The sequence below is a fragment of the Tachypleus tridentatus genome, chromosome 1, assembly GCF_004210375.1.
Source record: "Tachypleus tridentatus isolate NWPU-2018 chromosome 1, ASM421037v1, whole genome shotgun sequence".
NCBI classification, from domain to species: Eukaryota; Metazoa; Arthropoda; class Merostomata; order Xiphosura; family Limulidae; genus Tachypleus; species Tachypleus tridentatus.
In genome coordinates, this window is record NC_134825.1 from 121,430,312 (window position 1) to 121,502,400 (window position 72,089).

The 72,089-nt window shown below is 30.3% G+C and overlaps 1 long non-coding RNA gene and 11 other non-coding genes across 17 annotated transcripts; all 12 read right to left on the reverse strand.

The window, feature by feature from the left end:
• Positions 1-8,487: 8,487 nt before the first annotated feature.
• LOC143222549 (uncharacterized) lies at positions 8,488-48,536 on the reverse strand. 6 transcript variants are annotated; one of them, XR_013012307.1, is made up of 21 exons: positions 48,388-48,536; positions 44,544-44,675; positions 43,507-43,640; positions 41,232-41,363; positions 40,198-40,331; positions 37,921-38,052; positions 36,884-37,017; positions 34,616-34,746; positions 33,582-33,715; positions 31,313-31,444; positions 30,277-30,411; positions 28,004-28,135; positions 26,969-27,102; positions 24,674-24,807; positions 22,403-22,534; positions 21,368-21,501; positions 19,098-19,228; positions 18,064-18,197; positions 13,518-13,649; positions 12,482-12,615; positions 8,488-10,111 (listed from the first exon to the last, which is right to left on the reverse strand). It is a non-coding gene; the product is annotated as an uncharacterized LOC143222549 (long non-coding RNA). The 6 variants fall into 6 exon arrangements; XR_013012316.1 differs by having other exon boundaries at positions 8,488-10,354; XR_013012309.1 differs by lacking the exons at positions 12,482-12,615; positions 13,518-13,649.
• Positions 13,712-13,781, reverse strand: LOC143233888 (small nucleolar RNA snR61/Z1/Z11). Its single transcript, XR_013018374.1, has one exon. It is a non-coding gene; the product is annotated as a small nucleolar RNA snR61/Z1/Z11 (small nucleolar RNA).
• Positions 15,980-16,052, reverse strand: LOC143233921 (small nucleolar RNA snR61/Z1/Z11). Its single transcript, XR_013018407.1, has one exon. It is a non-coding gene; the product is annotated as a small nucleolar RNA snR61/Z1/Z11 (small nucleolar RNA).
• Positions 19,291-19,360, reverse strand: LOC143233894 (small nucleolar RNA snR61/Z1/Z11). Its single transcript, XR_013018375.1, has one exon. It is a non-coding gene; the product is annotated as a small nucleolar RNA snR61/Z1/Z11 (small nucleolar RNA).
• LOC143233895 (small nucleolar RNA snR61/Z1/Z11) lies at positions 22,597-22,666 on the reverse strand. Its single transcript, XR_013018378.1, has one exon. It is a non-coding gene; the product is annotated as a small nucleolar RNA snR61/Z1/Z11 (small nucleolar RNA).
• On the reverse strand, positions 24,880-24,952 carry LOC143233883 (small nucleolar RNA snR61/Z1/Z11). Its single transcript, XR_013018373.1, has one exon. It is a non-coding gene; the product is annotated as a small nucleolar RNA snR61/Z1/Z11 (small nucleolar RNA).
• LOC143233901 (small nucleolar RNA snR61/Z1/Z11) lies at positions 28,198-28,267 on the reverse strand. Its single transcript, XR_013018382.1, has one exon. It is a non-coding gene; the product is annotated as a small nucleolar RNA snR61/Z1/Z11 (small nucleolar RNA).
• LOC143233908 (small nucleolar RNA snR61/Z1/Z11) lies at positions 31,507-31,576 on the reverse strand. Its single transcript, XR_013018394.1, has one exon. It is a non-coding gene; the product is annotated as a small nucleolar RNA snR61/Z1/Z11 (small nucleolar RNA).
• On the reverse strand, positions 34,809-34,878 carry LOC143233910 (small nucleolar RNA snR61/Z1/Z11). The gene has a single exon (XR_013018395.1). It is a non-coding gene; the product is annotated as a small nucleolar RNA snR61/Z1/Z11 (small nucleolar RNA).
• On the reverse strand, positions 38,115-38,184 carry LOC143233913 (small nucleolar RNA snR61/Z1/Z11). Its single transcript, XR_013018397.1, has one exon. It is a non-coding gene; the product is annotated as a small nucleolar RNA snR61/Z1/Z11 (small nucleolar RNA).
• LOC143233916 (small nucleolar RNA snR61/Z1/Z11) lies at positions 41,426-41,495 on the reverse strand. Its single transcript, XR_013018399.1, has one exon. It is a non-coding gene; the product is annotated as a small nucleolar RNA snR61/Z1/Z11 (small nucleolar RNA).
• On the reverse strand, positions 44,738-44,807 carry LOC143233879 (small nucleolar RNA snR61/Z1/Z11). The gene has a single exon (XR_013018372.1). It is a non-coding gene; the product is annotated as a small nucleolar RNA snR61/Z1/Z11 (small nucleolar RNA).
• Positions 48,537-72,089: the final 23,553 nt, after the last annotated feature.

Below are 72,089 nucleotides of genomic sequence, written 5' to 3' on the forward strand. Positions count from 1 at the left end.
TGGGATGTTTATACTTATACTTTTTGTAAGGCAAGTATTAGACCTGTTAAATTTTCAAAAACTACATTCTTTGTCCAGTCCTTTAGAATGAGTATACAATTATAGTATTTTTGTCATATCCATTCCTGACATTGAGTTTCACTCAATTCAGAGCACCTCAGACTAGCTGGGATACAACAAGTACAAGTATTCAAAACATTATTTATGCAAGGTATTTGATACGACAATTTAATTCTAAATTTTGAAAATCCCTACAGACTATATAAAAGATGTGGTGTTCGAAGTTGCAATAATTGAGTTTTATATATAACAAGTGTTCTTAATATCACTACTGTAAAACAAAAAAAGAACTTTGTACACATTATCATCTCAACATTTATGGGAGGAAATTCACTATTTGAATGGACAATACATTGATTAAGTGGTCAAGAAGCTTTAAAAACCCAAGAACATGCAATACTGTAAGAGTACAAAGTTTTTATATAACACTAAACAGATATGCAGAAAGATTATCTTGCTAGCCCATGAAAATGTTACCATTACTTTAATGGCAATACCACGAACACTGTTTAGCAGTTAAAGCCTTTGGAGTAGCAGTGATAATGAACTATACAAGCCATTTACATTCTGCACCTTTATGGCCAATATGTTTTGAAAGAGCAACTAAAGGATTCTCTCATAGCTTAGATACTTCTTGCCATGTCGCAAGGTAATATGTACCTACGATAAACTGCTAATGTAGCAGTGGTGTGTACAAAATTTGGCATGTATAGTTATTTACAAGGGCAGAATAGCATGTTATACAATCACTGTTAACTGTTGTGAGATGGTAGCTAATTAATAGTGCAGGTTTCTAGGACAGAAACATTTAAGGTTTTGTACAATCACGCGGTTTATAAAGCAGAGTATTGCTCACTATTGGAAGCACACAAAACTAGCTTTAGGGGTCGTGTTTATACTAAGGCTTAAGCAATGGTGTAGAAAATTAACAAAGTTGTAGGATAGAAACTGGCCAGTTTAGGAGAAACTTCATTAGTGATTTATATGTACATTGTGTGGTAGCCACTTGATTAATTTAAAGTTAGGATAATTTGCTGCTTGACCTATCAGTTGGAAGGACTTGCAATCACTGATTTCTAAGCAGTGAAGTTTTGTGACAAGTGATTACATGCTTGATTGTATAAATCTTCCTTAGTAAACTCACAGTTGTGACAGGCAAGTGGGAAGGCTAGTCATTGGCACTTTGACTATTACTACCAGTCACAATTTATTTACATTGAATAACAGAATGTAGTCAGGGGCATAGATTTTTTACACCTGATGGGGGAGAGGATGATTTTTGCAACCACTTATGTGTACTGTTCAATTTGCAAATTGGTAATCTGATTACGTGAACCTGAAAGCTGTAAACATGCAGTCACAGAGTAATCTTGTTGCGACGATACTTCAAGGTTTCCATGTTGGTTTGTATAAGTGAGGTGTTGTGAACAGTTTTCAAAATGTTAATAGAATAAAGACAAATGTGTCACAAATTAACTGCCACATGAAATTATTCCTGAACACTGCACAGTATGAAAGATGGCCATTATACTTGACAAGGTTACTAATAACTTTCATTGCATGAATTACGTTTTCAAATATTAATAAAATTAATTACCCTTGATAAGTTTATATCTTCTAAAAACTGTTCATATTGTTTGATAAAAATAATTAAAATGTCTTTGCGAACTCTTGAAAATTACACGTCAATACAATGTAGCACATAATTATTCATACTTTTCATGTTCCCAAACGTAGAACTCCTTTGTTATGATCTCTTTTTGAATTCTTTCATAAGCTTTTCTATATTTATCTTGTCGACCTCATCTTTGTGAGTGTGACAAACTACACACAAGTTTGTAGGTTGAGGCGGCACCGAGACACAGTTGACTTTAACCACGTCTTCAACCGTCTTAATGCAGAAAAGCTGCGTTCATATTCGTAGCTGGATACTGGACATACAAGCAAAATTTTCATGAGAAGAAACACTTCACTAGACATCTGCTGGCTTGTTTCATGCATTTTACAGTAAGCATCCTTTGCACCTTTCAGAGATACTGCTTTTGTTGTTCCTTCGAACAAGGGCAAATGAAACTCAAGCCGTTGTGCAGAGATTTCTGGATAGAAGTTTATAACCGAGTTGTCAATCTTGCCAGATGTGATCATGTTCTCAAGTCCCAGATATTGCCTCAAGTCATTGTTGTCTGCATTGAATCTAATGGTCAGATGTTCTATGACTGTTTCCACAAATTCAAAATATTGGCTTCTGTAGTAATCTCTAGCTGTTACAGAATAGTGTGCTGAGCCATCACCTGTGATCCTTCTGGGGGTCTGCGAATGTGTGGTAGTTCAATAGGCACCAGATCAAGGGAACTTACCTTTTTCTCAGCTTCATCAAATATCTTGTTGTAATTTTCCTCTGTTTGCAATACCTACAATTGCTCAACTGTCATTGCAGATGCTTCAATCATGCCAGATACTGTCACTGATTTTGCTTGGAATGCACGGTTTAGTTCCTCTAATGCAGCTAATGGATGCTGAGCCATCAACAATCCTAAAACTGTCTTTCCTTTGTCAAATCTGTTCAGCAGATCGTGCTTTCACTGCTACATCTGATTTTTCATTTGCTAATTCAGACAAAGAATCAACAATGTCACTGTAGTGATCATTAGCACATGTAATTGCAAATAGGTGACAAAACTAGCATGTTGGACACAGTGGGCGGATGTATTTAACTGGACCATTGTGGCTGTCTGACGATACAATATTTTCAAATATTGTCTTGTATTTGCCTGACCTCTGAAGCAAGACACCAAGTTCATGTACCAGTCTGGATAGAATCTCGAACACATTCACAAGCTTTAACTGCATGTTGCATTATTAAATTAGCCTTGTGTGCTCCGCAGTGAATAAACAAAGCTGACGGTTGCTTCTCTTTTATTTTTGCCTGGAATCCACTGTACGCACCACTTACGTTAGCAGCTCCATCATAAGTTTGTGCTCTTAATCCTGACAGTGATAAATTGAGTCTAGTCAGTACATCAAGTATAGTTGAGGATATTGTTTTACCAGTGGTTATGGAAACACTGTACAGACCAAGAAATGTCTCATGAACATCAAGGTTCTCATCTATGTATCGTACACATATTGCTTCCTGTTCGGCACCTGTAACATCTTGAGTGCCATCAACCATTAATGCAAAGATTTTACTTTGCTGCATGCACTTCGTGTGCTACGTTCCTCAGTATTTGGTGGCTGAACATCTCCATTATTTCATTCTGAGCCTGGGGTGATGTGAATATGGTTTTCTTTGACAAGTAGGCCGTCAACTCAGGATCTTCCTCTTCCAGGAGCTTCATTAACTGTAGGAAGTTCCCCTCCGTATCAGTATGCCCACATAATGCTAAACTTTGACGCAGTAAAAAACGTAAACTTCTGAATATTTTGGCTAGACTTTTGCTGCTGCTTTTTTCTATCATATAGCTGAACAGTCACTGGAGTTACATCAAGTTAACCTTTTGGATATATAACGAATCTGTGCTGAGAGGAGGATTGGTGTTCGTTGAATTTCTGTTTTGTCTTTTCCCAGTTGCAAAATCCAGTGGATATGAAGGTATACTCCACTGGCCTCTCCAATTTTCCTGTAAAAAGACCTCTATTTTCCACCTTGGCACAATGAAATCATGACATTTTGAGTCTGATTGGTGAAGTGCAGCCATGGGAACTCATCAAACCACTTGTCCTGGAAGTTGATATTTTGAGATTTTACTTTCTGTCGTGGTATTAGTTGTGCATCTGGATGATATGGATTTCCACACTGTATCTGTGGAGTGTCAAATTTTTCATTACTGCACAAATTTGTTTCACAACTATCTGGTAGTTCATGATGTGCAATAGTTGCACAAGCATTTTCAGACTCGTCCTCTGATAAACATGGTATTTTCTCTGTATGGCAAATTTATATTCCTTTGCTTGAGGTTGTTGGATTATATACATCTACATGTCACTTGTAGTACTAGTAACTTGCTTGCAGAACTGTCTAATATCGGAAAGTTTCAGACGCTTGCTTGTCATAATTGGAATCTGTTTCTCAGATGACTCAATAGGCTAAAATACAGTCTTTATTGAAAAACTGTAACGTACAATGAACGAAGATAGAACAGAATGGAAGTAGGACTGAACTGTACAATGTATTTAAGTCAACGTGCAAACCTCACAGTGACTACCGAACCGACTGACCACCTGGGCATCGCTTGGACAATAATGTGTGCTAGTTACAACACAAGTAATTGCAAGTTTCTCGAAAAATACTTAAATATATTATATTCCTGTTAAAGCTCATCAAAGGCAAACACGTTGTGATATAATGACTATAAGCACGTCTATTAAATAAAACCACCTAAACAAACACTAGCAATACAATTCGAGTAGAGGCTTCAGGCCGTTGAAATCAATCCTTTTGTGTTCTAATTATACAAGAAAATACAATATTTTTACTATCTATGATAAGAGAATATATTATTCTTTTACCATATATCACCAGCACTTTATTGGAGGGCAGTGATAATCTGAAATTTCATGAATTAATGAGGGCCACAAACACAGGTGTAGTGAGCCCTGTTGTAAAATCGAGGCTCAGAATAAAGGGAGCAGAGGAGGAATGATGTAGGGCGCGTCTGGATCCGAGCGGCCCGAACCTGTCGTTAACTATACAGTAAACGTACACTGTGGACAATAACACCGGCTATACATGCATAAGAACAAATGGCGTAGAAAAACTGCACAATATACACATACGATTCATGCATCTACAAATGGCCTGCCCGATCTAGTTCACAGGAGTTTACGGTTGGGAGTAATATTTTCGAATTTCATGCTCTGTTCAATCTATTGTGACAAAATTTTTACTTAATCTTACACTACGTACAAGACGTAGGTTGATTCTGTGATAGTGCTTGCAAGCCTTGCATGTATACTTGGGCCTACTGACTGATATGATCTATCGCTTAGATCGAAAAGCTAAGAAGCACGCCTATATTAAAGATGTGCATTTCGGCTACTGAAAAAGCTTACATCTAGGCCTAATTATGTAATTCAATTGGTAAGAACACGAGAATCACAAGAACAAAGACACAATTTGTAGGCCTGTGATGCAATAAAACAATTCAACAGACCAAACCAATTTCCCCCAGGATCTACGTCCCTGCATGTAGTGGTGAGTGGAGCACACGAGCACTAACGCAAGTAAGTTTATGGTTGAAGCAAAAAATCTGATACTAATATTCAACCCTAAAACACTTATCCAAACTACTTAAATATCTGAGAATAAATCTATCTCAGAACTACTAGTCTTCCAGTATAACTGGTGAGATGTTTCTCAATTCTTCCTTCAATAATGTTCATTAAATCATTTAACATCATAAACATATTAACGTTACGTATTCATTCTTATCAGTAGTATTAGATTCTAGGAAATACAGCAATAACTTACTTACAAAGAGCTCAAACAAGAAACATTGGGAAGTTTATCATGATTTTCTTTTAACTGCAACTACTGCTGACAGCTATCATCTTTACTACCTTCAAATTCAAACTTTTCACCATATATTTTCTAGCTTCGAACAAGGGCTTTTATACTACATCTTAGTATACTTACAACGTTCCAAATAGAACACACAGTTACCCACAAGTACGTCTGACACTTAACTGGTTATTTTCTTCAATCTTATTTTAATGCTCTGAACCTACAACAAAATCACTTAAATCATTGACGATAAATCAGCAGTCTTCTTTTTTGTGTTCTTTCCCACACTTTTGATAGAGATAGCACATCAAAGTTTCAACTTACCCTTTTTTTTTTGTTAACTGTGTGAAAGGTAATGTAAACTTTTCCCCTAGCTTTCTCATTCTATTGTATCACCAGTCTGTAGATAATGAACTAATTTCCAGCCTCACTGATGAAGCTTTCAAAATCTTTCTAATGACTTCAATCGTGAAGTTTGTTGTGTAAACAAAAATGTCCATAAGCCATTCCATGCCAACTCGCCTCGGGCTTCCCAATTCGTATCACAAATTTCCTTGAATAAAAAACAAAAACTTAATTTTGATTTACTCAGCCATGCAGTACAGCTTCATGATTTTGTATGGCTACGTAAATCAAAATGAAGTTTTTGTTTGAATTTTTTCAAGAAAATCTATGACATGAACTGGAAAGGTTCTTTTTCCTGGGTGAGTTGGCATAGATTGACCCGACCCCTAAGTATGCTTGTCTCAAACGTTTCCAAAAAACATGTTGATAACATGCAAATACTTACAACTTCCCATTTGCTGAAGTAATGATAAATGAATAGCTGTATATGATTTATATCAAATTAGTTAGTTTATAAAGCATAGGACTGTTGATACTGGGGAAAAAAAACAATTACTTTGTCAACACATTTAAATTTGATACAATTAGTTAGTTTATAAAGCATAGGACTGTTGATACTGGGGAAAAAAAACAATTACTTTGTCAACACATTTAAATTTGATACATTTATAAGCAGTTAATGATACACAATGAAAGTAACTTTGAAGCTTCCCATTTCCAGTAGATAAAAATTAAGTAAATTTGGTACATTGTTTGAAGCTCTGTTGTGGTGTCAGTCAAGTAGTAAAATATTTATTTTAAGAAGTATGTCCAGGTGCAACTTCACAATTCTTCAGTTATCCCTTGTCTGCAAAGTATGAAATTGAAGAGTAAATTTAAAAACACCAACATCTCAACTTGAAGTTGGATATTATGTTTCAGTAGAAATTTAAGTAACAGACTTTTTAACCCAAGATTTATAGTTGCCACACTTGCAGGATTTTATGAAATTTCAATAACTGTGGCAAGTTAAACATTTCGTTTTGAGTTTAAATATTTAGTTTTCAGAATGGCATTAGTTTTAAATCTTCCTATCATTTTAAAGTTGGAGTAAAATAATGTAACCTGTAACTGGCTATAAACACAAATGTATCTACACCAACAGCTGGATGCACACTTATGCTATAAAGTTTAATGTGAAATGAGAGAATGCTTGAAAAGAGATAAGAAAAAATATATAACTTGAAAAAACTGATGGAGAAGAGAAGTGCCTTTCCTGGTGTTCTGAGACTTCCAATACAGAATTTTTTGCAACATATCCATGGGCTAGTTTATTCTATACTACCACATACATGATATACTTCCGTTAAGTATGAAGTTTTTTTTTTTGAGAAGCATTCAAAAGTTTAACAAAAGAATTTACTATAGTAGTTGATTATGTAGCTTCAGTGGGAAACTATAAGAAATATTCGGTTTTGGTAAATTATGGTGTAGTTGCACCTATACAAGTTGAAGAGTTTGCTTCATCTTTTCTGATAAAGTAGGTAGTAAAATTAGGTTCATATGTTACAACATTGTCAAACTTGTCAGTGATGTAGAGAAAAAAAATATTTGGAAAAACGGCTCGTTTGAGTTGAGAATTTTTTTTTTTTTTTTTTTTTTATGTAGAAGGTCGAAACGTTTTTCACTCCTCTACATAAAAAATTTTCTCAACCCAAAAGCCATTTTTACATGTATATTGTTAAACTTGCTTGATGATGAAAGTATCCATACATATTGTGTTACATGTGATGGAAGTTAAAATATTTCCATACAAAGAAAATAGAATTGTTAGCTTAGAAATCTGGTGAAAGATGCTGATGAATCATTTCATCTTTTGAAAGGGCATAACATGTGACATGTTAAAATTATATAGAAATGTCCTATTATGTATAGCATGATCCACAAGGTAATGGGGAAATATTGAATTGTTTATATAAAGTTCAACCACATAGTTTGGATTGATGTTAGTTTTCATTATGTACTATAAAGAATACAGATACATTGAATTAACCTTTTAAACGAACAACCTGGACAATATTACTAATAATGCCCTATTATTTTACCTGTGTGCATACTGGGTAATTGCCTTGGACCAATTCACATAGTATGAAAGAAATGCATTATGAAACGAGTTTAAATATTTTCTCCATGATGAACTATTTCACTGTAACGTTGCAAATTGGTTTTACTTTTGAGGCAGACATTATAAACATGTAAAACTTGCAACTTTTGGGTTGTTTGTGAAGTCAGCTGAGCTTCCAGAAACTACCACTTATTACATGCCACTTGTGAAGATATATTTGTTTTTAACATAGCACTTGTTTCTTGAAACATTGTTTTGGCTCCTCAGCAGGAGAGGACTAGTATTGTGGCAGTCGTGTCAGAATCTGCATTTTATTTGTTGAGTTAAAGGTCAAATGATTTAAAACAAGGCCAATGGGAAAACTGAGGAGGAAGAAATCCAACAACATGACCTTCAAAGGTCATGCACACATTTATGGGACTACTGAATTTTCAGTTCACAGCCAGAATGCAAAAATCTTGTAAACTGGAACATGTAATTCACTTTTTATTTCAAGAAAAACAAAACACACGAACATACAAACTAAATATAATAATTGTGCACACATTTATCTTCAGTACGTGTTGAGACTATGTTTCACATTGTTATGAAATGAATAAAACTAAACATTACATAATTCCTCTCAATATCACTAATAAATCTGAGACTTGGCAAACTATCTTTGTTGTTTATTAGCAGCAATCAGTTTCTTCTATGACTATTTTCATAGTTCTGTGGATTCTGTGACTGGCTTGGATACATTCCTAAGTATTAGCTTGACCAACTGCTCAGGATGATTTGCAATATAGGAATTCTAATTCAAAGAACTTGTAACATGTATGTCACATGATAGCTTATTAATATGAAAGGGATAATACTCTAAATAGGGTTTGCCTTCACAGCTGTTGAATAACCAAATGACAACTCAAATGCACATTGCACTCTTTATAAGGCCATTTACTAGAAATTTAAAACAAATGCCCTGCATGAAAAATATAATTCTGTCTCTAAATAGATTGTCAAAGAAGTCATAGGATTGAGTGAATCAATTTCCTACATCTATTATTTTGTTGTACATGACAAGACCCCTTTCTCGGAATAACATTCTTCATAAAATATAAAACAAATTTAACTACTTTATACTACTAAAGATTGTAAGAAAAATTCAATTACTATTAATGACTAAGGACGCATGCTAACCCTGAGTAATGTTAATTGTGATTTCATTAAAGATTAGGCACGAATTTTCACAAAGCTAGTAGTTTGCAAATCTCTTCTGCTGATCTTGTGAACTCAAGAGGACAAAAGCTATTCTCTTTGAGGAAGTTATTCATTTTGGAAACCATAATTCTACAAGTTTGCCCTGATGTCATTCTTATCATTAACTCATTTGAAAAAAGTCTAAAAAGTGTATCCTTATTTTTATAATACAATCTATAGAAATACACAGAAAGAAACAGGAATTTAATATAGTTTTAGCAGTTCATAAGAATAATTTCTAGGATGTACAGAATGTCATGTCAACATGGTGAATGATATAGTTAGAACATTTCTACCATCACATACTACAAATCACATCTACAAACATCCACTTTCTGCAACTGTAAATACAAAAGAACTTTGCTAATTTCAGATAAGTTTGTATACAGCCAGAGACAGAAAATATCCTAACTGCATTTTTGGCAGATCATAAATTTGTAACATTGTAAAAACATAACACTGGATAACAAAACTTAAACATTAGCAGTTATTGTTACCATCTCATTAAAGTTCATGACAGTTGACCTGTCTAAACAGTCACAATCCTTACTCCCACCCTTGCAACTATACTGGCATGTTCATTTCAAACACAGAAACAATTTTATAAAGAGCACTCCTGGATTTCATTAATTTGAAATTTAACCATAAATGAAACAGTCAATGAAAAGATAAATCTAAATATAACATTCATTTTGTACTGCATGTACTTGTTAGTAAAATTCTCTTATTGATAATGAAGGTATCTGGCATTTCCATTCAATTTCTAGTATAGGGTCATTCATGGATGGATCCTGAAGTGATGCATTTTTGAAAATGGATATATTAAACCCAAAATCCATTTTCTTATTTTCTCTGGAATCCTGAAATACAAGTTTCAAAATTTTGAAAACCTAAATTTTATTACAACATTCATTTCTATTTATATTTAAGTTGTAAAATGTTTTCTCTGATTATGTGGATAACAAACATACCTGGTGTTTCCGCTCAATTTATAATGTAGAATCATTCATGATTACAAAGACAACAGATGGATTCTGAAGTGATGTAATTTTACATTTTCAAAATGAATATATCGCTTCCAGAAATTTATTTTCTCTTCAATCCTGAAATGCAAGTTTTAAAATTACTTCTCATGCTGTTAATATAATAAAAGTGTCTGTTCAACAACTCAGAGGTTAAATTATCAACAGTACTTTCAGTAGCAGAACTGACAAAAATAACGCTCATCATTGAAACCGTGGAATAAAACATCTTATACCTTTATCACAAAATAAACATCTTACTGTGGCTGAACTTTTATTAAAAGAAACTAATAACTGTGGTACAAAGTTAGAATTAAACTGCAACATTTGTTTTATGACTAATCATGATTTATTTTATAGGGAAAAAAAGTTCTGTGCAGAATATTACCTCACAAAAGATCTTATATATTTTATTATGTAAAGAATTTAATATTTTATATAACATTAACCTTTAAAATGTGTCTTCACGAATATTTTCTTGTATTATTATAATGAAAAAAAGATTCATCCAATTCAAAAAAAAAAAAAAACCTTTGAAAAGGTTATATCAAATAATCCATCTCAAAATGGAGAGAAAACAGTAAAAAACAGCTTAATTACAAAACATTCATACCAATGAACACAAAGTTCTTTGGAACATGTTAGTTACAGTAATTGTTTGTCTTCTTTCAGTCAGTAAACACAAATTTCAAGTTTTACAAAGATTTAAAATGTACACTGGATTTGACTGTGAAAACACTGTCCTAAAATAATAAAACTCCCATCTGGAACAAATACAACTACTTCTCGAGTAATTTGACTGATCATACAACCTCTTTGAACTATGTTGAATTATTCACAGATTTCGTATTTCCCACATCCAATGCAGAGCATGGATCTTCACAAAATCTGTCTGACTTTCATGTACAAAACAATGGTTTTCACTGTAGTATTTAAAATCAACTAAACAAAAAGAGATTTGTCTCTAAATATCTCAGGTTTGTTTTTGATGAACCACATAAAGTGTTAAGGTTAAAATCTGTTTATAACAAACATTTGAAATTTAATTTGCATAATCCCTAAAACTCTCCAAAGACTATTTCAAATGGTTGTTTTGAGTAAAACTTTATACTATTATTTTCTTTATCCTGACTATACTTGAGAATGGTCAGTTTGACTGATCACATAACCACCAAAAAAGAAACAAAAATCCCTTTTACTCCTGAGAATCACTTTCTGATGTAACCATATAGCATTTGGTTAATATCTTCAAACTTGTAACTGTATAATGCATTGTTTTATTGACTTACTAACATTAACTAACCAATATTTATCATTGTAAGTTGTAAATAACTTGGTAAACATGAAGCTCATTTTATGATATCAATTACCCACGAGCTACTGCGACGCGAAGCTTGGTTTGTGCGTATTATATTTTTCTCTAGAAATGTCTACTAGCATACAGTAAATTTAATATGAATGATAAATAACAACTAGTTTGCTATTAAATGTGTTTTATTACTAGTTTTAGTTTGGCTTAGAAGATGGGAAAGCTGTGATTGATCTGCTATCCCTAAACATTATGTTAAAACCTTCTCCAACTTTTTCAACACATTAAAATACTTTCAGAGTTGTAGTATGTATACCGTCACGGTTACAATGTAGAGTGATATACAAGAATCCTGTTACAATAGGAGTAAAATGCTCAATCTGTTTAGAAATGATTTCTACTTTTATACTTCACAAACCAAAGCTACAAACATGTACTTTCCCCAACTGCACATACAGTAAAACCAATAATTTCAGGTGACTACAGTTTTTTGTACAAAACAAGAAAAGGATAATATTCAATCCATCAAATTGAGAGCATTGGAAAAATATAACATTAAACATGAATTGTTAAACACATCAGTAGTTACTGTTTCTTTATGTATTAAAGTTTGTTATAGCTGACCATCCTGCAATGAGTCCATTATTTCATGATCCTAACTCCTACCCTCAAGAGAACTTGCAACTCTATTCACAAATGTGCATTAAAAACTTTATTTCAAAACAGAAACAAGCTATATAGCTAGGGATTTCCTCAATGTAAAAATTCACCACAAACAAAATGGTCATTCACATAGAAAAAAATATTTTACGAGGTGAAAACCTGAATAACATTCAATTTTACAACACACGCCAGATTAGTAAAATGGTCTCTGTTGATAAGACAGATAACAAATGTACCTGGTGTTTCCTTTCAATTTCTAGTATAGGATCGCTCATGATTACCAAGACAACAGATGGATCGCAAAGTGATGTACATTTTCACATTTTCAAAATGAATATATCGCTTCCTGAAATTTATTTTCTCTTGAATCCTGAAATACAAGTTTTAAAATTACTTTTCATGCTGTTAATAAAATAAAAGTCACTGTTCAACATCTCGAGTTTCTCAGAAAAGATTAAATTATCAACAGTACTTTCAGTAGCAGAACTGACAAAAATAACTTTCATCACTGAAACCGTGGAATAAAACATCTTATACCTTTATCACAAAATAAACATCTTACTGTGACTGAACTTTATTAAAAGAAACTAATAACTGTGGTACAAACTTAGGAATTAAACTGCAGCTTTTGTTTTGAGTAATCAGTGTATTTGATATGTAAAAAACTTCAATGTAGAATGTTACCTAACAAAGATCTTATGTTATTATGTGAAGTATTTAATGTTTCATATTACAAGCTTTTTAAACATGTGATACATCAGAATATTTTCTTATGTCATCTGACTGAAATAAAGATTCATCAAAACCTAATTAACAAGCCTTTGAAAAAGCTATAGTAGCTCACCTACCTTGAAATGGATGAAAGATTAAATAAAACAGCTTATTTGCAAAACATACACAGTGATAAACACAAACTATTGTACAACGATGTTATGATAACAGTTGTTTCAAAGTTTTCTTTCACTCAGTAAACATACATTTTAGGTTTGTAGAAAAACTAAATGTTTATTGAATTAGGCTGTGAAAGGAATCTCCTAAAATAAATTCCCAATTATAAAGAAATTAAATTACCTCAAATACTGAAAACAGAACAAATCTTAAAGATTTTACATCTAGGGTTTAGAGAATAAAATTTTCATCAAAAATGAAATGATTAATAATATAAAAAAGAGATTTCACAAAAAGGAAAACCTAAATTTTATTACAACATTCATTTCTATTTATATTTAAGTTGTAAAATGTTTTCTCTGATTATGTGGATAACAAACATACCTGGTGTTTCCGTTCAATTTATAATGTAGAATCATTCATGATTACAAAGACAACAGATGGATTCTGAAGTGATGTAATTTTACATTTTCGAAATGAATATATCGTTTCCAGAAATTTATTTTCTCTTCAATCCTGAAATGCAAGTTTTAAAATTACTTCTCATGCTGTTAATATAATAAAAGTGTCTGTTCAACAACTCAGAGGTTAAATTATCAACAGTACTTTCAGTAGCAGAACTGACAAAAATAACGTTCATCATTGAAACCGTGGAATAAAACATCTTATACCTTTATCACAAAATAAACATCTTACTGTGGCTGAACTTTTATTAAAAGAAACTAATAACTGTGGTACAAAGTTAGAATTAAACTGCAACATTTGTTTTATGACTAATCATGATTTATTTTATAGGGAAAAAAAGTTCTGTGCAGAATATTACCTCACAAAAAGATCTTATATATTTTATTATGTAAAGAATTTAATATTTTATATAACATTAACCTTTAAAATGTGTCTTCACGAATATTTTCTTGTATTATTATAATGAAAAAAAAGATTCATCCAATTCCAAAAAAAAAAAAAACCTTTGAAAAGGTTATATCAAATAATCCATCTCAAAATGGAGAGAAAACAGTAAAAAACAGCTTAATTACAAAACATTCATACCAATGAACACAAAGTTCTTTGGAACATGTTAGTTACAGTAATTGTTTGTCTTCTTTCAGTCAGTAAACACAAATTTCAAGTTTTACAAAGATTTAAAATGTACACTGGATTTGACTGTGAAAACACTGTCCTAAAATAATAAAACTCCCATCTGGAACAAATACAACTACTTCTCGAGTAATTTGACTGATCATACAACCTCTTTGAACTATGTTGAATTATTCACAGATTTCGTATTTCCCACATCCAATGCAGAGCATGGATCTTCACAAAATCTGTCTGACTTTCATGTACAAAACAATGGTTTTCACTGTAGTATTTAAAATCAACTAAACAAAAAGAGATTTGTCTCTAAATATCTCAGGTTTGTTTTTGATGAACCACATAAAGTGTTAAGGTTAAAATCTGTTTATAACAAACATTTGAAATTTAATTTGCATAATCCCTAAAACTCTCCAAAGACTATTTCAAATGGTTGTTTTGAGTAAAACTTTATACTATTATTTTCTTTATCCTGACTATACTTGAGAATGGTCAGTTTGACTGATCACATAACCACCAAAAAAAGAAACAAAAAATCCCTTTTTACTCCTGAGAATCACTTTCTGATGTAACCATATAGCATTTGGTTAATATCTTCAAACTTGTAACTGTATAATGCATTGTTTTATTGACTTACTAACATTAACTAACCAATATTTATCATTGTAAGTTGTAAATAACTTGGTAAACATGAAGCTCATTTTATGATATCAATTACCCACGAGCTACTCGCACGTGAAGCTTGGTTTGTGCGTATTATATTTTTCTCTAGAAATGTCTACTAGCATACAGTAAATTTAATATGAATGATAAATAACAACTAGTTTGCTATTAAATGTGTTTTATTACTAGTTTTAGTTTGGCTTAGAAGATGGTTAATAGATCTGCTATCCCTAAACATTATGTTAAAACCTTCTCCAACTTTTTCAACACATTAAAATACTTTCAGAGTTGTAGTATGTATACCGTCACGGTTACAATGTAGAGTGATATACAAGAATCCTGTTACAATAGGAGTAAAATGCTCAATCTGTTTAGAAATGATTTCTACTTTTATACTTCACAAACCAAAGCTACAAACATGTACTTTCCCCAACTGCACATACAGTAAAACCAATAATTTCAGGTGACTACAGTTTTTGTACAAAACAAGAAAAGGATAATATTCAATCCATCAAATTGAGAGCATTGGAAAAATATAACATTAAACATGAATTGTTAAACACATCAGTAGTTACTGTTTCTTTATGTATTAAAGTTTGTTATAGCTGACCATCCTGCAATGAGTCCATTATTTCATGATCCTAACTCCTACCCTCAAGAGAACTTGCAACTCTATTCACAAATGTGCATTAAAAACTTTATTTCAAAACAGAAACAAGCTATATAGCTAGGGATTTCCTCAATGTAAAAATTCACCACAAACAAAATGGTCATTCACATAGAAAAAAATATTTTACGAGGTGAAAAACCTGAATAACATTCAATTTTTACAACACACGCGTATTAGTAAAATGGTCTCTGTTGATAAGACAGATAACAAATGTACCTGGTGTTTCCTTTCAATTTCTAGTATAGGATCGCTCATGATTACCAAGACAACAGATGGATTCTGAAGTGATGTACATTTTCACATTTTCAAAATGAATATATCGCTTCCTGAAATTTATTTTCTCTTGAATCCTGAAATACAAGTTTTAAAATTACTTTTCATGCTGTTAATAAAATAAAAGTCACTGTTCAACATCTCGAGTTTCTCAGAAAAGATTAAATTATCAACAGTACTTTCAGTAGCAGAACTGACAAAAATAACGCTCATCATTGAAACCGTGGAATAAAACATCTTATACCTTTATCACAAAATAAACATCTTACTGTGGCTGAACTTTTATTAAAAGAAACTAATAACTGTGGTACAAAGTTAGAATTAAACTGCAACATTTGTTTTATGACTAATCATGATTTATTTTATAGGGGAAAAAAAGTTCTGTGCAGAATATTACCTCAGAAAAAGATCTTATATATTTTATTATGTAAAGAATTTAATATTTTATATAACATTAACCTTTAAAATGTGTCTTCACGAATATTTTCTTGTATTATTATAATGAAAAAAAAAGATTCATCCAATTCAAAAAAAAAAAAAAAAACCTTTGAAAAGGTTATATCAAATAATCCATCTCAAAATGGAGAGAAAACAGTAAAAAACAGCTTAATTACAAAACATTCATACCAATGAACACAAAGTTCTTTGGAACATGTTAGTTACAGTAATTGTTTGTCTTCTTTCAGTCAGTAAACACAAATTTCAAGTTTTACAAAGATTTAAAATGTACACTGGATTTGACTGTGAAAACACTGTCCTAAAATAATAAAACTCCCATCTGGAACAAATACAACTACTTCTCGAGTAATTTGACTGATCATACAACCTCTTTGAACTATGTTGAATTATTCACAGATTTCGTATTTCCCACATCCAATGCAGAGCATGGATCTTCACAAAATCTGTCTGACTTTCATGTACAAAACAATGGTTTTCACTGTAGTATTTAAAATCAACTAAACAAAAGAGATTTGTCTCTAAATATCTCAGGTTTGTTTTTGATGAACCACATAAAGTGTTAAGGTTAAAATCTGTTTATAACAAACATTTGAAATTTAATTTGCATAATCCCTAAAACTCTCCAAAGACTATTTCAAATGGTTGTTTTGAGTAAAACTTTATACTATTATTTTCTTTATCCTGACTATACTTGAGAATGGTCAGTTTGACTGATCACATAACCACCAAAAAAAGAAACAAAAAATCCCTTTTTACTCCTGAGAATCACTTTCTGATGTAACCATATAGCATTTGGTTAATATCTTCAAACTTGTAACTGTATAATGCATTGTTTTATTGACTTACTAACATTAACTAACCAATATTTATCATTGTAAGTTGTAAATAACTTGGTAAACATGAAGCTCATTTTATGATATCAATTACCCACGAGCTACTCGCACGTGAAGCTTGGTTTGTGCGTATTATATTTTTCTCTAGAAATGTCTACTAGCATACAGTAAATTTAATATGAATGATAAATAACAACTAGTTTGCTATTAAATGTGTTTTATTACTAGTTTTAGTTTGGCTTAGAAGATGGGAAAGCTGTGATTGGTTAATAGATCTGCTATCCCTAAACATTATGTTAAAACCTTCTCCAACTTTTTCAACACATTAAAATACTTTCAGAGTTGTAGTATGTATACCGTCACGGTTACAATGTAGAGTGATATACAAGAATCCTGTTACAATAGGAGTAAAATGCTCAATCTGTTTAGAAATGATTTCTACTTTTATACTTCACAAACCAAAGCTACAAACATGTACTTTCCCCAACTGCACATACAGTAAAACCAATAATTTCAGGTGACTACAGTTTTTTGTACAAAACAAGAAAAGGATAATATTCAATCCATCAAATTGAGAGCATTGGAAAAATATAACATTAAACATGAATTGTTAAACACATCAGTAGTTACTGTTTCTTTATGTATTAAAGTTTGTTATAGCTGACCATCCTGCAATGAGTCCATTATTTCATGATCCTAACTCCTACCCTCAAGAGAACTTGCAACTCTATTCACAAATGTGCATTAAAAACTTTATTTCAAAAACAGAAACAAGCTATATAGCTAGGGATTTCCTCAATGTAAAAATTCACCACAAACAAAATGGTCATTCACATAGAAAAAATATTTTACGAGGTGAAAACCTGAATAACATTCAATTTTTACAACACACGCGTATTAGTAAAATGGTCTCTGTTGATAAGACAGATAACAAATGTACCTGGTGTTTCCTTTCAATTTCTAGTATAGGATCGTTCATGATTACCAAGACAACAGATGGATCGCAAAGTGATGTACATTTTCACATTTTCAAAATGAATATATCGCTTCCTGAAATTTATTTTCTCTTGAATCCTGAAATACAAGTTTTAAAATTACTTTTCATGCTGTTAATAAAATAAAAGTCACTGTTCAACATCTCGAGTTTCTCAGAAAAGATTAAATTATCAACAGTACTTTCAGTAGCAGAACTGACAAAAATAACTTTCATCACTGAAACCGTGGAATAAAACATCTTATACCTTTATCACAAAATAAACATCTTACTGTGACTGAACTTTATTAAAAGAAACTAATAACTGTGGTACAAACTTAGGAATTAAACTGCAGCTTTTGTTTTGAGTAATCAGTGTATTTGATATGTAAAAAACTTCAATGTAGAATGTTACCTAACAAAGATCTTATGTTATTATGTGAAGTATTTAATGTTTCATATTACAAGCTTTTTAAACATGTGATACATCAGAATATTTTCTTATGTCATCTGACTGAAATAAAGATTCATCAAAACCTAATTAACAAGCCTTTGAAAAAGCTATAGTAGCTCACCTACCTTGAAATGGATGAAAGATTAAATAAAACAGCTTATTTGCAAAACATACACAGTGATAAACACAAACTATTGTACAACGATGTTATGATAACAGTTGTTTCAAAGTTTTCTTTCACTCAGTAAACATACATTTTAGGTTTGTAGAAAAACTAAATGTTTATTGAATTAGGCTGTGAAAGGAATCTCCTAAAATAAATTCCCAATTATAAAGAAATTAAATTACCTCAAATACTGAAAACAGAACAAATCTTAAAGATTTTACATCTAGGGTTTAGAGAATAAAATTTTCATCAAAAATGAAATGATTAATAATATAAAAAGAGATTTCACAAAAGGAAAACCTAAATTTTATTACAACATTCATTTCTATTTATATTTAAGTTGTAAAATGTTTTCTCTGATTATGTGGATAACAAACATACCTGGTGTTTCCGTTCAATTTATAATGTAGAATCATTCATGATTACAAAGACAACAGATGGATTCTGAAGTGATGTAATTTTACATTTTCAAATGAATATATCGCTTCCAGAAATTTATTTTCTCTTCAATCCTGAAATGCAAGTTTTAAAATTACTTCTCATGCTGTTAATATAATAAAAGTGTCTGTTCAACAACTCAGAGGTTAAATTATCAACAGTACTTTCAGTAGCAGAACTGACAAAAATAACGTTCATCATTGAAACCGTGGAATAAAACATCTTATACCTTTATCACAAAATAAACATCTTACTGTGGCTGAACTTTTATTAAAAGAAACTAATAACTGTGGTACAAAGTTAGGAATTAAACTGCAACATTTGTTTTATGACTAATCATGATTTATTTTATAGGGGAAAAAAAGTTCTGTGCAGAATATTACCTCAGAAAAAGATCTTATATATTTTATTATGTAAAGAATTTAATATTTTATATAACATTAACCTTTAAAATGTGTCTTCACGAATATTTTCTTGTATTATTATAATGAAAAAAAAGATTCATCCAATTCCAAAAAAAAAAAAACCTTTGAAAAGGTTATATCAAATAATCCATCTCAAAATGGAGAGAAAACAGTAAAAAACAGCTTAATTACAAAACATTCATACCAATGAACACAAAGTTCTTTGGAACATGTTAGTTACAGTAATTGTTTGTCTTCTTTCAGTCAGTAAACACAAATTTCAAGTTTTACAAAGATTTAAAATGTACACTGGATTTGACTGTGAAAACACTGTCCTAAAATAATAAAACTCCCATCTGGAACAAATACAACTACTTCTCGAGTAATTTGACTGATCATACAACCTCTTTGAACTATGTTGAATTATTCACAGATTTCGTATTTCCCACATCCAATGCAGAGCATGGATCTTCACAAAATCTGTCTGACTTTCATGTACAAAACAATGGTTTTCACTGTAGTATTTAAAATCAACTAAACAAAAGAGATTTGTCTCTAAATATCTCAGGTTTGTTTTTGATGAACCACATAAAGTGTTAAGGTTAAAATCTGTTTATAACAAACATTTGAAATTTAATTTGCATAATCCCTAAAACTCTCCAAAGACTATTTCAAATGGTTGTTTTGAGTAAAACTTTATACTATTATTTTCTTTATCCTGACTATACTTGAGAATGGTCAGTTTGACTGATCACATAACCACCAAAAAAGAAACAAAAATCCCTTTTACTCCTGAGAATCACTTTCTGATGTAACCATATAGCATTTGGTTAATATCTTCAAACTTGTAACTGTATAATGCATTGTTTTATTGACTTACTAACATTAACTAACCAATATTTATCATTGTAAGTTGTAAATAACTTGGTAAACATGAAGCTCATTTTATGATATCAATTACCCACGAGCTACTCGCACGCGTGAAGCTTGGTTTGTGCGTATTATATTTTTCTCTAGAAATGTCTACTAGCATACAGTAAATTTAATATGAATGATAAATAACAACTAGTTTGCTATTAAATGTGTTTTATTACTAGTTTTAGTTTGGCTTAGAAGATGGGAAAGCTGTGATTGGTTAATAGATCTGCTATCCCTAAACATTATGTTAAAACCTTCTCCAACTTTTTCAACACATTAAAATACTTTCAGAGTTGTAGTATGTATACCGTCACGGTTACAATGTAGAGTGATATACAAGAATCCTGTTACAATAGGAGTAAAATGCTCAATCTGTTTAGAAATGATTTCTACTTTTATACTTCACAAACCAAAGCTACAAACATGTACTTTCCCCAACTGCACATACAGTAAAACCAATAATTTCAGGTGACTACAGTTTTTGTACAAAACAAGAAAAGGATAATATTCAATCCATCAAATTGAGAGCATTGGAAAAATATAACATTAAACATGAATTGTTAAACACATCAGTAGTTACTGTTTCTTTATGTATTAAAGTTTGTTATAGCTGACCATCCTGCAATGAGTCCATTATTTCATGATCCTAACTCCTACCCTCAAGAGAACTTGCAACTCTATTCACAAATGTGCATTAAAAACTTTATTTCAAAAACAGAAACAAGCTATATAGCTAGGGATTTCCTCAATGTAAAAATTCACCACAAACAAAATGGTCATTCACATAGAAAAAAATATTTTACGAGGTGAAAAACCTGAATAACATTCAATTTTACAACACACGCAGATTAGTAAAATGGTCTCTGTTGATAAGACAGATAACAAATGTACCTGGTGTTTCCTTTCAATTTCTAGTATAGGATCGCTCATGATTACCAAGACAACAGATGGATCGCAAAGTGATGTACATTTTCACATTTTCAAAATGAATATATCGCTTCCTGAAATTTATTTTCTCTTGAATCCTGAAATACAAGTTTTAAAATTACTTTTCATGCTGTTAATAAAATAAAAGTCACTGTTCAACATCTCGGAGTTTCTCAGAAAAGATTAAATTATCAACAGTACTTTCAGTAGCAGAACTGACAAAAATAACTTTCATCACTGAAACCGTGGAATAAAACATCTTATACCTTTATCACAAAATAAACATCTTACTGTGACTGAACTTTATTAAAAGAAACTAATAACTGTGGTACAAACTTAGGAATTAAACTGCAGCTTTTGTTTTGAGTAATCAGTGTATTTGATATGTAAAAAACTTCAATGTAGAATGTTACCTAACAAAGATCTTATGTTATTATGTGAAGTATTTAATGTTTCATATTACAAGCTTTTAAACATGTGATACATCAGAATATTTTCTTATGTCATCTGACTGAAATAAAGATTCATCAAAACCTAATTAACAAGCCTTTGAAAAAGCTATAGTAGCTCACCTACCTTGAAATGGATGAAAGATTAAATAAAACAGCTTATTTGCAAAACATACACAGTGATAAACACAAACTATTGTACAACGATGTTATGATAACAGTTGTTTCAAAGTTTTCTTTCACTCAGTAAACATACATTTTAGGTTTGTAGAAAAACTAAATGTTTATTGAATTAGGCTGTGAAAGGAATCTCCTAAAATAAATTCCCAATTATAAAGAAATTAAATTACCTCAAATACTGAAAACAGAACAAATCTTAAAGATTTTACATCTAGGGTTTAGAGAATAAAATTTTCATCAAAAATGAAATGATTAATAATATAAAAAAGAGATTTCACAAAAGGAAAACCTAAATTTTATTACAACATTCATTTCTATTTATATTTAAGTTGTAAAATGTTTTCTCTGATTATGTGGATAACAAACATACCTGGTGTTTCCGCTCAATTTATAATGTAGAATCATTCATGATTACAAAGACAACAGATGGATTCTGAAGTGATGTAATTTTACATTTTCGAAATGAATATATCGTTTCCAGAAATTTATTTTCTCTTCAATCCTGAAATGCAAGTTTTAAAATTACTTCTCATGCTGTTAATATAATAAAAGTGTCTGTTCAACAACTCAGAGGTTAAATTATCAACAGTACTTTCAGTAGCAGAACTGACAAAAATAACGTTCATCATTGAAACCGTGGAATAAAACATCTTATACCTTTATCACAAAATAAACATCTTACTGTGGCTGAACTTTTATTAAAAGAAACTAATAACTGTGGTACAAAGTTAGGAATTAAACTGCAACATTTGTTTTATGACTAATCATGATTTATTTTATAGGGAAAAAAAGTTCTGTGCAGAATATTACCTCACAAAAGATCTTATATATTTTATTATGTAAAGAATTTAATATTTTATATAACATTAACCTTTAAAATGTGTCTTCACGAATATTTTCTTGTATTATTATAATGAAAAAAAGATTCATCCAATTCAAAAAAAAAAAAAAACCTTTGAAAAGGTTATATCAAATAATCCATCTCAAAATGGAGAGAAAACAGTAAAAAACAGCTTAATTACAAAACATTCATACCAATGAACACAAAGTTCTTTGGAACATGTTAGTTACAGTAATTGTTTGTCTTCTTTCAGTCAGTAAACACAAATTTCAAGTTTTACAAAGATTTAAAATGTACACTGGATTTGACTGTGAAAACACTGTCCTAAAATAATAAAACTCCCATCTGGAACAAATACAACTACTTCTCGAGTAATTTGACTGATCATACAACCTCTTTGAACTATGTTGAATTATTCACAGATTTCGTATTTCCCACATCCAATGCAGAGCATGGATCTTCACAAAATCTGTCTGACTTTCATGTACAAAACAATGGTTTTCACTGTAGTATTTAAAATCAACTAAACAAAAGAGATTTGTCTCTAAATATCTCAGGTTTGTTTTTGATGAACCACATAAAGTGTTAAGGTTAAAATCTGTTTATAACAAACATTTGAAATTTAATTTGCATAATCCCTAAAACTCTCCAAAGACTATTTCAAATGGTTGTTTTGAGTAAAACTTTATACTATTATTTTCTTTATCCTGACTATACTTGAGAATGGTCAGTTTGACTGATCACATAACCACCAAAAAAGAAACAAAAAATCCCTTTTTACTCCTGAGAATCACTTTCTGATGTAACCATATAGCATTTGGTTAATATCTTCAAACTTGTAACTGTATAATGCATTGTTTTATTGACTTACTAACATTAACTAACCAATATTTATCATTGTAAGTTGTAAATAACTTGGTAAACATGAAGCTCATTTTATGATATCAATTACCCACGAGCTACTCGCACGTGAAGCTTGGTTTGTGCGTATTATATTTTTCTCTAGAAATGTCTACTAGCATACAGTAAATTTAATATGAATGATAAATAACAACTAGTTTGCTATTAAATGTGTTTTATTACTAGTTTTAGTTTGGCTTAGAAGATGGGAAAGCTGTGATTGGTTAATAGATCTGCTATCCCTAAACATTATGTTAAAACCTTCTCCAACTTTTTCAACACATTAAAATACTTTCAGAGTTGTAGTATGTATACCGTCACGGTTACAATGTAGAGTGATATACAAGAATCCTGTTACAATAGGAGTAAAATGCTCAATCTGTTTAGAAATGATTTCTACTTTTATACTTCACAAACCAAAGCTACAAACATGTACTTTCCCCAACTGCACATACAGTAAAACCAATAATTTCAGGTGACTACAGTTTTTTGTACAAAACAAGAAAAGGATAATATTCAATCCATCAAATTGAGAGCATTGGAAAAATATAACATTAAACATGAATTGTTAAACACATCAGTAGTTACTGTTTCTTTATGTATTAAAGTTTGTTATAGCTGACCATCCTGCAATGAGTCCATTATTTCATGATCCTAACTCCTACCCTCAAGAGAACTTGCAACTCTATTCACAAATGTGCATTAAAAACTTTATTTCAAAAACAGAAACAAGCTATATAGCTAGGGATTTCCTCAATGTAAAAATTCACCACAAACAAAATGGTCATTCACATAGAAAAAAATATTTTACGAGGTGAAAAACCTGAATAACATTCAATTTTTACAACACACGCGTATTAGTAAAATGGTCTCTGTTGATAAGACAGATAACAAATGTACCTGGTGTTTCCTTTCAATTTCTAGTATAGGATCGTTCATGATTACCAAGACAACAGATGGATCGCAAAGTGATGTACATTTTCACATTTTCAAAATGAATATATCGTTTCCTGAAATTTATTTTCTCTTGAATCCTGAAATACAAGTTTTAAAATTACTTTTCATGCTGTTAATAAAATAAAAGTCACTGTTCAACATCTCGGAGTTTCTCAGAAAAGATTAAATTATCAACAGTACTTTCAGTAGCAGAACTGACAAAAATAACGTTCATCATTGAAACCGTGGAATAAAACATCTTATACCTTTATCACAAAATAAACATCTTACTGTGGCTGAACTTTTATTAAAAGAAACTAATAACTGTGGTACAAAGTTAGGAATTAAACTGCAACATTTGTTTTATGACTAATCATGATTTATTTTATAGGGGAAAAAAAAGTTCTGTGCAGAATATTACCTCACAAAAAGATCTTATATATTTTATTATGTAAAGAATTTAATATTTTATATAACATTAACCTTTAAAATGTGTCTTCACGAATATTTTCTTGTATTATTATAATGAAAAAAAAGATTCATCCAATTCCAAAAAAAAAAAAAAACCTTTGAAAAGGTTATATCAAATAATCCATCTCAAAATGGAGAGAAAACAGTAAAAAACAGCTTAATTACAAAACATTCATACCAATGAACACAAAGTTCTTTGGAACATGTTAGTTACAGTAATTGTTTGTCTTCTTTCAGTCAGTAAACACAAATTTCAAGTTTTACAAAGATTTAAAATGTACACTGGATTTGACTGTGAAAACACTGTCCTAAAATAATAAAACTCCCATCTGGAACAAATACAACTACTTCTCGAGTAATTTGACTGATCATACAACCTCTTTGAACTATGTTGAATTATTCACAGATTTCGTATTTCCCACATCCAATGCAGAGCATGGATCTTCACAAAATCTGTCTGACTTTCATGTACAAAACAATGGTTTTCACTGTAGTATTTAAAATCAACTAAACAAAAAGAGATTTGTCTCTAAATATCTCAGGTTTGTTTTTGATGAACCACATAAAGTGTTAAGGTTAAAATCTGTTTATAACAAACATTTGAAATTTAATTTGCATAATCCCTAAAACTCTCCAAAGACTATTTCAAATGGTTGTTTTGAGTAAAACTTTATACTATTATTTTCTTTATCCTGACTATACTTGAGAATGGTCAGTTTGACTGATCACATAACCACCAAAAAAAGAAACAAAAAATCCCTTTTTACTCCTGAGAATCACTTTCTGATGTAACCATATAGCATTTGGTTAATATCTTCAAACTTGTAACTGTATAATGCATTGTTTTATTGACTTACTAACATTAACTAACCAATATTTATCATTGTAAGTTGTAAATAACTTGGTAAACATGAAGCTCATTTTATGATATCAATTACCCACGAGCTACTCGCACGACGTGAAGCTTGGTTTGTGCGTATTATATTTTTCTCTAGAAATGTCTACTAGCATACAGTAAATTTAATATGAATGATAAATAACAACTAGTTTGCTATTAAATGTGTTTTATTACTAGTTTTAGTTTGGCTTAGAAGATGGGAAAGCTGTGATTGGTTAATAGATCTGCTATCCCTAAACATTATGTTAAAACCTTCTCCAACTTTTTCAACACATTAAAATACTTTCAGAGTTGTAGTATGTATACCGTCACGGTTACAATGTAGAGTGATATACAAGAATCCTGTTACAATAGGAGTAAAATGCTCAATCTGTTTAGAAATGATTTCTACTTTTATACTTCACAAACCAAAGCTACAAACATGTACTTTCCCCAACTGCACATACAGTAAAACCAATAATTTCAGGTGACTACAGTTTTTTGTACAAAACAAGAAAAGGATAATATTCAATCCATCAAATTGAGAGCATTGGAAAAATATAACATTAAACATGAATTGTTAAACACATCAGTAGTTACTGTTTCTTTATGTATTAAAGTTTGTTATAGCTGACCATCCTGCAATGAGTCCATTATTTCATGATCCTAACTCCTACCCTCAAGAGAACTTGCAACTCTATTCACAAATGTGCATTAAAAACTTTATTTCAAAAACAGAAACAAGCTATATAGCTAGGGATTTCCTCAATGTAAAATTCACCACAAACAAAATGGTCATTCACATAGAAAAAAATATTTTACGAGGTGAAAAACCTGAATAACATTCAATTTTTACAACACACGCATATTAGTAAAATGGTCTCTGTTGATAAGACAGATAACAAATGTACCTGGTGTTTCCTTTCAATTTCTAGTATAGGATCGTTCATGATTACCAAGACAACAGATGGATCGCAAAGTGATGTACATTTTCACATTTTCAAAATGAATATATCGTTTCCTGAAATTTATTTTCTCTTGAATCCTGAAATACAAGTTTTAAAATTACTTTTCATGCTGTTAATAAAATAAAAGTCACTGTTCAACATCTCGGAGTTTCTCAGAAAAGATTAAATTATCAACAGTACTTTCAGTAGCAGAACTGACAAAAATAACTTTCATCACTGAAACCGTGGAATAAAACATCTTATACCTTTATCACAAAATAAACATCTTACTGTGACTGAACTTTATTAAAAGAAACTAATAACTGTGGTACAAACTTAGGAATTAAACTGCAGCTTTTGTTTTGAGTAATCAGTGTATTTGATATGTAAAAAACTTCAATGTAGAATGTTACCTAACAAAGATCTTATGTTATTATGTGAAGTATTTAATGTTTCATATTACAAGCTTTTTAAACATGTGATACATCAGAATATTTTCTTATGTCATCTGACTGAAATAAAGATTCATCAAAACCTAATTAACAAGCCTTTGAAAAAGCTATAGTAGCTCACCTACCTTGAAATGGATGAAAGATTAAATAAAACAGCTTATTTGCAAAACATACACAGTGATAAACACAAACTATTGTACAACGATGTTATGATAACAGTTGTTTCAAAGTTTTCTTTCACTCAGTAAACATACATTTTAGGTTTGTAGAAAAACTAAATGTTTATTGAATTAGGCTGTGAAAGGAATCTCCTAAAATAAATTCCCAATTATAAAGAAATTAAATTACCTCAAATACTGAAAACAGAACAAATCTTAAAGATTTTACATCTAGGGTTTAGAGAATAAAATTTTCATCAAAAATGAAATGATTAATAATATAAAAAGAGATTTCACAAAAGGAAAACCTAAATTTTATTACAACATTCATTTCTATTTATATTTAAGTTGTAAAATGTTTTCTCTGATTATGTGGATAACAAACATACCTGGTGTTTCCGTTCAATTTATAATGTAGAATCATTCATGATTACAAAGACAACAGATGGATTCTGAAGTGATGTAATTTTACATTTTCGAAATGAATATATCGTTTCCAGAAATTTATTTTCTCTTCAATCCTGAAATGCAAGTTTTAAAATTACTTCTCATGCTGTTAATATAATAAAAGTGTCTGTTCAACAACTCAGAGGTTAAATTATCAACAGTACTTTCAGTAGCAGAACTGACAAAAATAACGTTCATCATTGAAACCGTGGAATAAAACATCTTATACCTTTATCACAAAATAAACATCTTACTGTGGCTGAACTTTTATTAAAAGAAACTAATAACTGTGGTACAAAGTTAGAATTAAACTGCAACATTTGTTTTATGACTAATCATGATTTATTTTATAGGGGAAAAAAAAGTTCTGTGCAGAATATTACCTCACAAAAAGATCTTATATATTTTATTATGTAAAGAATTTAATATTTTATATAACATTAACCTTTAAAATGTGTCTTCACGAATATTTTCTTGTATTATTATAATGAAAAAAAAGATTCATCCAATTCAAAAAAAAAAAAAACCTTTGAAAAGGTTATATCAAATAATCCATCTCAAAATGGAGAGAAAACAGTAAAAAACAGCTTAATTACAAAACATTCATACCAATGAACACAAAGTTCTTTGGAACATGTTAGTTACAGTAATTGTTTGTCTTCTTTCAGTCAGTAAACACAAATTTCAAGTTTTACAAAGATTTAAAATGTACACTGGATTTGACTGTGAAAACACTGTCCTAAAATAATAAAACTCCCATCTGGAACAAATACAACTACTTCTCGAGTAATTTGACTGATCATACAACCTCTTTGAACTATGTTGAATTATTCACAGATTTCGTATTTCCCACATCCAATGCAGAGCATGGATCTTCACAAAATCTGTCTGACTTTCATGTACAAAACAATGGTTTTCACTGTAGTATTTAAAATCAACTAAACAAAAGAGATTTGTCTCTAAATATCTCAGGTTTGTTTTTGATGAACCACATAAAGTGTTAAGGTTAAAATCTGTTTATAACAAACATTTGAAATTTAATTTGCATAATCCCTAAAACTCTCCAAAGACTATTTCAAATGGTTGTTTTGAGTAAAACTTTATACTATTATTTTCTTTATCCTGACTATACTTGAGAATGGTCAGTTTGACTGATCACATAACCACCAAAAAAGAAACAAAAAATCCCTTTTTACTCCTGAGAATCACTTTCTGATGTAACCATATAGCATTTGGTTAATATCTTCAAACTTGTAACTGTATAATGCATTGTTTTATTGACTTACTAACATTAACTAACCAATATTTATCATTGTAAGTTGTAAATAACTTGGTAAACATGAAGCTCATTTTATGATATCAATTACCCACGAGCTACTCGCGACGTGAAGCTTGGTTTGTGCGTATTATATTTTTCTCTAGAAATGTCTACTAGCATACAGTAAATTTAATATGAATGATAAATAACAACTAGTTTGCTATTAAATGTGTTTTATTACTAGTTTTAGTTTGGCTTAGAAGATGGGAAAGCTGTGATTGGTTAATAGATCTGCTATCCCTAAACATTATGTTAAAACCTTCTCCAACTTTTTCAACACATTAAAATACTTTCAGAGTTGTAGTATGTATACCGTCCACGGTTACAATGTAGAGTGATATACAAGAATCCTGTTACAATAGGAGTAAAATGCTCAATCTGTTTAGAAATGATTTCTACTTTTATACTTCACAAACCAAAGCTACAAACATGTACTTTCCCCAACTGCACATACAGTAAAACCAATAATTTCAGGTGACTACAGTTTTTTGTACAAAACAAGAAAAGGATAATATTCAATCCATCAAATTGAGAGCATTGGAAAAATATAACATTAAACATGAATTGTTAAACACATCAGTAGTTACTGTTTCTTTATGTATTAAAGTTTGTTATAGCTGACCATCCTGCAATGAGTCCATTATTTCATGATCCTAACTCCTACCCTCAAGAGAACTTGCAACTCTATTCACAAATGTGCATTAAAAACTTTATTTCAAAAACAGAAACAAGCTATATAGCTAGGGATTTCCTCAATGTAAAAATTCACCACAAACAAAATGGTCATTCACATAGAAAAAATATTTTACGAGGTGAAAACCTGAATAACATTCAATTTTTACAACACACGCGTATTAGTAAAATGGTCTCTGTTGATAAGACAGATAACAAATGTACCTGGTGTTTCCTTTCAATTTCTAGTATAGGATCGTTCATGATTACCAAGACAACAGATGGATCGCAAAGTGATGTACATTTTCACATTTTCAAAATGAATATATCGCTTTCCTGAAATTTATTTTCTCTTGAATCCTGAAATACAAGTTTTAAAATTACTTTTCATGCTGTTAATAAAATAAAAGTCACTGTTCAACATCTCGGAGTTTCTCAGAAAAGATTAAATTATCAACAGTACTTTCAGTAGCAGAACTGACAAAAATAACTTTCATCACTGAAACCGTGGAATAAAACATCTTATACCTTTATCACAAAATAAACATCTTACTGTGACTGAACTTTATTAAAAGAAACTAATAACTGTGGTACAAACTTAGGAATTAAACTGCAGCTTTTGTTTTGAGTAATCAGTGTATTTGATATGTAAAAAACTTCAATGTAGAATGTTACCTAACAAAGATCTTATGTTATTATGTGAAGTATTTAATGTTTCATATTACAAGCTTTTTAAACATGTGATACATCAGAATATTTTCTTATGTCATCTGACTGAAATAAAGATTCATCAAAACCTAATTAACAAGCCTTTGAAAAAGCTATAGTAGCTCACCTACCTTGAAATGGATGAAAGATTAAATAAAACAGCTTATTTGCAAAACATACACAGTGATAAACACAAACTATTGTACAACGATGTTATGATAACAGTTGTTTCAAAGTTTTCTTTCACTCAGTAAACATACATTTTAGGTTTGTAGAAAAACTAAATGTTTATTGAATTAGGCTGTGAAAGGAATCTCCTAAAATAAATTCCCAATTATAAAGAAATTAAATTACCTCAAATACTGAAAACAGAACAAATCTTAAAGATTTTACATCTAGGGTTTAGAGAATAAAATTTTCATCAAAATGAAATGATTAATAATATAAAAAAGAGATTTCACAAAAGGAAAACCTAAATTTTATTACAACATTCATTTCTATTTATATTTAAGTTGTAAAATGTTTTCTCTGATTATGTGGATAACAAACATACCTGGTGTTTCCGCTCAATTTATAATGTAGAATCATTCATGATTACAAAGACAACAGATGGATTCTGAAGTGATGTAATTTTACATTTTCGAAATGAATATATCGTTTCCAGAAATTTATTTTCTCTTCAATCCTGAAATGCAAGTTTTAAAATTACTTCTCATGCTGTTAATATAATAAAAGTGTCTGTTCAACAACTCAGAGGTTAAATTATCAACAGTACTTTCAGTAGCAGAACTGACAAAAATAACGTTCATCATTGAAACCGTGGAATAAAACATCTTATACCTTTATCACAAAATAAACATCTTACTGTGGCTGAACTTTTATTAAAAGAAACTAATAACTGTGGTACAAAGTTAGGAATTAAACTGCAACATTTGTTTTATGACTAATCATGATTTATTTTATAGGGGAAAAAAAAGTTCTGTGCAGAATATTACCTCACAAAAAGATCTTATATATTTTATTATGTAAAGAATTTAATATTTTATATAACATTAACCTTTAAAATGTGTCTTCACGAATATTTTCTTGTATTATTATAATGAAAAAAAAGATTCATCCAATTCAAAAAAAAAAAAAACCTTTGAAAAGGTTATATCAAATAATCCATCTCAAAATGGAGAGAAAACAGTAAAAAACAGCTTAATTACAAAACATTCATACCAATGAACACAAAGTTCTTTGGAACATGTTAGTTACAGTAATTGTTTGTCTTCTTTCAGTCAGTAAACACAAATTTCAAGTTTTACAAAGATTTAAAATGTACACTGGATTTGACTGTGAAAACACTGTCCTAAAATAATAAAACTCCCATCTGGAACAAATACAACTACTTCTCGAGTAATTTGACTGATCATACAACCTCTTTGAACTATGTTGAATTATTCACAGATTTCGTATTTCCCACATCCAATGCAGAGCATGGATCTTCACAAAATCTGTCTGACTTTCATGTACAAAACAATGGTTTTCACTGTAGTATTTAAAATCAACTAAACAAAAGAGATTTGTCTCTAAATATCTCAGGTTTGTTTTTGATGAACCACATAAAGTGTTAAGGTTAAAATCTGTTTATAACAAACATTTGAAATTTAATTTGCATAATCCCTAAAACTCTCCAAAGACTATTTCAAATGGTTGTTTTGAGTAAAACTTTATACTATTATTTTCTTTATCCTGACTATACTTGAGAATGGTCAGTTTGACTGATCACATAACCACCAAAAAAGAAACAAAAAATCCCTTTTTACTCCTGAGAATCACTTTCTGATGTAACCATATAGCATTTGGTTAATATCTTCAAACTTGTAACTGTATAATGCATTGTTTTATTGACTTACTAACATTAACTAACCAATATTTATCATTGTAAGTTGTAAATAACTTGGTAAACATGAAGCTCATTTTATGATATCAATTACCCACGAGCTACTGCGACGTGAAGCTTGGTTTGTGCGTATTATATTTTTCTCTAGAAATGTCTACTAGCATACAGTAAATTTAATATGAATGATAAATAACAACTAGTTTGCTATTAAATGTGTTTTATTACTAGTTTTAGTTTGGCTTAGAAGATGGGAAAGCTGTGATTGGTTAATAGATCTGCTATCCCTAAACATTATGTTAAAACCTTCTCCAACTTTTTCAACACATTAAAATACTTTCAGAGTTGTAGTATGTATACCGTCACGGTTACAATGTAGAGTGATATACAAGAATCCTGTTACAATAGGAGTAAAATGCTCAATCTGTTTAGAAATGATTTCTACTTTTATACTTCACAAACCAAAGCTACAAACATGTACTTTCCCCAACTGCACATACAGTAAAACCAATAATTTCAGGTGACTACAGTTTTTTGTACAAAACAAGAAAAGGATAATATTCAATCCATCAAATTGAGAGCATTGGAAAAATATAACATTAAACATGAATTGTTAAACACATCAGTAGTTACTGTTTCTTTATGTATTAAAGTTTGTTATAGCTGACCATCCTGCAATGAGTCCATTATTTCATGATCCTAACTCCTACCCTCAAGAGAACTTGCAACTCTATTCACAAATGTGCATTAAAACTTTATTTCAAAACAGAAACAAGCTATATAGCTAGGGATTTCCTCAATGTAAAAATTCACCACAAACAAAATGGTCATTCACATAGAAAAAATATTTTACGAGGTGAAAACCTGAATAACATTCAATTTTACAACACACGCAGATTAGTAAAATGGTCTCTGTTGATAAGACAGATAACAAATGTACCTGGTGTTTCCTTTCAATTTCTAGTATAGGATCGTTCATGATTACCAAGACAACAGATGGATCGCAAAGTGATGTACATTTTCACATTTTCAAAATGAATATATCGTTTCCTGAAATTTATTTTCTCTTGAATCCTGAAATACAAGTTTTAAAATTACTTTTCATGCTGTTAATAAAATAAAAGTCACTGTTCAACATCTCGGAGTTTCTCAGAAAAGATTAAATTATCAACAGTACTTTCAGTAGCAGAACTGACAAAAATAACTTTCATCACTGAAACCGTGGAATAAAACATCTTATACCTTTATCACAAAATAAACATCTTACTGTGACTGAACTTTATTAAAAGAAACTAATAACTGTGGTACAAACTTAGGAATTAAACTGCAGCTTTTGTTTTGAGTAATCAGTGTATTTGATATGTAAAAAACTTCAATGTAGAATGTTACCTAACAAAGATCTTATGTTATTATGTGAAGTATTTAATGTTTCATATTACAAGCTTTTAAACATGTGATACATCAGAATATTTTCTTATGTCATCTGACTGAAATAAAGATTCATCAAAACCTAATTAACAAGCCTTTGAAAAAGCTATAGTAGCTCACCTACCTTGAAATGGATGAAAGATTAAATAAAACAGCTTATTTGCAAAACATACACAGTGATAAACACAAACTATTGTACAACGATGTTATGATAACAGTTGTTTCAAAGTTTTCTTTCACTCAGTAAACATACATTTTAGGTTTGTAGAAAAACTAAATGTTTATTGAATTAGGCTGTGAAAGGAATCTCCTAAAATAAATTCCCAATTATAAAGAAATTAAATTACCTCAAATACTGAAAACAGAACAAATCTTAAAGATTTTACATCTAGGGTTTAGAGAATAAAATTTTCATCAAAAATGAAATGATTAATAATATAAAAAGAGATTTCACAAAAGGAAAACCTAAATTTTATTACAACATTCATTTCTATTTATATTTAAGTTGTAAAATGTTTTCTCTGATTATGTGGATAACAAACATACCTGGTGTTTCCGTTCAATTTATAATGTAGAATCATTCATGATTACAAAGACAACAGATGGATTCTGAAGTGATGTAATTTTACATTTTCAAATGAATATATCGTTTCCAGAAATTTATTTTCTCTTCAATCCTGAAATGCAAGTTTTAAAATTACTTCTCATGCTGTTAATATAATAAAAGTGTCTGTTCAACAACTCAGAGGTTAAATTATCAACAGTACTTTCAGTAGCAGAACTGACAAAAATAACGTTCATCATTGAAACCGTGGAATAAAACATCTTATACCTTTATCACAAAATAAACATCTTACTGTGGCTGAACTTTTATTAAAAGAAACTAATAACTGTGGTACAAAGTTAGAATTAAACTGCAACATTTGTTTTATGACTAATCATGATTTATTTTATAGGGAAAAAAAAGTTCTGTGCAGAATATTACCTCACAAAAAGATCTTATATATTTTATTATGTAAAGAATTTAATATTTTATATAACATTAACCTTTAAAATGTGTCTTCACGAATATTTTCTTGTATTATTATAATGAAAAAAAAGATTCATCCAATTCAAAAAAAAAAAAAACCTTTGAAAAGGTTATATCAAATAATCCATCTCAAAATGGAGAGAAAACAGTAAAAAACAGCTTAATTACAAAACATTCATACCAATGAACACAAAGTTCTTTGGAACATGTTAGTTACAGTAATTGTTTGTCTTCTTTCAGTCAGTAAACACAAATTTCAAGTTTTACAAAGATTTAAAATGTACACTGGATTTGACTGTGAAAACACTGTCCTAAAATAATAAAACTCCCATCTGGAACAAATACAACTACTTCTCGAGTAATTTGACTGATCATACAACCTCTTTGAACTATGTTGAATTATTCACAGATTTCGTATTTCCCACATCCAATGCAGAGCATGGATCTTCACAAAATCTGTCTGACTTTCATGTACAAAACAATGGTTTTCACTGTAGTATTTAAAATCAACTAAACAAAAGAGATTTGTCTCTAAATATCTCAGGTTTGTTTTTGATGAACCACATAAAGTGTTAAGGTTAAAATCTGTTTATAACAAACATTTGAAATTTAATTTGCATAATCCCTAAAACTCTCCAAAGACTATTTCAAATGGTTGTTTTGAGTAAAACTTTATACTATTATTTTCTTTATCCTGACTATACTTGAGAATGGTCAGTTTGACTGATCACATAACCACCAAAAAAAAAACAAAAAATCCCTTTTTACTCCTGAGAATCACTTTCTGATGTAACCATATAGCATTTGGTTAATATCTTCAAACTTGTAACTGTATAATGCATTGTTTTATTGACTTACTAACATTAACTAACCAATATTTATCATTGTAAGTTGTAAATAACTTGGTAAACATGAAGCTCATTTTATGATATCAATTACCCACGAGCTACTCGCACGCGAAGCTTGGTTTGTGCGTATTATATTTTTCTCTAGAAATGTCTACTAGCATACAGTAAATTTAATATGAATGATAAATAACAACTAGTTTGCTATTAAATGTGTTTTATTACTAGTTTTAGTTTGGCTTAGAAGATGGGAAAGCTGTGATTGGTTAATAGATCTGCTATCCCTAAACATTATGTTAAAACCTTCTCCAACTTTTTCAACACATTAAAATACTTTCAGAGTTGTAGTATGTATACCGTCACGGTTACAATGTAGAGTGATATACAAGAATCCTGTTACAATAGGAGTAAAATGCTCAATCTGTTTAGAAATGATTTCTACTTTTATACTTCACAAACCAAAGCTACAAACATGTACTTTCCCCAACTGCACATACAGTAAAACCAATAATTTCAGGTGACTACAGTTTTTTGTACAAAACAAGAAAAGGATAATATTCAATCCATCAAATTGAGAGCATTGGAAAAATATAACATTAAACATGAATTGTTAAACACATCAGTAGTTACTGTTTCTTTATGTATTAAAGTTTGTTATAGCTGACCATCCTGCAATGAGTCCATTATTTCATGATCCTAACTCCTACCCTCAAGAGAACTTGCAACTCTATTCACAAATGTGCATTAAAAACTTTATTTCAAAAACAGAAACAAGCTATATAGCTAGGGATTTCCTCAATGTAAAATTCACCACAAACAAAATGGTCATTCACATAGAAAAAATATTTTACGAGGTGAAAACCTGAATAACATTCAATTTTTACAACACACGCGTATTAGTAAAATGGTCTCTGTTGATAAGACAGATAACAAATGTACCTGGTGTTTCCTTTCAATTTCTAGTATAGGATCGTTCATGATTACCAAGACAACAGATGGATCGCAAAGTGATGTACATTTTCACATTTTCAAAATGAATATATCGTTTCCTGAAATTTATTTTCTCTTGAATCCTGAAATACAAGTTTTAAAATTACTTTTCATGCTGTTAATAAAATAAAAGTCACTGTTCAACATCTCGGAGTTTCTCAGAAAAGATTAAATTATCAACAGTACTTTCAGTAGCAGAACTGACAAAAATAACTTTCATCACTGAAACCGTGGAATAAAACATCTTATACCTTTATCACAAAATAAACATCTTACTGTGACTGAACTTTATTAAAAGAAACTAATAACTGTGGTACAAACTTAGGAATTAAACTGCAGCTTTTGTTTTGAGTAATCAGTGTATTTGATATGTAAAAAACTTCAATGTAGAATGTTACCTAACAAAGATCTTATGTTATTATGTGAAGTATTTAATGTTTCATATTACAAGCTTTTTAAACATGTGATACATCAGAATATTTTCTTATGTCATCTGACTGAAATAAAGATTCATCAAAACCTAATTAACAAGCCTTTGAAAAAGCTATAGTAGCTCACCTACCTTGAAATGGATGAAAGATTAAATAAAACAGCTTATTTGCAAAACATACACAGTGATAAACACAAACTATTGTACAACGATGTTATGATAACAGTTGTTTCAAAGTTTTCTTTCACTCAGTAAACATACATTTTAGGTTTGTAGAAAAACTAAATGTTTATTGAATTAGGCTGTGAAAGGAATCTCCTAAAATAAATTCCCAATTATAAAGAAATTAAATTACCTCAAATACTGAAAACAGAACAAATCTTAAAGATTTTACATCTAGGGTTTAGAGAATAAAATTTTCATCAAAAATGAAATGATTAATAATATAAAAAAGAGATTTCACAAAAAGGAAAACCTAAATTTTATTACAACATTCATTTCTATTTATATTTAAGTTGTAAAATGTTTTCTCTGATTATGTGGATAACAAACATACCTGGTGTTTCCGTTCAATTTATAATGTAGAATCATTCATGATTACAAAGACAACAGATGGATTCTGAAGTGATGTAATTTTACATTTTCGAAATGAATATATCGTTTCCAGAAATTTATTTTCTCTTCAATCCTGAAATGCAAGTTTTAAAATTACTTCTCATGCTGTTAATATAATAAAAGTGTCTGTTCAACAACTCAGAGGTTAAATTATCAACAGTACTTTCAGTAGCAGAACTGACAAAAATAACGTTCATCATTGAAACCGTGGAATAAAACATCTTATACCTTTATCACAAAATAAACATCTTACTGTGGCTGAACTTTTATTAAAAGAAACTAATAACTGTGGTACAAAGTTAGGAATTAAACTGCAACATTTGTTTTATGACTAATCATGATTTATTTTATAGGGGAAAAAAAAGTTCTGTGCAGAATATTACCTCACAAAAAGATCTTATATATTTTATTATGTAAAGAATTTAATATTTTATATAACATTAACCTTTAAAATGTGTCTTCACGAATATTTTCTTGTATTATTATAATGAAAAAAAAGATTCATCCAATTCAAAAAAAAAAAAAAACCTTTGAAAAGGTTATATCAAATAATCCATCTCAAAATGGAGAGAAAACAGTAAAAAACAGCTTAATTACAAAACATTCATACCAATGAACACAAAGTTCTTTGGAACATGTTAGTTACAGTAATTGTTTGTCTTCTTTCAGTCAGTAAACACAAATTTCAAGTTTTACAAAGATTTAAAATGTACACTGGATTTGACTGTGAAAACACTGTCCTAAAATAATAAAACTCCCATCTGGAACAAATACAACTACTTCTCGAGTAATTTGACTGATCATACAACCTCTTTGAACTATGTTGAATTATTCACAGATTTCGTATTTCCCACATCCAATGCAGAGCATGGATCTTCACAAAATCTGTCTGACTTTCATGTACAAAACAATGGTTTTCACTGTAGTATTTAAAATCAACTAAACAAAAAGAGATTTGTCTCTAAATATCTCAGGTTTGTTTTTGATGAACCACATAAAGTGTTAAGGTTAAAATCTGTTTATAACAAACATTTGAAATTTAATTTGCATAATCCCTAAAACTCTCCAAAGACTATTTCAAATGGTTGTTTTGAGTAAAACTTTATACTATTATTTTCTTTATCCTGACTATACTTGAGAATGGTCAGTTTGACTGATCACATAACCACCAAAAAAGAAACAAAAAATCCCTTTTTACTCCTGAGAATCACTTTCTGATGTAACCATATAGCATTTGGTTAATATCTTCAAACTTGTAACTGTATAATGCATTGTTTTATTGACTTACTAACATTAACTAACCAATATTTATCATTGTAAGTTGTAAATAACTTGGTAAACATGAAGCTCATTTTATGATATCAATTACCCACGAGCTACTCGCGACGTGAAGCTTGGTTTGTGCGTATTATATTTTTCTCTAGAAATGTCTACTAGCATACAGTAAATTTAATATGAATGATAAATAACAACTAGTTTGCTATTAAATGTGTTTTATTACTAGTTTTAGTTTGGCTTAGAAGATGGGAAAGCTGTGATTGGTTAATAGATCTGCTATCCCTAAACATTATGTTAAAACCTTCTCCAACTTTTTCAACACATTAAAATACTTTCAGAGTTGTAGTATGTATACCGTCACGGTTACAATGTAGAGTGATATACAAGAATCCTGTTACAATAGGAGTAAAATGCTCAATCTGTTTAGAAATGATTTCTACTTTTATACTTCACAAACCAAAGCTACAAACATGTACTTTCCCCAACTGCACATACAGTAAAACCAATAATTTCAGGTGACTACAGTTTTTTGTACAAAACAAGAAAAGGATAATATTCAATCCATCAAATTGAGAGCATTGGAAAAATATAACATTAAACATGAATTGTTAAACACATCAGTAGTTACTGTTTCTTTATGTATTAAAGTTTGTTATAGCTGACCATCCTGCAATGAGTCCATTATTTCATGATCCTAACTCCTACCCTCAAGAGAACTTGCAACTCTATTCACAAATGTGCATTAAAAACTTTATTTCAAAAACAGAAACAAGCTATATAGCTAGGGATTTCCTCAATGTAAAAATTCACCACAAACAAAATGGTCATTCACATAGAAAAAAATATTTTACGAGGTGAAAAACCTGAATAACATTCAATTTTTACAACACACGCGTATTAGTAAAATGGTCTCTGTTGATAAGACAGATAACAAATGTACCTGGTGTTTCCTTTCAATTTCTAGTATAGGATCGTTCATGATTACCAAGACAACAGATGGATCGCAAAGTGATGTACATTTTCACATTTTCAAAATGAATATATCGTTTCCTGAAATTTATTTTCTCTTGAATCCTGAAATACAAGTTTTAAAATTACTTTTCATGCTGTTAATAAAATAAAAGTCACTGTTCAACATCTCGGAGTTTCTCAGAAAAGATTAAATTATCAACAGTACTTTCAGTAGCAGAACTGACAAAAATAACTTTCATCACTGAAACCGTGGAATAAAACATCTTATACCTTTATCACAAAATAAACATCTTACTGTGACTGAACTTTATTAAAAGAAACTAATAACTGTGGTACAAACTTAGGAATTAAACTGCAGCTTTTGTTTTGAGTAATCAGTGTATTTGATATGTAAAAAACTTCAATGTAGAATGTTACCTAACAAAGATCTTATGTTATTATGTGAAGTATTTAATGTTTCATATTACAAGCTTTTTAAACATGTGATACATCAGAATATTTTCTTATGTCATCTGACTGAAATAAAGATTCATCAAAACCTAATTAACAAGCCTTTGAAAAAGCTATAGTAGCTCACCTACCTTGAAATGGATGAAAGATTAAATAAAACAGCTTATTTGCAAAACATACACAGTGATAAACACAAACTATTGTACAACGATGTTATGATAACAGTTGTTTCAAAGTTTTCTTTCACTCAGTAAACATACATTTTAGGTTTGTAGAAAAACTAAATGTTTATTGAATTAGGCTGTGAAAGGAATCTCCTAAAATAAATTCCCAATTATAAAGAAATTAAATTACCTCAAATACTGAAAACAGAACAAATCTTAAAGATTTTACATCTAGGGTTTAGAGAATAAAATTTTCATCAAAATGAAATGATTAATAATATAAAAAGAGATTTCACAAAAGGAAAACCTAAATTTTATTACAACATTCATTTCTATTTATATTTAAGTTGTAAAATGTTTTCTCTGATTATGTGGATAACAAACATACCTGGTGTTTCCGTTCAATTTATAATGTAGAATCATTCATGATTACAAAGACAACAGATGGATTCTGAAGTGATGTAATTTTACATTTTCGAAATGAATATATCGTTTCCAGAAATTTATTTTCTCTTCAATCCTGAAATGCAAGTTTTAAAATTACTTCTCATGCTGTTAATATAATAAAAGTGTCTGTTCAACAACTCAGAGGTTAAATTATCAACAGTACTTTCAGTAGCAGAACTGACAAAAATAACGTTCATCATTGAAACCGTGGAATAAAACATCTTATACCTTTATCACAAAATAAACATCTTACTGTGGCTGAACTTTTATTAAAAGAAACTAATAACTGTGGTACAAAGTTAGGAATTAAACTGCAACATTTGTTTTATGACTAATCATGATTTATTTTATAGGGGAAAAAAAAGTTCTGTGCAGAATATTACCTCACAAAAAGATCTTATATATTTTATTATGTAAAGAATTTAATATTTTATATAACATTAACCTTTAAAATGTGTCTTCACGAATATTTTCTTGTATTATTATAATGAAAAAAAAGATTCATCCAATTCAAAAAAAAAAAAAACCTTTGAAAAGGTTATATCAAATAATCCATCTCAAAATGGAGAGAAAACAGTAAAAAACAGCTTAATTACAAAACATTCATACCAATGAACACAAAGTTCTTTGGAACATGTTAGTTACAGTAATTGTTTGTCTTCTTTCAGTCAGTAAACACAAATTTCAAGTTTTACAAAGATTTAAAATGTACACTGGATTTGACTGTGAAAACACTGTCCTAAAATAATAAAACTCCCATCTGGAACAAATACAACTACTTCTCGAGTAATTTGACTGATCATACAACCTCTTTGAACTATGTTGAATTATTCACAGATTTCGTATTTCCCACATCCAATGCAGAGCATGGATCTTCACAAAATCTGTCTGACTTTCATGTACAAAACAATGGTTTTCACTGTAGTATTTAAAATCAACTAAACAAAAGAGATTTGTCTCTAAATATCTCAGGTTTGTTTTTGATGAACCACATAAAGTGTTAAGGTTAAAATCTGTTTATAACAAACATTTGAAATTTAATTTGCATAATCCCTAAAACTCTCCAAAGACTATTTCAAATGGTTGTTTTGAGTAAAACTTTATACTATTATTTTCTTTATCCTGACTATACTTGAGAATGGTCAGTTTGACTGATCACATAACCACCAAAAAAGAAACAAAAAATCCCTTTTTACTCCTGAGAATCACTTTCTGATGTAACCATATAGCATTTGGTTAATATCTTCAAACTTGTAACTGTATAATGCATTGTTTTATTGACTTACTAACATTAACTAACCAATATTTATCATTGTAAGTTGTAAATAACTTGGTAAACATGAAGCTCATTTTATGATATCAATTACCCACGAGCTACTCGCACGTGAAGCTTGGTTTGTGCGTATTATATTTTTCTCTAGAAATGTCTACTAGCATACAGTAAATTTAATATGAATGATAAATAACAACTAGTTTGCTATTAAATGTGTTTTATTACTAGTTTTAGTTTGGCTTAGAAGATGGGAAAGCTGTGATTGGTTAATAGATCTGCTATCCCTAAACATTATGTTAAAACCTTCTCCAACTTTTTCAACACATTAAAATACTTTCAGAGTTGTAGTATGTATACCGTCCACGGTTACAATGTAGAGTGATATACAAGAATCCTGTTACAATAGGAGTAAAATGCTCAATCTGTTTAGAAATGATTTCTACTTTTATACTTCACAAACCAAAGCTACAAACATGTACTTTCCCCAACTGCACATACAGTAAAACCAATAATTTCAGGTGACTACAGTTTTTTGTACAAAACAAGAAAAGGATAATATTCAATCCATCAAATTGAGAGCATTGGAAAAATATAACATTAAACATGAATTGTTAAACACATCAGTAGTTACTGTTTCTGTATGTATTAAAGTTTGTTATAGCTGACCATCCTGCAATGAGTCCATTATTTCATGATCCTAACTCCTATCCTCAAGAGAACTTGCAACTCTATTCACAAATGTGCATTAAAAACTTTATTTCAAAAACAGAAACAAGCTATATAGCTAGGGATTTCCTCAATGTAAAAATTCACCACAAACAAAATGGTCATTGACATAGAAAAAAATATTTTACGAGGTGAAGAACCGGAATAACATTCAATTTTTACAACACACGCGTATTAGTAAAATGGTTTCTGTTGATAAGACAGATAACAAATGTACCTGGTGTTTCCTTTCAATTTCTAGTATAGGATCGTTCATGATTACCAAGACAACAGATGGATCGCAAAGTGATGTACATTTTCACATTTTCAAAATGAATATATCGTTTCCTGAAATTTATTTTCTCTTGAATCCTGAAATACAAGTTTTAAAATTATTTTTCATGCTGTTAATATAATAAAAGTCACTGTTCAACATCTCGGAGTTTCTCAGAAAAGATTAAATTATCAACAGTACTTTCAGTAGCAGAACTGACAAAAATAACTTTCATCACTGAAACCGTGGAATAAAACATCTTATACCTTTATCACAAAATAAACATCTTACTGTGACTGAACTTTATTAAAAGAAACTAATAACTGTGGTACAAACTTAGGAATTAAACTGCAGCTTTTGTTTTGAGTAATCAGTGTATTTGATATGTAAAAAACTTCAATGTAGAATGTTACCTAACAAAGATCTTATGTTATTATGTGAAGTATTTAATGTTTCATATTACAAGCTTTTTAAACATGTGATACATCAGAATATTTTCTTATGTCATCTGACTGAAGTAAAGATTCATCAAAACCTAATTAACAAGCCTTTGAAAAAGCTATAGTAGCTCACCTACCTTGAAATGGATGAAAGATTAAATAAAACAGCTTATTTGCAAAACATACACAGTGATAAACACAAACTACTGTACAACAATGTTATGATAACAGTTGTTTCAAAGTTTTCTTTCACTCAGTAAACATACATTTTAGGTTTGTAGAAAAACTAAATGTTTATTGAATTAGGCTGTGAAAGGAATCTCCTAAAATAAATTCCCAATTATAAAGAAATTAAATTACCTCAAATACTGAAAACAGAACAAATCTTAAAGATTTTACATCTAGGGTTTTGAGAATAAAATTTTCATCAAAAATGAAATGATTAATAATATAAAAAAGAGATTTCACAAAAAGGAAAACCTAAATTTTATTACAACATTCATTTCTATTTATATTCAAGTTGTAAAATGTTTTCTCTGATTACGTGGATAACAAACATACCTGGTGTTTCCGTTCAATTTATAATGTAGAATCATTCATGATTACAAAGACAACAGATGGATTCTGAAGTGATGTAATTTTACATTTTCGAAATGAATATATCGTTTCCAGAAATTTATTTTCTCTTCAATCCTGAAATACAAGTTTTAAAATTACTTCTCATGCTGTTAATATAATAAAAGTGTCTGTTCAACAACTCAGAGGTTAAATTATCAACAGTACTTTCAGTAGCAGAACTGACAAAAATAACTTTCATCATTGAAACCGTGGAATAAAACATCTTATACCTTTATCACAAAATAAACATCTTACTGTGGCTGAACTTTTATTAAAAGAAACTAATAACTGTGGTACAATGTTAGGAATTAAACTGCAGCATTTGTTTTATGACTAATCATGATTTATTTTATAGGAAAAAAAAAGTTCTGTGCAGAATATTACCTCACAAAAAGATCTTATATATTTTATTATGTAAATAATTTAATATTTTATATAACATTAACCTTTAAAATGTGTCTTCACGAATATTTTCTTGTATTATTATAATAAAAAAAACGATTCATCCAATTCCAAAAAAAAACAAAAACCCTTTGAAAAGGTTATATCAAATATCTTAATGTGGCTGAACTTTTATTAAAAGAAACCCACAACTGTGACAAAGTTATGAATTAAACTTCAGCTGTGTCATACATAATATTTTCTTGTGGCATTACAATAAAATGAAGATTCACCCAATTCCAAATTTAAAAAAGCTATATTGACTAATACATCCTGAAATGGACAGAAAACAGCAAAGAATACCTTACTTTCAAAACATACATAGTGATAAACAAGTGTTTTTGAAATATTTTACTGAAGGTAGTTGTTTCAGAGTCTTCTCTTATTCAATAGACATTTCAAGTTTGTGGATAGATTCAAATGTAGTGTATTTAATTGTGAAAATCATATAAAATTATTCTTCTGTTTGAAAACTAATGAACATAAATGAAACCTACAATATTATTTAATAACTATACCAAAGATCATCACATGCTGGTATCTTTTTTGTAGTTGTTTTATATCTAATATATTTTTTTCATAAAATACCTTATTACTTGATTTGTATACTACTAAATGTAAAACATATCAAACACACACACAAGGTCAAAAATTCCCCTATGGTATCCATCTCTCCTAATATTTGATGAAGAAATCTTAAGAGAAAGAGCAAAACTAAGAAAAAGTTTGCCCTCATGTTTTTCTTATAATTCATTATGTAAGAAAAAAATACAAGAGTTTGTTCATTTTTATTCTTATAGTACAACTTCTGGAAATACAGTCTATGAAAATAAGGTGACTAAAACAGGAAACTTTTACCACAAGTATCAACTCGTGTCTAGGACAAAAATAAGTTTCATTTTTTTTGTATCTACACTTTCTATTCAGATACTCTTTTCTGCAGAAGTGTTCATATAGTTATTTCAAAAGTTTATTAAACTAACTTATTTTAATGATATGCAAATAACCTTGGCATTAAAACATATCAATCAATATATCAAATTTTAATATATTCAGATATGAAAAGCATTCGGTCTTCTATAATTTGTTTTTAACCCCTCTTAGAAGTACAGAACTTCAAGCATGTTACTCAGGTAAAGCATACTTTTTATAATCTTACATAATTATGGAGCCATATACTAGAAAATCAGACCCATCTTATTACATTTACTCTTTTAGAAGTTTTAAAGCTACATTATTTATAACCAAGAGATGGAGTGTTATAATCTAGCAAATAACACATTGAAGAATTTATGACACTACCAGTTTCAACATTATTCTCACATCAAATTTTGCTGAATTTTTAATGGTTTTTGCCAATAGTTAGAGAGCTTCTAAAATCATAGTAGTTGCAAGACAATGTCTGCTATCTACATATTATTCTGAAAACTTATACAGACTATTTAATTACAGAAATTTACTGTAGTAGTATTATCATAAAAAGTAGGGTTAATGCATTAACAATTTACACACAATGAAACAAACTAAAAATCCAGATAATTACAATATTTCCTGTTTATTATTGTAACAGCAAATTTAATATAAAAATAAATATATTAGGTCAGACAAGGTCATCTTAGGCAAAAGTATACTCGCAACTAGTCCTTGCATTACATAATCTCACAGGGTAATGTCAGCTACTCATTCATTGGATAATTTACAATTTGTGTGAAGGTATTATTTGTTATGGTTCAAAAGAACAATAAAATTGTAAGTAGAAACAGATGTTTCTGTTAAGTAGTGTGTTTAGTTATTAAGAAGAAACAAAGTTCAATGTTATAATGTGAAAATATTTGCAAAAGACAAAATGGTAAAAAAGTTTTTCATATTTCTTCATGGTAAATATGAGGTAGGGAAATCATCCAATCTTGCACAGCTAGGGTAGAGAAAATAACAGAAGATATATAGTTTCACAAAAAATAATGTTTGAAATGTATTTAGTAGGTTTTAAGGATTATCGAAATTAAAAGTTCTGAATGAAGAAATGTATTTTTAATCTTAACATAAAAATTATTTTGTACTTACAGTAGTTAATACTTTGACTTAAGGTATTCAAGAAGTATTTAGTAAAAATATTTCATTAAAAATTAATTTTTTCTTCAAAAAGGCTTTTAATGTCTACAAAAATCTTATCACATTTTATAAACAAAGTACTCCCAGAACTGTATGTATTCTATCATGAAATCTAGAATAAAGTTTGGTAACTTGATATCAAAGACCACTACATACTGATTTGTTTTGCAAGATACTTATATCTTTACATTTTTTATTTGATAAAATATGCTAATAGTTAATGTTTTGTGCCAATAACAAAAAACAATCTGAACATTTGAAAAGTTATACTAAATAGCCCACTAAGACATGGAATCAAAAGGCCACTAATGGTCCTCATCTTTCAAAGTGCATGAAAAATGTCATTTTATTATAGAGAAAAATTTGGTGAGAGTTCTTAAGGTTTTTATCATAATTCATTAGCCTGAAAAAATTAAGGTTGCAAGAGTTTGTACATCTTTGAAGTACATCCACTAGAAATGCATAAATAAAAATAACAACAACAGAAAACTTTTATCATGCTGTTTTCAATTCATACTTAGTGAAAATAATTTTTTAGATTTTGCTTAATACTGATACCATGTCATATAATAGCTCATAATTTTAATTGCCAGAGTTTAATACTAATATTAATAGCAGTAATAGTGCTACTGCATTCTGAACTAAGCCTTTTATTAGGGGAATAATATAAGAAATAGCCTTCGATGACTCAGTAAACCTGAAATTTACAAAAATTAAAATTGGGCTTTGAAATTGGTGGAAGACACAACAATGAGTGTGAACTTTTGTGTTGAATAACAAACAAAAACTAAGATTGTATTACGTCTGGCCTCGGCTGTTAGTTTTGTATAATACTGTTTTATGTTCACAGAACACTTGATTACAGTGTAAGTATTACTACTGAAAAAAAAAGTAAATTTTCCAGTAATAAATAAGCAAACACCAATTCATAAATTATAGATCATTTATTACAGATGACAGATCATTGTTCTGTCAAAACGTACAAGTAAACTGCATTAATAAATTTACGTTTATAAATTGTTTGCCAATTTATTATATTACCATTAGCAGCATTACTAGTAGTACTACTAATAGCAGTATGTGTTAGCATACTCTTTTTCATCGACACATTTTGCACGTGTTACTATACTTTACAAATATTTCCTCATATTAACTCCTTCAACTGCGTTCACGAAAAACATACAAACTATCGAAAAATGCCACGATGTTAGTGGATATTTAACAATTAACTTACCTCATTTCGCAGTATTAACTACCATTACTTCCCAAAACTTCACCTGCTTCTACCCACACTAACGACCTCACAAAGAAAGAAAAAATATATATGCAAAAACGGCTCGTTTGGGTTGAGAAAATATTTTACATAGAAGAGCGAAGAACGTTTCTACCTTCTTCGATCATCGCCAGGTTCACAAAGAAAAAAAAGAAGTAACTGACCGGAAGCTGACCACATGTTTGAAAGAGGGTTGTATAACTGAGTGTCGGAATGTAGAGTACGGTGTTAGATGTTTGAACATATAATTTTATTTATTTTATTATATTAATATAGGTATAAAGGCGTTCCTTTATATTGGTTTATTTTGGGTTTAAGTTGTTGTATAAGTAAGGCTTCTTTAATTTTGCGTTTGTTTATGTTTGTTTCTTTATTTAGTATTTGAGTGTTTTCTATGGTTATGTTGTGTTTATTTGACTTGCAGTGTTCGAAAACGTGTGAAGGTGACTTTTTATTTTCTTTGAATCTGGTTTTCATTTTTCTACTTGTTTCTCCAATATAGAAGTCGTGGCAGTTATCACATTGTATTTTATAAATAATGTTGGTGTGGTGTTTGTCAGTATAGTTTTTACCTAGTATAGACCTCAGTTTTGTGCCTGGTTTTTGAATAAATTTGGTATTAACTGGAATGTCATATTTTGTTACTAGTTTTTGCCAAATGTTGGTTATTTGTCTGCTGATGTCAGGAATATATGGTATACAGTATATGGTTTCGTGATTTTTTGATTCGTGAGATATATTTACTTTTGTTGGTTGATTTTGCTTTCTGTCTAGGTGTGTGCGTATAATGTTTTCTACGGTTTGTGGAGGAAACTTATTGATGTTGATGAAGTATTGTTTTATTTTGTTTAATTCATCGTTAATTTTATCTGGTGAGCATAGTTTTATGGCTATGTTTATTTGGTTTCTTAGTATGTTGAGTTTTTGTTTTGTTTTATGTGCTGAGTCGCAAGGAATGTATAGTCCAGTATGGGTGATTTTGCGGTGGATTTCTGTCTTGAATTGTGTGTCGGTTCTTGTAATTTTGAGGTTAAGAAATGATATTTAATTGCTTTCTTCCTGTTCACATGTGAACTTAATGTTGGGATGTGTAGAGTTAATGTGATTGAAAAAATTAAGTATGTGTTCTGTAGATTTGAATCCAGCAACCGTGTCATGTACATATCTGTACCAGTATAGTGGTGGATGTAATGTTGTGTTAATTGCTTGTGTTTCAACTTGTGTCATACAAATATTCGCTAGAACTGGTGATACTGGGTTGCCCGTGCTTAGGCCATTTGTTTGTATATAGTTTTGGTTGTTGAATATGAAGTTTGTCTTTATCGTGGTGAATTTTATCAGGGTTGCTAATTGGTTACTGGGAATGTCTATAGTTGGGTTAGAGTCTCGGATACAGAGTTCTAAGGCTATCTTGCAGGCTTCAGTGGTTGGAACTTCTGTAAAGAGGGATATAACATCGAAACTAGCCATTAAGACTTTATGATTAAGTTGATTTAGATTCGACTTGAAATTAGACTCAGCAGCGATAGCACGTTGAGAGAGACCTTGCTTTTGCAGCTCGACAATTCTGCCATATTCAAACTCTGTCAAGGTTTATGCCTTTGCCATGGTTTTAACCAATGTAACACAGGAGATGTCAGTGGGAGATGTTGACAACGCTAATGCTTGAACACCAATGACTAAATTTCGTTGCGTGATTTACCGATTAACGCTTCGTTTTAGTATGGTCTTAAACTTTTGACCAGCTAGTATTTAGGCTAATTTTATAGTGTTCACATTTTCCCTATTAAATGCTAAAAAAATTGTTTTTTCTTTTATTTTCCCTTTTCTTATTTTTATCTTTCGAAGCTCTACTCAAATAAGTGGTTGAGTCTAACAACGCAAACTGCATATTTTTTCTTTATGTTCATTGGCCTTAAGGTTTTGCAAGCAGTGTACTTAGAGAATAAGCAGCTCTTTCAGTTTCAAGATATTAAATAATTTTAATAAAACCAGTAAAGCAGGTTATTTTATGTTTAAAACAGGCTTCAAATTACTATACATCGTTTCTTCAATTTTTAATGTTCGTGGTGTGGATAAATTTATTGAATTTCAAAATCTTCAGTTATATTACAGTCACAATCAGGTATGAATTTAAATATTTATATTTGTTTGATCTGGCAACCACGAGTAGCGGAACAAAAAAGTTCAAAATAGGCTAATTTCTTTGCCAATCTCAAAACTTTTAAACATCATCACAATCCCATTTGAAACCTTTAACATTTCTAATTTTGTTTTAATAGATATCGGATTTTAATAGAGTAGATCTTAATTGGGATCTGGGAGGGTCAGATGCTATGCTCTGATACTGGTTTGTTTGTTTTGAATTTCGCGCAAAGCTACTCGAGGGCTATCTGCGTTAGCTGTCCCTAATTTAGCAGTGTAAGACTGGAGGGAAGGCAGCTGGTCATCACCACCCACCGCCAACTCTTGGGCTACTCTTTTACCAACAAATAGTGGGATTGACCGACACTTATAACGCCCCCACGGCTGAAAGGGCGAGCATGTTTGGTGCGATCGGGATTCGAACCTGCAACCCTTGGATTACGAGTCAAACGACTTAACACACTTGGCCATGCCGAGCCCTCTGATTCTGGTGTTGTTTCGACCCTTTGAAATCGGGACCGTTAAATAGCCAATCATACATATATGAGGGTTTTGTATTTATCCAAGGTCACTGTCATAATTACATGATTTTTCCTTATATATTCAACGTTGAGTATTTGCACTAGAACACACTTATTTTATTGTGGAATGTACACAGTCTGACATTGTACAAATAGTTCTGTATATTCCAGAGATTGCTTGTTCAATAATATGTTTAATATGTATTTAACATTAATACCTAATAATACATGATGAATACACCGTACAAATGACATGGTTAAGTAATTCTAGTAGCGCGTGGCTAATTATTGGGGAGAGGAACTTAGGTTCATTTGTACCATGTGTGATATAAACATTATACTGAACGTTAAAGTTCGTTTTTGTTTAAGTTTCGTGGATCTAACCAGTCGATTCAGAAGTCTTTTACAGAGTGACTGTATGTTCGAATAACTGCGTAAAAAAACTGAACTTGTGTGTGGAACTTTGTATGTTGTCGTGAGAATTGAGTTTTGTACATTTTGTAATGTCTGTTTAATTATGTCCAGTGTAACTTTACTCCAAACCAGACAGTCATACTGGATTACCAGCTGTGTGGATTGTTTGTAGATTCTTTATTTATCTTTTGTGGTGAGGAGCCTGTGTTTTTTCCAGATATACTCCTAAAGTAGTTCACCCGCTTACAGCCTTTGTTTTTGAGTTCCTTTACATACGTTTTCCAAGTTAGACACGAGTTTTAAGTAAGATCTGAAACTTTTACTAATGTACCGATCTGGAGAAAGGGCAAATATCGAGTTTGTTGTCTCCTGTTTGGATAGTGGTAAGTCTTCGGATTTGCAACGCAAAACATATGTTAATATAATATAGTATAATATAATATAATATAATATAATATAATATAATATAATATAATATAATATAATATAATATAATATAATATAATGAGAAACATTATGAGTCAGTCAAAATTTCCTGTTTTTTAGCCATGACAAAACAAAAACTACAAGAACATTACTTTGTATAAGTGTCAGAGATGATATTCTACACTATTAACAAACATTTCCTCATCAAAGTACGTTCGTTCTTCTAAACGATTACTTCTGAACATGTAGATTAGATCATATAACAGTCAATTGACACTTGTTTACATAACAATGAACGAGAAAGGTACGAGTAATTTTACCTCGTCAAAGCTAACATGTAGGGATACCTTTTGTTTATAGCTGCATATCTGATTTACATATATTTCTAAAATGGAAAAGAATAATGTTGGGTTAATCTAATCATTTGATGTGTTTTAAATTACAGTAAAAACATATCAATTGATATACGATATCTTCTGCCTGTATATCACATTATGCGATATACGTTCAGCTCAGATACCCTCAGGTATAACCTCGACAAATTCTAATTTTGATCTGCTGGTCCGAGGAAAGACATCCGCCACCTATACGGTAACTCTTACTGAAGAGAGTAGTTGATTAACTCTCTCGGTTTCCCACAGCTGAAAGTGTGGAGCATATTTAGCGGAATCTCACAACTATAACATTAGATGTTACTGATATGCTAAATATTGGGCCATTCCCGACCTTGAAATGTATGTGCTACTACCGGTCAGTTTACTTAAAACTTGTACACGATTTCCCAGTTGTTAGCGGTGATCCGGCATGGCCAGGTGGGTTAAGGCGTTCGACTCATAATCTGAGGGTCGCGAGTCCGAATCTCGGTCGCACCAAGCATGCTCGCCCTTTCAGCCGTGAGGACATTATAATGTAATGGTCAATCCCACTATTCGTTGGTAAAAGAGTAGCACAAGAGTTGGCGGTGGGTGGTGATGACTAGCTGCCTTCCCTCTAGTCTTACACTGCTAATTTAGGGACAGCTAGCGCAGATAGCCCTCGAGTAGCTTTGCGCGAAATTCAAAATAGAAATACTTTCAGGAAAAGATATTACCGTTTGTAAAACAACGAACTATGACAAATTAACCAAACATGTTGTATGAATTGAGTAACATTTTTATTATTTTTCTTGTAATGTTTTTCTGTATGAAGAAATTCAAATCTGGACTTTTTTTTTCAAATTTAATTCAGGTGAATTCAGTCAGTATGACCAACAGCAAAGTTTCTATAGTAGCCAGAGAAAGCGATGTCTTTATGTAAAGCTATCAGAATGTTAAGAGAAACTCTTCATTTAGGTGTTTATGTAAAGCTATCAGAATGTTAAGAGAAACTCTTCATTTAGGTGTTTATGTAAAGCTATCAGAATGTTAAGAGAAACTCTCCATTTAGGTGTTTATGTAAAGCTATCAGAATGTTAAGAGAAACTCCATTTAGGTGTTTATGTAAAGCTATCAGAATGTTAAGAGAAACTCTCCATTTAGGTGTTTATGTAAAGCTATCAGAATGTTAAGAGAAACTCTTCATTTAGGTGTTTATGTAAAGCTATCAGAATGTTAAGAGAAACTCTTCATTTAGGTGTTTATGTAAAGCTATCAGAATGTTAAGAGAAACTCTTTTTAGGTTTTGTATGTAAAGCTATCAGAATGTTAAGAGAAACTCCATTTAGGTGTTTATGTAAAGCTATCAGAATGTAAAGAGAAACTTTTCATTTAGGTGTTTATGTATAGCTATCAGAATGTAAAGAGAAACTTTTCATTTAGGTGTTTATGTATAGCTATCAGAATGTTAAGAGAAACTTTCATTTAGGTGTTTATGTATAGCTATCAGAATGTTAAGAGAAACTGTTAAGAGAAACTCCATTTAGGTGTTTATGTAAAGCTATCAGAATGTTAAGAGAAACCTCCATTTAGGTGTTTATGTAAAGCTATCAGAATGTTAAGAGAAACCTCCATTTAGGTGTTTATGTAAAGCTATCAGAATGTTAAGAGAAACCTCCATTTAGGTGTTTATGTAAAGCTATCAGAATGTTAAGAGAAACTCTCTATCATTTAGGAAACTCTGGTGTTTATGTAAAGCTATCAGAATGTTAAGAGAAACTCTTTATTTAGGTGTTTATGTAAAGCTATCAGAATGTTAAGAGAAACTCTTCATTTAGGTGTTTATGTAAAGCTATCAGAATGTTAAGAGAAACTCTCCATTTAGGTGTTTATGTAAAGCTATCAGAATGTTAAGAGAAACTCTTCATTTAGGTGTTTATGTAAAGCTATCAGAATGTTAAGAGAAACTCTTCATTTAGGTGTTTATGTAAAGCTATCAGAATGTTAAGAGAAACTCCATTTAGGTGTTTATGTAAAGCTATCAGAATGTTAAGAGAAACTCTCCATTTAGGTGTTTATGTAAAGCTATCAGAATGTTAAGAGAAACTCTTCATTTAGGTGTTTATGTAAAGCTATCAGAATGTTAAGAGAAACTCTTCATTTAGGTGTTTATGTAAAGCTATCAGAATGTTAAGAGAAACTCTCCATTTAGGTGTTTATGTAAAGCTATCAGAATGTTAAGAGAAACTCTCCATTTAGGTGTTTATGTAAAGCTATCAGAATGTTAAGAGAAACTCTTCATTTAGGTGTTTATGTAAAGCTATCAGAATGTTAAGAGAAACTCTCCATTTAGGTGTTTATGTAAAGCTATCAGAATGTTAAGAGAAACTCTACATTTAGGTGTTTATGTAAAGCTATCAGAATGTTAAGAGAAACTTTACATTTAGGTGTTTATGTAAAGCTATCAGAATGTTAAGAGAAACTCTCCATTTAGGTGTTTATGTAAAGCTATCAGAATGTTAAGAGAAACTCTTCATTTAGGTGTTTATGTAAAGCTATCAGAATGTTAAGAGAAACTCCATTTAGGTGTTTATGTAAAGCTATCAGAATGTTAAGAGAAACTCCATTTAGGTGTTTATGTAAAGCTATCAGAATGTTAAGAGAAACTCTTCATTTAGGTGTTTATGTAAAGCTATCAGAATGTTAAGAGAAACTCCATTTAGGTGTTTATGTAAAGCTATCAGAATGTTAAGAGAAACTCCATTTAGGTGTTTATGTAAAGCTATCAGAATGTTAAGAGAAACTCTTTAGGTGTTTTAGGTGTTTATGTAAAGCTATCAGAATGTTAAGAGAAACCTCCATTTAGGTGTTTATGTAAAGCTATCAGAATGTTAAGAGAAATTCTCCATTTAGGTGTTTATGTAAAGCTATCAGAATGTTAAGAGAAACCCTCCATTTAGGTGTTTATGTAAAGCTATCAGAATGTTAAGAGAAACTCTCCATTTAGGTGTTTATGTAAAGCTATCAGAATGTTAAGAGAAACTCTTCATTTAGGTGTTTATGTAAAGCTATCAGAATGTTAAGAGAAACTCTTCATTTAGGTGTTTATGTAAAGCTATCAGAATGTTAAGAGAAACTCTCCATTTAGGTGTTTATGTAAAGCTATCAGAATGTTAAGAGAAACTCTCCATTTAGGTGTTTATGTAAAGCTATCAGAATGTTAAGAGAAACTCTTCATTTAGGTGTTTATGTAAAGCTATCAGAATGTTAAGAGAAACTCTCCATTTAGGTGTTTATGTAAAGCTATCAGAATGTTAAGAGAAACTCCATTTAGGTGTTTATGTAAAGCTATCAGAATGTTAAGAGAAACTCTTTAGGTGTTTATTTAGAATGTTAAGAGAAACTTATGTAAAGCTATCAGAATGTTAAGAGAAACTCTTCATTTAGGTGTTTATGTAAAGCTATCAGAATGTTAAGAGAAACTCTTCATTTAGGTGTTTATGTAAAGCTATCAGAATGTTAAGAGAAACTCTCCATTTAGGTGTTTATGTAAAGCTATCAGAATGTTAAGAGAAACTCCATTTAGGTGTTTATGTAAAGCTATCAGAATGTTAAGAGAAACTCTCCATTTAGGTGTTTATGTAAAGCTATCAGAATGTTAAGAGAAACTCCATTTAGGTGTTTATGTAAAGCTATCAGAATGTTAAGAGAAACTCTTCATTTAGGTGTTTATGTAAAGCTATCAGAATGTTAAGAGAAACTCTCCATTTAGGTGTTTATGTAAAGCTATCAGAATGTTAAGAGAAACTCTCCATTTAGGTGTTTATGTAAAGCTATCAGAATGTTAAGAGAAACTCCATTTAGGTGTTTATGTAAAGCTATCAGAATGTTAAGAGAAACATTTAGGTGTTTATGTAAAGCTATCAGAATGTTAAGAGAAACTCCATTTAGGTGTTTATGTAAAGCTATCAGAATGTTAAGAGAAACTCCATTTAGGTGTTTATGTAAAGCTATCAGAATGTTAAGAGAAACTCTCCATTTAAGAGAAACTCTCCATTTAGGTGTTTATGTAAAGCTATCAGAATGTTAAGAGAAACCTCCATTTAGGTAGGTGTTATGTAAAGCTATCAGAATGTTAAGAGAAACTCCATTTAGGTGTTTATGTAAAGCTATCAGAATGTTAAGAGAAACTCTTCATTTAGGTGTTTATGTAGAGCTATCAGAATGTTAAGAGAAACTCTCCATTTAGGTGTTTATGTAAAGCTATCAGAATGTTAAGAGAAACCCTCCATTTAAGTGTTTATGTAAAGCTATCAGAATGTTAAGAGAAACTCCATTTAGGTGTTTATGTAAAGCTATCAGAATGTTAAGAGAAACTCTTCATTTAGGTGTTTATGTAAAGCTATCAGAATGTTAAGAGAAACTCTTCATTTAGGTGTTTATGTAAAGCTATCAGAATGTTAAGAGAAACTCTCCATTTAGGTGTTTATGTAAAGCTATCAGAATGTTAAGAGAAACTCTCCATTTAGGTGTTTATGTAAAGCTATCAGAATGTTAAGAGAAACTCTTCATTTAGGTGTTTATGTAAAGCTATCAGAATGTTAAGAGAAACCTTTAGGTGTTTATGTAAAGCTATCAGAATGTTAAGAGAATGTTTATGTAAAGCTCTATCATTTAGGTTTTTTATGTAAAGCTATCAGAATGTTAAGAGAAACTCTCCATTTAGGTGTTTATGTAAAGCTATCAGAATGTTAAGAGAAACTCTCCATTTAGGTGTTTATGTAAAGCTATCAGAATGTTAAGAGAAACTCTTCATTTAGGTGTTTATGTAAAGCTATCAGAATGTTAAGAGAAACTCTGTAAAGCTATCAGAATGTTAAGAGAAACTTTTCATTTAGGTGTTTATGTAAAGCTATCAGAATGTTAAGAGAAACTCTCCATTTAGGTGTTTATGTAAAGCTATCAGAATGTTAAGAGAAACTCTCCATTTAGGTGTTTATGTAAAGCTATCAGAATGTTAAGAGAAACTCTCCATTTAGGTAAAGTTTATGTTAAAGCTATTTAGGTGTTTATGTTATCAGAATGTTAAGAGAAACTCTCCATTTAGGTTTATGTAAAGCTATCAGAATGTTAAGAGAAACTCTCCATTTAGGTGTTTATGTAAAGCTATCAGAATGTTAAGAGAAACTCTCCATTTAGGTGTTTATGTAAAGCTATCAGAATGTTAAGAGAAACTCTCATTTAGGTGTTTATGTAAAGCTATCAGAATGTTAAGAGAAACTCTCCATTTAGGTGTTTATGTAAAGCTATCAGAATGTTAAGAGAAACTCTCCATTTAGGTGTTTATGTAAAGCTATCAGAATGTTAAGAGAAACTCTTCATTTAGGTGTTTATGTAAAGCTATCAGAATGTTAAGAGAAACTCTCCATTTAGGTGTTTATGTAAAGCTATCAGAATGTTAAGAGAAACTCTTCATTTAGGTGTTTATGTAAAGCTATCAGAATGTTAAGAGAAACCTCCATTTAGGTGTTTATGTAAAGCTATCAGAATGTTAAGAGAAACTCATTTATTTAGGTGTTTATGTAAAGCTATCAGAATGTTAAGAGAAACTCTTTAGGTGTTTATGTAAAGCTATCATTTAGGTGTTTATGTAAAGCTATCAGAATGTTAAGAGAAACTCTCCATTTAGGTGTTTATGTAAAGCTATCAGAATGTTAAAAGAAACTCTTCATTTAGGTGTTTATGTAAAGCTATCAGAATGTTAAGAGAAACTCTCCATTTAGGTGTTTATGTAAAGCTATCAGAATGTTAAGAGAAACTCTCCATTTAGGTGTTTATGTAAAGCTATCAGAATGTTAAGAGAAACCCTCCATTTAGGTGTTTATGTAAAGCTATCAGAATGTTAAGAGAAACTCTCCATTTAGGTGTTTATGTAAAGCTATCAGAATGTTAAGAGAAACTCTCCATTTAGGTGTTTATGTAAAGCTATCAGAATGTTAAGAGAAACTCTCCATTTAGGTGTTTATGTAAAGCTATCAGAATGTTAAGAGAAACTCCATTTAGGTGTTTATCTAAAGCTATCAGAATGTAAAGAGAAACTTTTCATTTAGGTGTTTATGTATAGCTATCAGAATGTTAAGAGAAACTCTCATTTAGGTGTTTATGTAAAGCTATCAGAATGTTAAGAGAAACTCCATTTAGGTGTTTATGTAAAGCTATCAGAATGTTAAGAGAAACTCTCCATTTAGGTGTTTATGTAAAGCTATCAGAATGTTAAGAGAAACTCTTCATTTAGGTGTTTATGTAAAGCTATCAGAATGTTAAGAGAAACTCTTTATTTAGGGGTTTATGTAAAGCTATCAGAATGTTAAGAGAAACTCTCATTTAGGTGTTTATGTAAAGCTATCAGAATGTTAAGAGAAACTCCATTTAGGTGTTTATGTAAAGCTATCAGAATGTTAAGAGAAACTCTCATTTAGGTGTTTATGTAAAGCTATCAGAATGTTAAGAGAAACTCTTCATTTAGGTGTTTATGTAAAGCTATCAGAATGTTAAGAGAAACTCTTCATTTAGGTGTTTATGTAAAGCTATCAGAATGTTAAGAGAAACTCTCCATTTAGGTGTTTATGTAAAGCTATCAGAATGTTAAGAGAAACTCTATCATTTAGGAAACTGTTTATGTAAAGCTATCAGAATGTTAAGAGAAACTCCATTTAGGTGTTTATGTAAAGCTATCAGAATGTTAAGAGAAACTCTCCATTTAGGTGTTTATGTAAAGCTATCAGAATGTTAAGAGAAACTCTTTATTTAGGTGTTTATGTAAAGCTATCAGAATGTTAAGAGAAACTCTCCATTTAGGTGTTTATGTAAAGCTATCAGAATGTTAAGAGAAACTCTCCATTTAGGTGTTTATGTAAAGCTATCAGAATGTTAAGAGAAACTCTCCATTTAGGTGTTTATGTAAAGCTATCAGAATGTTAAGAGAAACTCTTCATTTAGGTGTTTATGTAAAGCTATCAGAATGTTAAGAGAAACTCTCCATTTAGGTGTTTATGTAAAGCTATCAGAATGTTAAGAGAAACTCTTCATTTAGGTGTTTATGTAAAGCTATCAGAATGTTAAGAGAAACTCTCCATTTAGGTGTTTATGTAAAGCTATCAGAATGTTAAGAGAAACTTTCATTTAGGTGTTTATGTAAAGCTATCAGAATGTTAAGAGAAACTCTTCATTTAGGTGTTTATGTAAAGCTATCAGAATGTTAAGAGAAACTCTTCATTTAGGTGTTTATGTAAAGCTATCAGAATGTTAAGAGAAACTCCATTTAGGTGTTTATGTAAAGCTATCAGAATGTTAAGAGAAACTCCATTTAGGTGTTTATGTAAAGCTATCAGAATGTTAAGAGAAACTCTCCATTTAGGTGTTTATGTAAAGCTATCAGAATGTTAAGAGAAACTCTTCATTTAGGTGTTTATGTAAAGCTATCAGAATGTTAAGAGAAACTCTTCATTTAGGTGTTTATGTAAAGCTATCAGAATGTTAAGAGAAACTCTTCATTTAGGTGTTTATGTAAAGCTATCAGAATGTTAAGAGAAACTCTTCATTTAGGTGTTTATGTAAAGCTATCAGAATGTTAAGAGAAACTCTTCATTTAGGGTTTATGTAAAGCTATCAGAATGTTAAGAGAAACTATCAGAATGTTAAGAGAAACTCCATTTAGGTGTTTATGTAAAGCTATCAGAATGTTAAGAGAAACTTTTAGGTGTTTATTTAGGTGTTTATGTAAAGCTATCAGAAGAAACTCCATTTAGGTGTTTATGTAAAGCTATCAGAATGTTAAGAGAAACTCTTCATTTAGGTGTTTATGTAAAGCTATCAGAATGTTAAGAGAAACTATCAGAATCTCATTTAGGTGTTTATGTAAAGCTATCAGAATGTTAAGAGAAACTTCATTTAGGTGTTTATGTAAAGCTATCAGAATGTTAAGAGAAACTCCATTTAGGTGTTTTATGTAAAGTATCAGAATGTTAAGAGAAACTCTCCATTTAGGTGTTTATGTAAAGCTATCAGAATGTTAAGAGAAACTCCATTTAGGTGTTTATGTAAAGCTATCAGAATGTTAAGAGAAACTCCATTTAGGTGTTTATGTAAAGCTATCAGAATGTTAAGAGAAACTCTCCATTTAGGTGTTTATGTAAAGCTATCAGAATGTTAAGAGAAACTCCATTTAGGTGTTTATGTAAAGCTATCAGAATGTTAAGAGAAACTCTCCATTTAGGTGTTTATGTAAAGCTATCAGAATGTTAAGAGAAACTCTCCATTTAGGTGTTTATGTAAAGCTATCAGAATGTTAAGAGAAACTCCATTTAGGTGTTTATGTAAAGCTATCAGAATGTTAAGAGAAACTCTCCATTTAGGTGTTTATGTAAAGCTATCAGAATGTTAAGAGAAACTCCATTTAGGTGTTTATGTAAAGCTATCAGAATGTTAAGAGAAACTCTCCATTTAGGTGTTTATGTAAAGCTATCAGAATGTTAAGAGAAACTCTCCATTTAGGTGTTTATGTAAAGCTATCAGAATGTTAAGAGAAACTCCATTTAGGTGTTTATGTAAAGCTATCAGAATGTTAAGAGAAACTCTCCATTTAGGTGTTTATGTAAAGCTATCAGAATGTTAAGAGAAACTCTTCATTTAGGTGTTTATGTAAAGCTATCAGAATGTTAAGAGAAACTCTTCATTTAGGTTTATGTAAAGCTATCAGAATGTTAAGAGAAACTTAGGTGTTTATGTAAAGCTATCAGAATGTTAAGAGAAACTCCATTTAGGTGTTTATGTAAAGCTATCAGAATGTTAAGAGAAACTCTCCATTTAGGTGTTTATGTAAAGCTATCAGAATGTTAAGAGAAACTCTTCATTTAGGTGTTTATGTAAAGCTATCAGAATGTTAAGAGAAACTCTTTAGGTGTTTAGGTATGTAAAGCTATCAGAATGTTAAGAGAAACTCTCCATTTAGGTGTTTATGTAAAGCTATCAGAATGTTAAGAGAAACTCTCCATTTAGGTGTTTATGTAAAGCTATCAGAATGTTAAGAGAAACTATTTAGGTGTTTATGTAAAGCTATCAGAATGTAAAGAGAAACTTTTCATTTAGGTGTTTATGTATAGCTATCAGAATGTTAAGAGAAACTCTCCATTTAGGTGTTTATGTAAAGCTATCAGAATGTTAAGAGAAACTATCATTTAGAGAAACTGTTTAGGTGTTTATGTAAAGCTATCAGAATGTTAAGAGAAACTCTCCATTTAGGTGTTTATGTAAAGCTATCAGAATGTAAAGAGAATTTTTCATTTAGGTGTTTATGTATAGCTATCAGAATGTTAAGAGAAACTCTCCATTTAGGTGTTTATGTAAAGCTATCAGAATGTTAAGAGAAACTCTTCATTTAGGTGTTTATGTAAAGCTATCAGAATGTTAAGAGAAACTCTTCATTTAGGTGTTTATGTAAAGCTATCAGAATGTTAAGAGAAACTCTTCATTTAGGTGTTTATGTAAAGCTATCAGAATGTTAAGAGAAACTCTCCATTTAGGTGTTTATGTAAAGCTATCAGAATGTTAAGAGAAACTCTTCATTTAGGTGTTTATGTAAAGCTATCAGAATGTTAAGAGAAACTCTTCATTTAGGTGTTTATGTAAAGCTATCAGAATGTTAAGAGAAACTCTTCATTTAGGTGTTTATGTAAAGCTATCAGAATGTTAAGAAAACTGGTGTTTATGTAAAGCTATCAGAATGTTAAGAGAAACTCTTCATTTAGGTGTTTATGTAAAGCTATCAGAATGTTAAGAGAAACTCTCCATTTAGGTGTTTATGTAAAGCTATCAGAATGTTAAGAGAAACTCTCCATTTAGGTGTTTATGTAAAGCTATCAGAATGTTAAGAGAAACTCTGTTAAGAGAAACATTTAGGTGTTTATGTAAAGCTATCAGAATGTTAAGAGAAACTCTTTAGGTGTTTATGTAAAGCTATCATTTAGGTGTTTATGTAAAGCTATCAGAATGTTAAGAGAAACTCTCATTTAGGTGTTTATGTAAAGCTATCAGAATGTTAAGAGAAACTCTCCATTTAGGTGTTTATGTAAAGCTATCAGAATGTTAAGAGAAACTCTCCATTTAGGTGTTTATGTAAAGCTATCAGAATGTTAAGAGAAACTCTCCATTTAGGTGTTTATGTAAAGCTATCAGAATGTTAAGAGAAACTCTTTATTTAGGTGTTTATGTAAAGCTATCAGAATGTTAAGAGAAACTCTTCATTTAGGTGTTTATGTAAAGCTATCAGAATGTTAAGAGAAACTCTCCATTTAGGTGTTTATGTAAAGCTATCAGAATGTTAAGAGAAACTCTTTAGGTGTTTATGTAAAGCTATCAGAATGTTAAGAGAAATCAGAATTTAGGTAAAGCTATCAGAATGTTAAGAGAAACCTATTTAGGTGTTTATGTAAAGCTATCAGAATGTTAAGAGAAACTCCATTTAGGTTTTTATGTAAAGCTATCAGAATGTTAAGAGAAACTCTTTATTTAGGTGTTTATGTAAAGCTATCAGAATGTTAAGAGAAACTCTCCATTAGGTGTTTATGTAAAGCTATCAGAATGTTAAGAGAAACTCTCCATTTAGGTGTTTATGTAAAGCTATCAGAATGTTAAGAGAAACTCTCCATTTAGGTGTTTATGTAAAGCTATCAGAATGTTAAGAGAAACTCTCCATTTAGGTGTTTATGTAAAGCTATCAGAATGTTAAGAGAAATTTTCATTTAGGTGTTTATGTAAAGCTATCAGAATGTTAAGAGAAACTCCATTTAGGTGTTTATGTAAAGCTATCAGAATGTTAAGAGAAACTCTCCATTTAGGTGTTTATGTAAAGCTATCAGAATGTTAAGAGAAACTCTCATTTAGGTGTTTATGTAAAGCTATCAGAATGTTAAGAGAAACTCCATTTAGGTGTTTATGTAAAGCTATCAGAATGTTAAGAGAAACTCTCCATTTAGGTGTTTATGTAAAGCTATCAGAATGTTAAGAGAAACTCCATTTAGGTGTTTATGTAAAGCTATCAGAATGTTAAGAGAAACTCCTATTTAGGTGTTTATGTAAAGCTATCAGAATGTTAAGAGAAACTCTCCATTTAGGTGTTTATGTAAAGCTATCAGAATGTTAAGAGAAACTCTCCATTTAGGTGTTTATGTAAAGCTATCAGAATGTTAAGAGAAACTCTTTAGGTGTTTATGTAAAGCTATCATTTAGGAAACTGTTTATGTAAAGCTATCAGAATGTTAAGAGAAACTCTTCATTTAGGTGTTTATGTAAAGCTATCAGAATGTTAAGAGAAACTCATTTATTTAGGCTATCAGAATGTTAAGAGAAACTCTTTTATGTTTAGTAAGCTATCAGAATGTTAAGAGAAACTCTTCATTTAGGTGTTTATGTAAAGCTATCAGAATGTTAAGAGAAACTCTCCATTTAGGTGTTTATGTAAAGCTATCAGAATGTTAAGAGAAACTCTCCATTTAGGTGTTTATGTAAAGCTATCAGAATGTTAAGAGAAACTCTCCATTTAGGTGTTTATGTAAAGCTATCAGAATGTTAAGAGAAACTCTCCATTTAGGTGTTTATGTAAAGCTATCAGAATGTTAAGAGAAACTCCATTTAGGTGTTTATCTAAAGCTATCAGAATGTTAAGAGAAACTCCATTTAGGTGTTTATGTAAAGCTATCAGAATGTTAAGAGAAACTCTCATTTTAGAGGTTTATGTAAAGCTATCAGAATGTTAAGAGAAACTCTCCCTTAGGGGTTTATGTAAAGCTATCAGAATGTTAAGAGAAACTCTCCATTTAGGTGTTTATGTAAAGCTATCAGAATGTTAAGAGAAACTATTTAGGTGTTTATGTAAAGCTATCAGAATGTTAAGAGAAACTCTCATTTAGGTGTTTATGTAAAGCTATCAGAATGTTAAGAGAAACTCTCCATTTAGGTGTTTATGTAAAGCTATCAGAATGTTAAGAGAAACTCTTCATTTAGGTGTTTATGTAAAGCTATCAGAATGTTAAGAGAAACTCTTCATTTAGGTGTTTATGTAAAGCTATCAGAATGTTAAGAGAAACTCTCCATTTAGGTGTTTATGTAAAGCTATCAGAATGTTAAGAGAAACTCTCCATTTAGGTGTTTATGTAAAGCTATCAGAATGTTAAGAGAAACTCTTCATTTAGGTGTTTATGTAAAGCTATCAGAATGTTAAGAGAAACTCTTCATTTAGGTGTTTATGTAAAGCTATCAGAATGTTAAGAGAAACTCCATTTAGGTGTTTATGTAAAGCTATCAGAATGTTAAGAGAAACTCTCCATTTAGGTGTTTATGTAAAGCTATCAGAATGTTAAGAGAAACTCCATTTAGGTGTTTATGTAAAGCTATCAGAATGTTAAGAGAAACTCTTTAGGTGTTTATTTAGGTGTTTATGTAAAGCTATCAGAATGTTAAGAGAAACTCCATTTAGGTGTTTATGTAAAGCTATCAGAATGTTAAGAGAAACTCTTCATTTAGGTGTTTATGTAAAGCTATCAGAATGTTAAGAGAAACTCTTCATTTAGGTGTTTATGTAAAGCTATCAGAATGTTAAGAGAAACTCTTCATTTAGGTGTTTATGTAAAGCTATCAGAATGTTAAGAGAAACTCTCCATTTAGGTGTTTATGTAAAGCTATCAGAATGTTAAGAGAAACTCTCCATTTAGGTGTTTATGTAAAGCTATCAGAATGTTAAGAGAAACTCCATTTAGGTGTTTATGTAAAGCTATCAGAATGTTAAGAGAAACTCTCCATTTAGGTGTTTATGTAAAGCTATCAGAATGTTAAGAGAAACTCTTCATTTAGGTGTTTATGTAAAGCTATCAGAATGTGTAAGAGAAACTCTATTTAGGTGTTTATGTAAAGCTATCAGAATGTTAAGAGAAACTCTTTTTAGGTGTTATGTAAAGCTATCAGAATGTTAAGAGAAACTCTCCATTTAGGTGTTTATGTAAAGCTATCAGAATGTTAAGAGAAACTCCATTTAGGTGTTTATGTAAAGCTATCAGAATGTTAAGAGAAACTCCATTTAGGTGTTTATGTAAAGCTATCAGAATGTTAAGAGAAACTCTCCATTTAGGTGTTTATGTAAAGCTATCAGAATGTTAAGAGAAACTCTTCATTTAGGTGTTTATGTAAAGCTATCAGAATGTTAAGAGAAACTCTTCATTTAGGTGTTTATGTAAAGCTATCAGAATGTTAAGAGAAACTCTTCATTTAGGTGTTTATGTAAAGCTATCAGAATGTTAAGAGAAACTCTCATTTAGGTGTTTATGTAAAGCTATCAGAATGTTAAGAGAAACTCTCCATTTAGGTGTTTATGTAAAGCTATCAGAATGTTAAGAGAAACTCTCCATTTAGGTGTTTATCAGAATGTTAAAGAAACTATTTAGGTGTTTATGTAAAGCTATCAGAATGTTAAGAGAAACTCTCATTTAGGTGTTTATGTAAAGCTATCAGAATGTTAAGAGAAACTCTTCATTTAGGTGTTTATGTAAAGCTATCAGAATGTTAAGAGAAACTCTTCATTTAGGTGTTTATGTAAAGCTATCAGAATGTTAAGAGAAACTCTCCATTTAGGTGTTTATGTAAAGCTATCAGAATGTTAAGAGAAACTCTCCATTTAGGTGTTTATGTAAAGCTATCAGAATGTTAAGAGAAACTCTCCATTTAGGTGTTTATGTAAAGCTATCAGAATGTTAAGAGAAACTCTTCATTTAGGTGTTTATGTAAAGCTATCAGAATGTTAAGAGAAACTCTTCATTTAGGTGTTTATGTAAAGCTATCAGAATGTTAAGAGAAACTCTCCATTTAGGTGTTTATGTAAAGCTATCAGAATGTTAAGAGAAACTCTCATTTAGGTGTTTATGTAAAGCTATCAGAATGTTAAGAGAAACTCTCCATTTAGGTGTTTATGTAAAGCTATCAGAATGTTAAGAGAAACTCCATTTAGGTGTTTATGTAAAGCTATCAGAATGTTAAGAGAAACTCTCCATTTAGGTGTTTATGTAAAGCTATCAGAATGTTAAGAGAAACTCTCATTTAGGTGTTTATGTAAAGCTATCAGAATGTTAAGAGAAACTCCATTTAGGTGTTTATGTAAAGCTATCAGAATGTTAAGAGAAACTTCATTTAGGTGTTTATGTAAAGCTATCAGAATGTTAAGAGAAACTCTCCATTTAGGTGTTTATGTAAAGCTATCAGAATGTTAAGAGAAACTCCATTTAGGTGTTTATGTAAAGCTATCAGAATGTAAAGAGAATTTTTCATTTAGGTGTTAATGTATAGCTATCAGAATGTTAAGAGAAACTCTCCATTTAGGTGTTTATGTAAAGCTATCAGAATGTTAAGAGAAACTCTCCATTTAGGTGTTTATGTAAAGCTATCAGAATGTTAAGAGAAACTCCATTTAGGTGTTTATGTAAAGCTATCAGAATGTTAAGAGAAACTCTTCATTTAGGTGTTTATGTAAAGCTATCAGAATGTTAAGAGAAACTCTTCATTTAGGTGTTTATGTAAAGCTATCAGAATGTTAAGAGAAACTCTTCATTTAGGTGTTTATGTAAAGCTATCAGAATGTTAAGAGAAACTCTTCATTTAGGTGTTTATGTAAAGCTATCAGAATGTTAAGAGAAACTCCATTTAGGTGTTTATGTAAAGCTATCAGAATGTTAAGAGAAACTCTCATTTAGGTGTTTATGTAAAGCTATCAGAATGTTAAGAGAAACTCCATTTAGGTGTTTATGTAAAGCTATCAGAATGTTAAGAGAAACTCTTTATTTAGGTGTTTATGTAAAGCTATCAGAATGTTAAGAGAAACTCTTAGGTTTAGGTGTTTATGTAAAGCTATCAGAATGTTAAGAGAAACTCTCCATTTAGGTGTTTATGTAAAGCTATCAGAATGTTAAGAGAAACTCCATTTATTTAGGTGTTTATGTTTATGTAAAGCTATCAGAATGTTAAGAGAAACTCTTCATTTAGGTGTTTATGTAAAGCTATCAGAATGTTAAGAGAAACTCTTTTATTTAGTAAAGCTATCAGAATTTATGTAAAGCTATCAGAATGTTTATGTAAAGCTATCAGAATGTTAAGAGAAACTCTCCATTTAGGTGTTTATGTAAAGCTATCAGAATGTTAAGAGAAACTCTTCATTTAGGTGTTTATGTAAAGCTATCAGAATGTTAAGAGAAACTCTTCATTTAGGTGTTTATGTAAAGCTATCAGAATGTTAAGAGAAACTCTTCATTTAGGTGTTTATGTAAAGCTATCAGAATGTTAAGAGAAACTCTCCATTTAGGTGTTTATGTAAAGTTATCAGAATGTTAAGAGAAACTCTCCATTTAGGTGTTTATGTAAAGCTATCAGAATGTTAAGAGAAACTCTCCATTTAGGTTTTTATGTAAAGCTATCAGAATGTTAAAGCTATCAGAATGTTATCAGAATGTTAAGACTCTCCATTTAGGTGTTTATGTAAAGCTATCAGAATGTTAAGAGAAACTCTCCATTTAGGTGTTTATGTAAAGCTATCAGAATGTTAAGAGAAACTCCATTTAGGTGTTTATGTAAAGCTATCAGAATGTTAAGAGAAACTCTCCATTTAGGTGTTTATGTAAAGCTATCAGAATGTTAAGAGAAACTCTTCATTTAGGTGTTTATGTAAAGCTATCAGAATGTTAAGAGAAACTCTTCATTTAGGTGTTTATGTAAAGCTATCAGAATGTTAAGAGAAACTCTCCATTTAGGTGTTTATGTAAAGCTATCAGAATGTTAAGAGAAACTCTCCATTTAGGTGTTTATGTAAAGCTATCAGAATGTTAAGAGAAACTCTCCATTTAGGTGTTTATGTAAAGCTATCAGAATGTTAAGAGAAACTCTCCATTTAGGTGTTTATGTAAAGCTATCAGAATGTTAAGAGAAACTCTTCATTTAGGTGTTTATGTAAAGCTATCAGAATGTTAAGAGAAACTCTCCATTTAGGTGTTTATGTAAAGCTATCAGAATGTTAAGAGAAACTCCATCCATTTAGGTGTTTATGTAAAGCTATCAGAATGTTAAGAGAAACTCTCCATTTAGGTGTTTATGTAAAGCTATCAGAATGTTAAGAGAAACTCTCCATTTAGGTGTTTATGTAAAGCTATCAGAATGTTAAGAGAAACTCTTCATTTAGGTGTTTATGTAAAGCTATCAGAATGTTAAGAGAAACTCTTCATTTAGGTGTTTATGTAAAGCTATCAGAATGTTAAGAGAAACTCTTCATTTAGGTGTTTATGTAAAGCTATCAGAATGTTAAGAGAAACTCTCCATTTAGGTGTTTATGTAAAGCTATCAGAATGTTAAGAGAAACTCTTCATTTAGGTGTTTATGTAAAGCTATCAGAATGTTAAGAGAAACTCTTCATTTAGGTGTTTATGTAAAGCTATCAGAATGTTAAGAGAAACTCTCATTTAGGTGTTTATGTAAAGCTATCAGAATGTTAAGAGAAACTCTATCAGAATGTGAAGAGAATTTCTACATTTAGGTGTTTATGTATAGCTATCAGAATGTAAAGAGAAACTTTTCATTTAGGTGTTTATGTAAAGCTATCAGAATGTTAAGAGAAACTCTCCATTTAGGTGTTTATGTAAAGCTATCAGAATGTTAAGAGAAACTCTTCATTTAGGTGTTTATGTAAAGCTATCAGAATGTTAAGAGAAACTCTTCATTTAGGTGTTTATGTAAAGCTATCAGAATGTTAAGAGAAACTCTCCATTTAGGTGTTTATGTAAAGCTATCAGAATGTTAAGAGAAACTCTTCATTTAGGTGTTTATGTAAAGCTATCAGAATGTTAAGAGAAACTCTTCATTTAGGTGTTTATGTAAAGCTATCAGAATGTTAAGAGAAACTCTTCATTTAGGTGTTTATGTAAAGCTATCAGAATGTTAAGAGAAACTCTTCATTTAGGTGTTTATGTAAAGCTATCAGAATGTTAAGAGAAACTCCATTTAGGTGTTTATGTAAATGCTATCAGAATGTTAAGAGAAACTCCATTTAGGTGTTTATGTAAAGCTATCAGAATGTTAAGAGAAACTCTTCATTTAGGTGTTTATGTAAAGCTATCAGAATGTTAAGAGAAACTCTCCATTTAGGTGTTTATGTAAAGCTATCAGAATGTTAAGAGAAACTCTCCATTTAGGTGTTTATGTAAAGCTATCAGAATGTTAAGAGAAACTCTCCATTTAGGTGTTTATGTAAAGCTATCAGAATGTTAAGAGAAACTCTCATTTAGGTGTTTATGTAAAGCTATCAGAATGTTAAGAGAAACTCCATTTAGGTGTTTATGTAAAGCTATCAGAATTTTAAGAGAAACTCTCCATTTAGGTTTTATGTAAAGCTATCAGAATGTTAAGAGAAACTCTCCATTTAGGTGTTTATGTAAAGCTATCAGAATGTTAAGAGAAACTCTCCATTTAGGTGTTTATGTAAAGCTATCAGAATGTTAAGAGAAACTCTCCATTTAGGTGTTTATGTAAAGCTATCAGAATGTTAAGAGAAACTCTCCATTTAGGTTTTTATGTAAAGCTATTAGAATGTCAAGAGAAACTATTTAGGTATGTAAAGCTATCAGAATGTTAAGAGAAACTCTCCATTTAGGTGTTTATGTAAAGCTATCAGAATGTTAAGAGAAACTCTTCATTTAGGTGTTTATGTAAAGCTATCAGAATGTTAAGAGAAACTCTCCATTTAGGTGTTTATGTAAAGCTATCAGAATGTTAAGAGAAACTCTCCATTTAGGTGTTTATGTAAAGCTATCAGAATGTAAAGAGAAACTTTTTATTTAGGTGTTTATGTATAGCTATCAGAATGTTAAGAGAAACTCTATCAGAATGTTAAGAGAAACTCTCCATTTAGGTGTTTATGTAAAGCTATCAGAATGTTAAGAGAAACTCTTCATTTAGGTGTTATGTAAAGCTATCAGAATGTTAAGAGAAACTCTTCATTTAGGTGTTTATGTAAAGCTATCAGAATGTTAAGAGAAACTCTTCATTTAGGTGTTTATGTAAAGCTATCAGAATGTTAAGAGAAACTCCATTTAGGTGTTTATGTAAAGCTATCAGAATGTTAAGAGAAACTCTCATTTAGGTGTTTATGTAAAGCTATCAGAATGTTAAGAGAAACTCTTTAGGTGTTTATGTAAAGCTATCATTTAGGAGTTTATGTAAAGCTATCAGAATGTTAAGAGAAACTCTTCATTTAGGTGTTTATGTAAAGCTATCAGAATGTTAAGAGAAACTCTTCATTTAGGTGTTTATGTAAAGCTATCAGAATGTTAAGAGAAACTCTTCATTTAGGTGTTTATGTATAGCTATCAGAATGTAAAGAGAAACTTTTTATTTAGGTGTTTATGTATAGCTATCAGAATGTTAAGAGAAACTCTCATTTAGGTGTTTATGTAAAGCTATCAGAATGTTAAGAGAAACTCTCCATTTAGGTGTTTATGTAAAGCTATCAGAATGTTAAGAGAAACTCCATTTAGGTGTTTATGTAAAGCTATCAGAATGTTAAGAGAAACTCTATCAGAATGTTAAGAGAAACTCCATTTAGGTGTTTATGTAAAGCTATCAGAATGTTAAGAGAAACTCCATTTAGGTTTTATGTATGTAAAGCTATCAGAATGTTAAGAGAAACTCCATTTAGGTGTTATGTAAAGCTATCAGAATGTTAAGAGAAACTCTCATTTAGTTAAGAGAAACTCTCCATTTAGGTATCTATGTAAAGCTATCAGAATGTTAAGAGAAACTCTCCATTTAGGTGTTTATGTAAAGCTATCAGAATGTTAAGAGAAACTCTCCATTTAGGTGTTTATGTAAAGCTATCAGAATGTTAAGAGAAACTCTCCATTTAGGTGTTTATGTAAAGCTATCAGAATGTTAAGAGAAACTCTCCATTTAGGTGTTTATGTAAAGCTATCAGAATGTTAAGAGAAACTCATTTAGGTGTTTATGTAAAGCTATCAGAATGTTAAGAGAAACTCTCATTTAGGTTTTATGTAAAGCTATCAGAATGTTAAGAGAAACTCTCCATTTAGGTAAAGCTATTTATGTAAACTCTCTATTTATGAAAGCTATCAGAATGTTAAGAGAAACTCTCCATTTAGGTGTTTATGTAAAGCTATTAGAATGTTAAGAGAAACTCCATTTAGGTGTTTATGTAAAGCTATCAGAATGTTAAGAGAAACTCTCCATTTAGGTGTTTATGTAAAGCTATCAGAATGTTAAGAGAAACTCTCCATTTAGGTGTTTATGTAAAGCTATCAGAATGTTAAGAGAAACCTCCATTTAGGTGTTTATGTAAAGCTATCAGAATGTTAAGAGAAACTCTTCATTTAGGTGTTTATGTAAAGCTATCAGAATGTTAAGAGAAACTCCATTTAGGTGTTTATGTAAAGCTATCAGAATGTTAAGAGAAACTCTTCATTTAGGTGTTTATGTAAAGCTATCAGAATGTTAAGAGAAACTCTTCATTTAGGTGTTTATGTAAAGCTATCAGAATGTTAAGAGAAACTCTTCATTTAGGTGTTTATGTAAAGCTATCAGAATGTTAAGAGAAACTCTTCATTTAGGTGTTTATGTAAAGCTATCAGAATGTTAAGAGAAACTCTTTAGGTGTTTATTTAGGAGAAACTGTTTATGTAAAGCTATCAGAATGTTAAGAGAAACTCCATTT